The 71,009-nt window shown below is 41.8% G+C and overlaps 2 protein-coding genes across 3 annotated transcripts in view; both read left to right on the forward strand.

The window, feature by feature from the left end:
* The first annotated feature begins 26,619 nt into the window (after nucleotides 1-26,619).
* LOC103101510 (C-C motif chemokine 24-like) lies at nucleotides 26,620-37,777 on the forward strand. Its single transcript, XM_007486030.3, has 5 exons — nucleotides 26,620-26,867; nucleotides 29,564-29,681; nucleotides 31,480-31,651; nucleotides 36,246-36,424; nucleotides 37,443-37,777. The coding sequence occupies exons 1-5, from the start codon at nucleotides 26,795-26,797 to the stop codon at nucleotides 37,546-37,548; spliced, it is 648 nt and encodes a 215-aa protein (XP_007486092.2). The 5' UTR covers nucleotides 26,620-26,794; the 3' UTR covers nucleotides 37,549-37,777.
* Nucleotides 37,778-66,949: 29,172 nt separating this feature from the next.
* Nucleotides 66,950-71,009, forward strand: part of RHBDD2 (rhomboid domain containing 2) — a 7,812-nt gene continuing 3,752 nt past the window's right edge. For both annotated transcript variants that reach the window (XM_007485998.3, XM_007485999.3), the window contains exons 1-2: nucleotides 66,950-67,223; nucleotides 68,696-69,103. In XM_007485998.3, the coding sequence (XP_007486060.2) occupies nucleotides 67,004-67,223; nucleotides 68,696-69,103 (628 nt within the window). In that variant the 5' untranslated portion in view covers nucleotides 66,950-67,003. The remainder of the gene's footprint in view (nucleotides 67,224-68,695; nucleotides 69,104-71,009) is intronic.

Below are 71,009 nucleotides of genomic sequence, written 5' to 3' on the forward strand. Positions count from 1 at the left end.
CTTTAATTCTTCGTTCTTCTTTCTGCTCCATATTCCAAGGACCTTATCTTCGTTCTTCTTTCTGCTCCATATTCCAAGGACCTTAAGCTCCAACCTGTTAGACAGAGATATAAGGAGATGAATTCTCCACACCCAATTTCTCTCCCATTCATATAATCACTTCCTCTTGCTCCAGGCGTCTTAATTATTCTTTGATCCCACTCAGCTGAAAGTGTTTTTCTTATAATAATTCTCTGGATTTCTCCATTGAGGCTCTTTTTAAAAATGTTTATTTGTATTACATGTTGTGTCTTTCCAGCAGAAGGTAACCTCCTCATTCCCTAAAGGATATCATCCAACAATGTTGAGCTATCAAAGAACAAACAGTCGTCAAAAGAAGAAATTTCCATTATTATTGAGAACTAAATGAAAGACTATTCCAACTTACTAATCATAACAGTAGTGTAAATCATAACAGCTCTCACACCCAGAAAATTGGCACAGATCACAACACAACAAATGGAAATATCTCACGTTGGAGGAACTTTCCAAAGACAAGCACTTTAATACATTGTTGGTGGAGTTATTCATTGAAATGACCCTTTTAGAAAGCAATTTGGAATTATGCCAGAAAAGTGCCTAAAATATCTCTACCTTTTGTCCTAGAAATCCTACTGGTAGGCATCTATCCCAAAGATATAGATAGAAAGGAGGATCTCATATACAACAAAATAATTGTAACTACTTTTTGTAGTAGCTAAGACACATTAACAAAGTTCATTGGTTGTTGTCCTTCGTACTTGAAGAGGACCAGAATGACATCACTGATGTCTTTTTTTTTTTTTTTAATTTTAAACCCTTACCTTCCATCTTGGAGTCAATACTGTGTATTGGCTCCAAGGCAGAAGAGTGGTAAGGGCTAGGCAATGTGGGTCAAGTGTGCTGATGTCTTTTGATTTGAGCATAAGTCAGATTTACCTGAGGCAGAATTGCACAAAGTTGTTGACTTCACTCTCTCTTTCAGAATCATAGAAGACCAGCAGCAAGACAAAAGTCAAGATGACTTGTAACAGCTCACAATGCAGTGGTTGACCTTGGCTTCTTAACCAGTAGACTAAAAAATGTGATATCTGAATATAGTGGAAGACTACTGTTTTGTAAGAAATGATGAACATGGTGAATCTGGAGAAACATGAGAAGACATATTAACTGATGCAAAGTGAAGAAAGCATTAGCAAGAAAATATGGTACATAAGGACTGTAACAATGACAACAGACAGAACAATAAGATTAAGATGAATACTGGGGGATGGCAAAGAACAAGCTTAGCCTTAGAGAGGAATATTTCATACAACTGTGAAACTTCATTCCTGGATTAGGTTTGTTTTTTCTCTTTTCTTTTCCTTTTGTTATGATGGGTGGTTTGCTGGAGAGGAAAGGGAGAGAGATTTATTCAGAAACAAAGGTGATAGAATGACAAAAGTTATCAATGAGCATAAGATTTTAAAAATTTTTTAATTTTTAAATTTGAGACCTGCTCAACAAATTACTCATAAGTCAAGGTACAGGGATGAGAGAAATGATTTTGTGATTATAGGAGGGTCAAACTGGCAGTCTGACAGAGAAGTCACAGAGTCCTCTTGCTGATCAGTGACAAAGTTTAATGATTTGGGGTGTGGAAAGGAAACAAAGACTGACAGTTGATGGGGGAAGGGCAACTGGGAGTGACAGTTGGGTCTTGTGACTAGCACTTCCTTCTTGCCTTCCTTCCTGCCGGGCTGGACTTCCTTCCTGGTGTTAGAGGACGGAGGAACTCATTCAGCCCAGTCTGGAGTGGAGTACCTTTACTCTGTTCAGCCCAAAGACACAGGCTTCTGAAGGTTAGAACTGTTCTTGTTTGCTTTCTATCTACTGCTAAGATTCTGAAATCAACAAAACTTGCACAGAGGATGGGAGTGGGAGAAACCCTCTGCCAGCCTGTGGGGCCTGGCCTCAGCTCCAAAAGCTGAGGAAGACTTCAACCTTATTTAGGGACATCCCTCACCCCACCCCACTTTCCTGATACCTCTGCAATCCAAACGGGCTATTAAACTTTATCTTATGTGAATTCGCAGTCAAATAAGTGGACTGTCTTTTCTGGGGCATTGAAGGAGCTGAACATCAGTTCAGTCATTCATGACAAACAGTCCTTATCAGACTCCTGCTGCTTCCTCTCAGCAGGGGGCATCTCTCTCCTTTGCCTCACCAGGAGCAATATTCCCTTTCTCCCTTAAACTCCTCCATACCCTGCTACAAACCTCCCTTTATCCCCGTTTTTCTACTCCCTCCAATCCTTTCCCAATAAGTATTACAGGGGTACATACTTTATAGGGAAAATGACTTTTTTACAGGAAAAATCCTTTTGCAGAGACAATGGTTAGTATGATTTACAAGATACAGACAATGGATGTATATTACCTCAGTGGTCCTAAAGAGAGTTTTCTATAGGATAATAAATCACAGGTAACAGAGTTTCTTATAGAATTCCTGCATCAATAATTTCTTGGAAGGACATTTAGTATTTGAGAAGGAATTGGATTAAGTTCTCATGTTGGGGGGGGGAGTGACGTATCTGACTACTTCTAAACTATGGCTGTGATTTTACTGGATCTTTCACTACTTTCACTACTGGGGGCTACAACAATGAACATATTGATTAGTTTTACTGAACTGCTTTTGTCTTTCTTTTTTAATGTATACCTTTGAAAATGAATGTGATATAGAAAAAAAAAGCTATCCATAAAAATAAGATACATTTTAAAAAGAATATGAGGTCCTTGATGGCAAGGACTATTTAATGTTTATATTCAAGTCCCTAACAATAAATATAATTGTTGGAACATAGTAGGTTCACAAATTTATTGTTGAAAATAATTTAAAGGCCATTTAGTCCAAACCCTTCATTGTATAGATGAGGAAGTTGAGGGATCAAGTGACTTATTCATTATCACGTAGAAAGAGAGTGGCACATTTAGAATTCAAACTGAATCATCTGACTTCATACTGGGTGCTTTTTGCACCCAGCCATCATTGTTTTTCTCTCCCTCTCTCCTCTCTCTCTCTCTCTCTCTCTCTCTCTCTCTCTCTCTCTCTCTCTCTCTCTCTCTCTCTCTCTCTCTCTCTCTCTCTCTCTCTCTCTCTCTCTTTCTCTCTCCTAAAAGAGAAGAATGGCAGGGGCTAGGCAATCAGGGTTAAGTGACCTGCCCAGGGTCACACGGATTGGAAGTGTTTGAGGCCATATTTGAATAGTCTTTGTGTTTCTTAGGCAGGGGTCTGGAGTCAGGAAAATCCAAGTTCAACTCTGGGCTCAAACATTTATTAGCTATATGGCCCTGGTCAAGTAATTTAACTGCTGTTTGCCTCAGTTTCCTCATCAAATGGGAATAATAATAACACCTTCTTTCCCGGGTTGGTGTGAGGATCAAATGAGATAATAAAGTACTTGCCTGGAACTTAGTAAACATTCTATAAATGTGAGCTATGATTAAACATTTATTGAATGCTCATTTTCTAGATGAGAAAACTGAGGTTCATAGAAAGAGAATGGTTTTTCCAAGGTCTCACAATTATTAAATGGCAGAAATAAGATTTGAATTCAATTCACATCCTTTTACTTCAAATATTCTTTCCTCCTTGTTGATATTTATAATTTAATAAATTATTTATTCATTCTGTAGGTATCCTAGGGGCTCATAACAATAAAATTTGAGATTAGAATGTTTTGTTATTATAGCAAATATGTGTATAAGGGGAGACTTAAAGCCTTAACAGGCCAGAACATGGCCAAACAGATAGAAGAGATTTGTTGGGTTTAGTTCTTTGTCTGTGTCCTTTCCCTGTTTGTTCTATATTGGAGAATGGAAGAGGTTTGGTGTTGGAAACTGAATGACTCCTGAACACTAGAGATGACTAATAGTTGCTGGGATTATATTTCTTACATAAAAGATTACCAGATGTCTAAGCTTCAGATTTAAAATAAAAAGGCTTTAGGGAATGTTCCCCATAAGCTAGAATCAAGTGTCTGACAGAGTCTGGTCAAGCTTTGATCAGAAAGCAAATAAAGACAAGCATAAGCCTGAAGGTACTAGTTAATCAGCTAGATTGTTTCTGCTCTTTCTTATGAAGAACTGGGCACCTGACCTGGGGTTGATACCATCTCCTCCTGGAGATGAGAGGCTGAGATTCTACAGGGAATAAGACCTCATCAGGTAAAGAAATACAACAACCGAGATTTTCTTCTGATCTCAGAAAGACTTTTAGTTGGTCTGTGTTTGAGATGATCGCTTTTTAGTCAAAACAAAACAAAACAATTGCAATAGCCTATTTAGCTTTGGCCCTAAAGAGCCCAGCAGAACTCATTCTGCTCATAAAGAAGTGATACCCAAGTTGCTGACCTGAAACTAGAAAGAGGTACTCATCCTCACTCAGTGCACAGAGGGCTGGTGACTGGCAGCATCTGGCCATGGTGCTGACTTCAGTTAGTGGCTAGGTAAGCAGAATCATATAAAAGACCAGAGGGCAGGAAGGTAGTATAGAAGATAGAGCTCCAGATCTGGACCTGGAAGGACCTGGGTTCAAGTCTGGCCTCATACACTTCCTAGCTGTGTAACCCTGGGCAAGTCACAAGTCATTTAAGCTCAGTTGGGTAGCCTTTACCATTATTCTTCCTTGGAATGGATACTTAGTATTGATTCTAAAACAGAAAATAAGTATAACAATTAAAGTAGTGTTTGGCATAAACTGTTACAGATAAGAGTGGTTGCCTTAAATTGTGACTGCAGAAATATGGTTTCAAGATAGCATCTTGAGTTAAATCAAATATAAAGTGGTCACCAGGGAAAAATTCCCAAATATGAAATATACCCAAGTTAGCTGGGTTTTATAGAGATTTTAATTAATACAAATAAGGAATTAATGAAAGGGAGAGAGAGGGTAAGAGGAAATAATGAGAAAGGGGCTATACCAGCCTAGGCCAGCCTAGGCCAGCCTATGCTTAAGTACTAAGAGAGAGATATCAGTCAGTCTTTAATCACTCTCCACAAGATTTGTCCCAAGCAAGATTCTAGTATTCAGAGTGACCCTCCAGTATAGCTCATGAAGCTCAACTAAGTTCAGCCATCGAGCCCTTCCTTCAGTTTTGGCAAGCTGAGTCCTTTTCAGAGAGAGGGTCTCTTCAGAGAGTCCCCTGTTCTCAGCTTCTGACCTCCTTTTAAAGAGAATTTTCTCCTATGTCACCTCCCCTAAGTTCTCACATCTACCAATCAAAGTAGATGTTTTCACAGAACTGACCATTCTTAATTCACACCTGAGTAAACTTTTGAGTAATTCACACCTGAGTAGACTAAAACCTCACACCTCTCTTGTTTGGTTTGTCCCTTGCAAGTTTGCAAGTTGCCTGACCTTCATAGGTAATTAGCACCTTCCTAAAAATAGACTTAGCTTAAGACTTTTACTTCACTATAAGTATGAGTTAAGTACTTTTTCATTGTTCAGTAAGGAGTTTTACAACTTTATCTTCCCCTAAAGTATGCTTAAGTATGGGTGGAGTAGAGTTCTCACATTCCTGACTAAGTCCTTTCATTGTTAAAAATGGAGAATGGTCTTAACCAAATCTTCTGAAATAGGGTCTGAGAATTTTAAAGATTCACATAAGTTAAAAAGAAGAGACTGAGACGGGAAAGAAGAGCATGATTAACAACAATGTTGGAGATTGGAGATGGCTCTGGCTACACATGTTCCCTATGTGCTGCCTCTTTATGTGTGTACACTACCTGTGTCTTCTTTCCCCAATTTATGGAGGGAAGGCTTTTATTGGTGTTTTTTCTTATTATTCCATTTCTGTATTGGATAACTATAAGTAATGCCCAAGGGAAGACCTGGGAGTTCTGGTTTTAATAATAATAATAATAATAATAATAATAATAATCACCTAGTAAGTGAGGCAGGATTCAAACTTGGGGCTTTGTGTCTCCAAATTCTATGTCTGTCATCTAGCTTTTTTAGTAGAACTAGACCCACAGAGTAGCTATCACTGGAGACCCTGTTGTGTATTTGGGAAAGAGGTGCTCACTGTGAGATCTAATGGACAGCCCTAATACTGTAACTTGCTAGGTTGGCCTCACGAAGGCCTTTCATTTGACAATCCTTCTAAATATGACCACAGTCAAAATGGCAGAGTAATCAGTCTTTGGTCAGGAAAAGGCAGATATTGCTAATAACTTCAAGGAGGGCACCAGCCATCCCTCACTGTGAGAGTGCCAACAGCTCACAAAAACAGAGCTGGCCCAAGCTTCTGGGTTTGTGTTTCTAAAGTGGCTCCCCATCTGTATGCAATGAATGCAGAATTAGTGGAAGCAACTATGTGGCAAAGCAGCTAAGTCTGGGGAGTCTGGTAGGCAGGCTGACTTTCCTTGACTTCCTTAATGTTGCACATGTGACTCTAGAGAAAGTCTTGTGCAATCAAACTGAACTGAAAGCTGTTGGAGTTCCCAAGGAATATCAAACACCAAAAAGGGTGAGCCTCAATGATGAAGTCACAAGAAGTGTCACAACCGGTGCTCTGAAAGCATCTTTCCATTTGTCACTGAGGGAACATTGTCAGTAGTCTTAGGAAACTAGAAAAGAAGATCAGGGGCTATATAAAGGCAAGAAAGTGTACCTTTTTCATGGACCTAAGCAAAGATTCTTCTTTTTTTAATCCTGACCTTCCACTTTAGAATAAATACTATGTATTGATTCCAAGGTAGAAGAGCAGTAAGACCTAGGCAATGGGGATTAAGTGACTTGCCCAAGGTCACACGGCTAGAAAGTATCTGAGGCCAGATTTGAACCCTGTCTCTCAATCCATTGAGTCACCTAGCTGTCCCCAGGGATATTATTCTTATTCCATACTCAGACTCATTCAGGAAAATTCTGTATCATTGCAAACCTCATCTCAGCTAAGTTCTATAGTTAGGTAAGAGAACAAAGAGCATTCTGCTCTACAGTCAAGTGATTAAGCCCTCCCTCTGGTCCTGGGCCTATCATAGAAGACAATTGCTAATTTATATTTATGGAGTTGTTGTTTTTTTAAATGTAGAATGCATGAAAGATGAAGGAGTTAGTGGTTAGACTGGGAATCCTGGAAGTGGACCTCTGAGGAGGCAGCGTGTTCTTTGAGGCCTCCTTCTGCACCTTGCCCTTAACCCGATGTTTAGGATTTTTATTATAATGCTGGTATTATGACCCTGGCACTAGTAAGCTTGTATCAGGAAAAGTATGCAGAAATTGGGATCATCACCTCTATCCTCAACCCCCACCCCCCAACACGCATTGCCTAGTTCTACCTCTCCTCGGGATGTCTGAGTTTGTAATCCCCTATGTTCTGTGCCCAAGTCACTCCACCCTCCCCATTAATCCCAAAACATACAAACATAATCAATATCAAAACATTTTTTTTCAGGGATTGAGAGCCAGGTCTAGAGACAGGAGGTCCTGGGTTCAAATCTAACCTCAGACATTCCCTAGCTGTGTGACCCTAGACAAGTCACCTAACCTTTCCCAGTCTTATCTATAAAGTGAGAATAATAATAGTAAGTCATTTCCCTGCTCTGGGCTTTAGTTTCCCCAACTTTGTAATGAGGCAGGTTCAACTAGATCAGTAATTCTCAACCTTTTTAAAAGTATAATAACTTCCCTTATTTACTTCTTTTGTTAAAAAATAGATTTTTATAGAAACCTTTTGTTTTTATATTTCCTAGATTTCCCCTTCCCCCCCAGAGAACAATCTTTTTGAACAAAGAATTTTTTAACATTAGTTTAAAATTTTTTTTTGAGTTTCAAATTCTCTTCCTCTCTCACTTCCTTCCTACCCTCTTCTATTCCTGAGTTCATAAGCAATCTGATATTGATTCTCCATGTGCAATCATTTAAAACCAAAGAAGTTTTGTAAAAGAAGATTAAGGGGGGGGGAATCAATGAAGCCAATCTACGCATGAAAATGATCTGAGCCAGGTAATATTCCACACCTATGGACCCTGACCTCTGCAAAGGAGGAGTTGAGGAGTGGGGACTAAGTGTGCTGCTTTCTCATATCACTTCTTTGGAGTCAAGCTTGTTCTTTTTAATTTCACAAAATTCCATTTTGGTGGTTGGACATTGATATTCTTTCTATTCACGTTGTTGTAGTCATTGGGCACATTCTTTTCCTTGTTCTACTTCCTTTCACTTTGAATTTGTTTATGTAAGTACATTCTTCTGCAAGTTCATTGTGTTTGTAATTTCTTCCAGCATAATAACATTCCTGTATGGTCATTCTTTGCAGTTATCTAGACATTCCAAGTTGACTTGCCTACTTTGCTTCTACTTTTTCACTCTCATAAATATATATATATATATATATATATATATATATATATATATATATATATATATATATAGAGGACAATTTTGAGGAATTTGTGAGAAAGAATGCTAACCAGATCCAGAGAAAGAACTGTGGGAGTAGAAACACAGAAGAAAAACAACTGCTTGAATACATGGGTTGTGGGGATATGACTGGGGATTGTAATAGGTAGTCTAACCTCAAAAATATGGTTTCCAAGACTGCGAATTGCCAAAACTGTAAAGGTTTTGGCCAAACTGTAAAGACACTTTTTAGTGTGTTGATTTTATATTAAAAATAAGTGGTCACCATGGGAAAATTCCCAAATATGAAAATACCCAAGTCAGCTGGGTTTTATGGAGATTTTAATTAATACAAATGAAGGAATTAAGGGAAGGGAGAGAGAGGGAGAAAAGGAAAATAGTAGAAAGGGCCTAGGCCAAATGACCTAGGCCTGAACCTAAGGGAGAGCAAGTCAGTCTTTATCACTCACCTCAAGATCATCTTCAAGCTGGGTTCTTCCACTCCAAACAGAAATTAGCCTCCGAACTGAATTCAAATTGTAACTGAATTCAATTTCCCTGAACTTGTTCCTTCGCTTCCTTTTAAAGAGATTTTTCTCTTATGTCACCTCCCCTAAATTTTCACGTCTACCAGTCACAGTAGATGCTTTTCCCCAGGACTGCCCATTCTTAGTTCTCACCACTCTTTAGTTCTCACCTTCTCTGGGTAAATTATATCTTCTGAGTACTTCATACCTCTTTTGCTAAGTTTGCCTTTTGTAAGTTGCTTGACCTTTTAGTGATTAATTTAACCTTTATAGGTACTTAGCACCCTTTTGTATGAGATCTAAAAATAGACCTAGCTTAAGGTTTTTGCTTCACTATAAGTATGAGTTGGGGACTTTTCATTGTTCAATCAGGAATTTGCAACTTTATCTTCCCCTAAGGCACTGTCTCAGCAGGGTGGAGTAATTTTAAAGTTCTCCATACATTCCTGACCAAGTACCTCCATTGTAGAAAATGGGGAATAGCTTAATCAAATCTTCTGAAGTAGAGTCTGAGCAGTTTTAAGATTCACAGTAGAGAGTAAAAACACAGATGAAAAGCAACTACTTGACTACAGGGGTTGAGGGGATATGACTGAGGAGAGATTCTAAATGAACACTCTAATGCAAATACCAACAACAGGGAAATGGGTTCGAGTCAAGAACACATGTGATACCCAGTAGAATCGTGCGTCAGCTATGGGAGAGGGAAAGGTGGTGGGAGGGGGGCGGGGAGGAAAGGAAAATGATCTTTGTTTCCAGTGAATAATGTTTGAAAATGACCAAATAAAATAATGTTTAAAATTAAAAAAATAACAATACTATTTCGTTTTCAGCACAGAGCACAGCTGAGAGATACATAGATTTGTTTTGTATATTAGCATAAAATCAGGGCAAAATGTAACATCACTTTTAGTAATTGATGCCTAAAAATAAACCCTTAAATATACTTGAAAAAAAAGATTCACAATAGATATTCTGAGGGTGTAATTGATTGATACTGGATAACTAATGGATCAAGCTTGCCTACCCTTCTCCTGGTTTCCTCTCTTTCTTCAGAAGCCTTTCAGCTCCCCTCTCCCCCCTTTCTTCACTTACTCAGTGTGAGCTATGAGATTTCAGAGGAAATGCTCTTTTCTCTTCTTTTCTCAGCAAGAGTTTATTTGGGGAAGACAGGACAAGGATGGAGGATAAGGTAAGAGGGATAGGGTTTCTCTATTCTCTATAGAGAGTGTTTGGAGGATATTGAGGGTATGGCAATTCTGTCTCAATTGTGACACAGAGTCAGAGAGATATGAGGACAACTGTCTTTCTTCTTCTTCTGCCAATCAGATCAGATCAGTTCCAGAGATACAAAATAGCTTCTTCTCCACCTCTGTCAGAAGCCAAAAGCCACCAGCCAAAAAGCCTCCTTCAGCCCAGTCCAGTTCAGCCATTGGCTTCTCTCCTGGTAACATTCTAAAAGGAATCTTCATTTTGACTGACAGCTTCTGTCCTCTGTTTTCTGTCTTGCATGCATGCCTTGCAAATTCTCTTATAACTTCTCTCTTTTCCACATTTGACTGGGGATGTAGACTCCAAATGAACATCCTAGTGCAAACATCGACAACATGGAAATAGGTTCTGATCAAGGACACATGTAATATCCAGTGAAATTGCATGTCAACTATGGGAAGGGGGGGGGGAAGGAAGGAAGGAAGGAAAAGAATATGATTCTTGTAACCAACAAATAATGTTATAAATTGACTAAATAAATTAATTTAAATTAAAAAAGGAATAAAAAAATTAAAAATATCGGTATAAATATTTTGGTTTCTGGGAAGCCTTTCTTTTTATCAGTTACTCCCTTGGGGTATGTTTCCTTAACTTACATGGAAATACCACCAGTGAAGGAAATGATTCACTTTCTCAAGTATGATTTTTTTTTTAATCTCATTTCATTAGAAAGTTTCTGTTTCAAGGAAAGACAAGTAAGTTTTACCCACTAAGTGAATGTGGGAGCAGCATAAGATGATCAGGGACTTCCGTGCCCAATGCATCCCAGATTGTAAAACTTCTGGGTATTTAGAAAGTCAGGGTCTTTCCATTTAGCAAGGCTGTGGAAACAAGCCCAGTGTACCCCAGAGTGGGTAGCCATGTACTTAGAAGTAGTAAGACACAAAGCTTTTCCCCTTAGAATGAACCCAATCCATTCTTCTCCCCAGATACCAGATATCCTGCCAGTAAATCCCTGGTGTAAGAATTCCATGAGAAATCTAGCTAGGGAGTCACCCATTGACTTAGTGACTTAGTGAACCCAGCTAGGGAGTCACACATTGTCATATTGATCCATTACCTAAAGAAAACTCCTGGTGAGAATCATTGAAGTAATTCATATCCATTATCCTTATCTTGTGAATCATGACTTATCATTGGCTCTGTATAAAGTTTACCTAATCCCTTTACTATGTCATTTACCCTATAAATTGAATACCCCAAATCATTAAACTTTGTCACCGCTCAAGGAGACTGTCTGCATGGTGCCTTATCAGCACAAACCTCTTGTAATCCCAGACATCATTTTTCTCACTCTGGTTTGGAAGACCCACGAGCTGTTTCCAGAGCTGGACTCTGGGAAGGAGAAGAGTTGACTTAACACAGTTTTGAGAAATTATCATTAAAATTTAAATTTGGAGGTTTTGAGAGTTTGATTCCCTCATCCTGCCCCCCAAATCTCTCTTCTTACAAAAATTTTGATGATTATATCAAGTGCAGAAACCCAAGTACAAATGATCTAGAAAATATTTCCTTGAGTTCTGTTAGCTGTTATAAACTCAGAGGCAGGAATATAGAGAAAGCAGTCCGATAGAAGATAGTGTATCTACTTAGGCAACTAGGTGGCACAGCAGTTAGAGCACTAGCCCTTAGAGTCAGGAAGACCTGAATTCAAATCTAGCTTCTAACACTTACTAGCCATGTGACCTAGGAAAGTCAGTGAACCTCTATTTGTCTCAGTTTCCTCAACTGGAAAACAGGGATAATAATAACATCTACTTCCCACGGTTGTTGTGAGAATCAAATTAGATAATATTTATAAAGCACTTAGCATGATACCTTGCACATAGTAGGCACTCTATAAATGCAAGCTATTTTCATTATAGATGAAGCTGAAATGTCAATATTGCTCACAGGAGCTGATACTTGAAAGGAAAAGTTAAGTCAATGGCAGACTTAACTAGTCTTAGTTAAGGTCAATGGCACTTGTGTAGATATTCATATTGTATAGTCATAAAAAGCCTTCTAGGTATCCTTTTGTAGAAGACAAGTTCAGCATGATTGTACAAAGAAAACTCCTAATAAACAAACAAAACTTCTACGACCACTGAAAGAGTGAGTTCATAAAACAAGATTGTCCTTTAAAACCCCCCCAACAACCCCTCCTTTCTGTCTTAGTTACAACTCTAAGACAGAAGGACAAGGGCCAGGCAAACAGGGTTAAGTGATTTGTCCAGGATCACACAGCTAGGAAATGTCTGAGAAGACTGTTTTTTAAAGGGAAGAAAAGCAATGTGGCATTCTGAATGTCAATGGCATTCGAGGAGTCTATCACTAAGAAAGTCTTTAACAAATGAAAGAGGAAGGAAGGGCAGATTCTGTTTTACATTCATGCCCATCTCAGCTTTTCTCCTCTAAAGACTTTTGCTCCAAAGAATGGACAAACGTATTACTTATATGATCAATGAAACAGTGAGTTTGTAAAGACAGGATTGGCTTAAAAGCAAAGCAAAGCAATATTCTGAATGTGTTTCTGGTCTATTCCTGTGAGAATTGTGGGAACTGAGTGAAGCACACTGGTTCCATCTTGTGCCTCAATTCTGGATTGAGCTCATTCCCTGTCTATTCCATTAAGGATCTAGTCCATTTCTCATCTTGGGACAAAATTATTCAGTTATGGAAACATGCATGGGGAGGCGAGTTAGGAAGGATGTCTACTCCAAGCATGTAAAGACTTTCCTCTTCACAATGGGCAGATGAGAACAATTAGTTCCACTGACTATGAAGGCAGCTGAAGCAGGCACTGGGGAGCACTTGAGCTTGGTCAGACATGGAAGCTGCCAGGGCTAGTCATCCACTACATACTGGGCCATTGCCAATCATCTTGACTTTTGGCTTGCCACTGGACTTCGAAGATTCTGGAAGAGAGAGAAAGCCCTAATGACTTTGGACAACTCTGCCTCCTTTATATCAAACTCCCAAGTCAAAGATATTACCTTTGTGATGCCACTGATCCTCTTAAAAAATGAAGGATGAAGTACAACCCCACAAGGAGCTCTAACAACAGGGAGACAATGTGGGACAGTGGAAATAAGACTAGTTCTAGAAATACTAGTGAAAGTCTCAGTTCAAATCTTGCCCCTGCTGCTTACAGTAGACAAATCATTTCAACTCCTTGACTCATTTTCCTCATCTGTAAAAGAAGGAGTTTGGACAAAGAACCTTTCAGCTCCCTTCTAACCCTAGAAGCCTATGTTTCTCCCCTGCTTGGGATGTCTCCCTCTTTTCCTTTGCCCCTTAGGATCCCCATTTCTCTTGAGGGTTCACCTTCTCCAAGAAGTCCTTCCTGATTCCTCCCTCCCAAATGAATTTGTTTTCACTTATCTGCACTTCCCTTGCCCCCACTAACTCCCAGGACATCACAAGCTTTTGAGGTGAGGGACTGATTCTTTCTTCATCCTTGAGTCCCTAGTGCTTAACACAGCATCTCCACACAGCAGTCACTAGATAAATACGTGTGAATTGAAGCAGGATTGTAGAAAGTGTGAAGATGAACAATGTCTTATTAGTCTAGACTTAATAGTCTAGAAAGATAGGTCGGGACCAGGTTGACAAAGGCTTTAAATGCCAAACAGGGGAGTTATTTGGTGATCAGTCTTTTCAATTGGGTCCAACTCTTCATGACCCCATTTGGGTTTTTTTGGCAAAGATATTGGAGTGGTTTGCCATTTCCTTCTCTAGCTCATTTGACAAATGAAGAACTGAGAGAGCAAACAGGATAAAATGACTTGCCCAGAATCACACGGTTAATGTCCAAGGTCAGACTTGGATTCAGGAAGATGAATTCCTCTTGACTCTAGGCCAAGTGTTCTATCCACCCTGCTTCCTGACATTGACCCTAAAGGCAATAATGGATTATTGGAATTTCTTGAGTAGGAAACATCCCTTTAGCAGCTGTGTGGTGGATTGATCAGAAGGAGCAGAATTCTAATGGAAATGTAGGAGACTATGGCACTGGACCAGATAAAAGGTCATGAATGCCTGAGAAAATTGAAGAATGTAATTGTGAATAGTGAGGAGACTAATTTAAGAAGTGTTGTGGAGGTAGAAATGACACAATTTGGCTACTAAATAAGTAGGTAGATTGAGGGAAGGAAGGAGCCAAGGATGATAGTTGGGTGACTAAAAGCTGGTAGCACCTTAATATAAATAGGAAAGTTCAGAAGAGGGGTTACTTGAGGTGGAGGGGAGATCCTTTTTAGATGTATTGAGTTTTAAAAATCTTTGCAACATTTAGTTCTAAGAGTCCACCAGCAGTTGAAGATCTAGGCTGGAGTTCATGGGAAAACTTAGGGCTGTATAGAAAGATCTGAGGGTCATCAGCATAGATATAATAGTTTAACCATAAATGCTGATTACCAAGTGACAGTTCAGTGAGAAGAAAAGAAGGCTCAGGTCAGAACCTTGAAGTTAGGGAGTGCAATATGGTATATGATCAAGCAAAGAAGGCTGAGAAGTAGTAATCAAGTAGTTAGGAAAAGAGCTGAGAGAGGAGAGCATCCTAGACATGTTAACAGTGCTAAATATAGTAGACAAAAATCAAAGCTATCAATAATCATATGAAAAAAATTTCTAAATCCCTCTTAGTTAGAGAAATGCAAATTAAAACAACTCTGGGGTGCCATCTCACAACTGTCAAATTGGCCAGTATGACAGCAAAGGAAAATGATAAATGCTGGAGGGGATGTGGCAAAATTCGGACACTAATACACTGCTGGTGGAGTTGTAAATTGTTCCAACCACTCTGGAGGACAATTTGGAATTATGTGCAAAGGGCTTTAAATGAATGCCTGCCCTTTGACCCAGCCATACCACTGCTGGGTTTGTACATCAAAGAGATAATAAGGAAAAAGACTTGTACAAAAGTATTCATAGCTGTGCTTTGTGGTGGCAAAAAATTAGGAAATGAGGGGATGCCCTTCAATTGGGAAATGGCTGAATAAATTGTGGTATATGTTGGTGATGGAATATTATTGTGCTGAAAGGAATAATAAAGTGGAGGAATTCCATGTGAATTGGAATGACCTCCAGGAATTGGTGCAGAGGAAAAGGAGCAGAACCAGGAGAACTTTGTACATAGAGACTGATACACTGTGGCACAATCGAATGTAATAGACTTTTCTACTAGCAGCAATGCAATGATCCAGGACAATCCAGAGGAACTTGCAAGAAAGAATGCTATCCACATCCAGAGAAAGAACTGTAGAACCAGAAATACATTAGAAAAATATGTGATCAATCACGTAGTCTGATAGGGATATGATTAAGGTTTTGATGTTAAAGGATCACTCTACTGCAAATATGAATAACATAGAAATATGTTTTGAACAATGAAACATATATAACCCAGTTGAACTGCTTGTCGGCTTTGGGAGGGGGGCGAATAGAGTGGGGTGGGGAAGATCATGAATCATGTAACCATGGAAAAATATCCTTAATAAAAATTTAATAAAAATGGGACACTAATGTATTGCTAGTGGAGTTGTGAACTCATCCAATCATTCTGGAGGGCAATTTGGAATTATACTCAAAGGGCTATAAAAGAATGCATACTCTTTGATCTAGTAATACCACTACTAGGTCTGTATCTCAAAGAGATTTAAAAAATTAAAAAGGTTCAACTTATACAGAAATATGTATAGCTCTGTTTTTTTGTGGTGGCAAAGAATTGGAAACTAAAGGAATGTTCATAAATTGGGGAATGACTGAACAAATTATGGCATATGATAGTAATAGAATACTATTGTGCTCTAAGGAATGATGAACAAGATGATTTCAGAAAGAGCTGGAAATCCGTACATTAACTGATGCAGAGTGAAATAAACAGAACCAGGAAAACACTGTACACAGTAACAGCAACATTATGGAATGATCAAATGTGATAGACTTTTCAGCAATACAATGATCAAGGACAATTCTGAGGGACCTATGAAGGCTATCCATTTTCCAGAGAAAGAACTGTAGGAATAGGAATGCAGATGAAAACAGGATTTTTCACCTGCTTATTTGGGTATACATTTTGGTATTATAAGATTATTCACTTACAAAAATGAACAATATGACAAAAATTTAAAAAATCCAAATAAATATAGTAGAGAAGTTAGCGTTGAGATGAGAACTGAACAGTCACTAGATTTGGCAATTTAAAGATCTTTAGAAAGTGCAGTCGCAGCTGAGTAAAGACAGATGCCAGATGGTAAAGAGTTGGGAAATAAGAAGAAAGGAAGTGAAGGCAGCAAGGACAAATAGCTTTTTCTAGAAGTTTGACTAAGTGAGAGAAAGGACATAAAGCATGACAGTTTGAGGGGATAGTAGAGTCCCTGAGGGTGTTTTTGTAGGCAACAGGGAAAGAATTAGCAGAGAGAGACTGAAGACTAGAGAGATAACTATGAAGAAAATTCTCTGGAGAAAATGATAAGGAATGGAATCAAGGGTACAAGAAGGGACACCTCCTCATAGGTCAATGAAAGAAGCACTGGAGATACAAGTACATAAGAGACTGGAAGAAGAGAGAAGAGATCAATATTTATAAAGCATTTCGCACAGAACCTGGCAGTACTTTCTAAATGCTTGGCTTAGGGGCATCTAGGTAACACAGTAGATAGAATGCTAGGACTGGAGTTGAGAAGACCAGGGATCAAATATGACCTCAGACACTTCCTAACTATGTGACTTTGCACAGGTCACTTAACTCCAATTGCCTAGCTCTTACTGCTCTTCTGCCTTAGAATTAATATTAATTCAATTCTAAGACAGATGGTAAGTGTTTAAAAATGTAGTTGGCCCCTTCACCCCATAATGTCAAATGGTTTTGAACTAGATAGAGAAAGGGAAAGAAAAGAGAGGAAACAGAAAATGACTGGCTATTTTCTTAGTAAAGTAAATGTCAACATCCTCTGATAAAAGGGTGAAGGAAGGAGGAGGTATGAGAGTCATGAGGAGAGATGAGAAGGTTTGGAACAGTCTTACAGAATCTATTAGTTGGGGGTAGGCAGATTGCCTGTTTGCAGTGAGGACCCAGTTGAATTTAGTTAACATAGAGATCTTGGTCAGCATTATTGCACGATTTCCTCCGTCTCTGTTTGGCAGCATGTAAATAGGCACTGCTATTATAATTAATTTTTTTAAAATGCGTTAGAAGGGAAGGGTAGGGAAGAAGGATCTATTCTGAAATTAAGGTGATATAGCAAAAACAATAAAATTTAATAATAAAAATAATTATTGTTGGAGTTATTATTATAGGTAGTAGTATGGCATAATTTATAGAGCTTTTTTTGGAGTCAGGAAGACCTGGATTCATGTCCTGCTGGTGACATTTACTTTCTCTGGGACCTTTGGCAAGTCCCTTAACCATTCCAGTCTTCTTGTTGTTCAGTTGTTTTTTCAGTTGTGTCAGACTCTCCCTGACCCTATTTGGGATTTCTTGGTAAAGATCCTGAAGTGGTTTGTCATCTCCTTCTTCAACTCATTTTACAGATAAAAAAACTGAGGCAAAAAGGGAGAAGTGACTTACCCAGGGTCCCACTGCTAGTAAGTGCCTTTGGCCAGATTTGGACTCGGGTCTTCCTGACTTTAGACCCAGCGCCTGTTTCAATATGGCTCCACCTGGTGACGTATTAGTACTTCTGACCAGCCGTAAATTATAGAACAAAAGCCTGCCTACATGAGCAAGCAAGAGTTGCCCACTGGACATCCTCTAAACCAAGGTCTAAGCCAGTTACTATGCCAATAATAGTGACTAGAGAAGGAGTGCTTGTAAGAGTAAATATATTAACCACCTTTTTGGTGGAGCCAGGTGGAGGAGGCTGGAGGGAATGTACATTTTGACAGGGGAGGTGAGGAAGGAGGAAAGATTTTGCAGCCTGGGTGGTTGCCCAAGAAGAGCCAGTTTGGGTTGGTACCCAAATGGGTACATGAGGGCTCCAGGCCCTGGGTTGGGAGAGAGGAAGGGTTTTGCATGACTGGTTTTCTTTCCTGTGCACAGAGACATATGCCTCAAGATACAAAGACTTCAGGACATGTGAAAGAAGTATGTTGCCTCCCCTTCACTGGTGCTTCTTGCTAGACCCCAAATGCTCCCTTTTTGTGCCCAGTTCCCAGATCTGTGCTAGACAGGGGGAGACCAGAGAAGCAGCAACCCCCATTCCTAATTCATCTTCAGGAGTGTGTGTGTGTGAGAGAAAGAGGGACAGAGACAGAGACAGAGAGACAGAGAGAGATACAGAGAGGCAGAGAAAGAGGGGGGGGGAGAGAGAGAGAGGGAGAGACAGAGACAGAGACAGAGAGGCAGACAGAGAGCGAGAGATAGATAGAGAGGGGGGGGGGAAGAGACAGAGACAGAGATAGAGAGAGGGAGAGGGAGAAAGGGGGAGACAGAGAAGGAGAGGGAGGGAGGAAGAGAGAGGCAGAAAGATAGGGCAAGACAGACCGAGAAAAAGAAAGGAAAGAGAAACAAGGGGAGAAAGATGGAGAGAGAGAGCATTATCATATACATGGATTAATTATGATTAGAAATATAATCAATCCATTAAGCTATCAATCAGGCATTTATTAAGGATGGGCAATGAGTAAACAGAAGCCTGCCCACCCTCTACCATGTGTCAGGCTCTGTACTAAGGGCTGGAGATACAAAGACAAAAATAAAAGTCTTCATCCTAAAAGAACTTCCATTCTCTTAGGGAAAATAAAATATATAATGATACATAGTGAAAAAATACATATAACATTGTCCCCCTGCCTGCCACCCTCTCACTCCAACCCCAACGCAGGTACCTAGCCTAGCCTTCTCCTCCTATTCAATGACTTTGCTCTCAGATGCTGTCATGCTCTCCATTAACGTGCTTCACCACAACCATTTGCATTTCCACGGGGTACTCTGGAAGACAAAAACATCTCAAGGCATATAATGCCAAGAGCCCAAGTTCTGGTGCCAAAGGGCCTCGGTTAACTTGGCTAGTCATGTAACCTTATAAAATGAGGGGGCTGGTCTCTAAGATCCTTCCGATTCTAAATCTGTGATCCTTGGAATCTGATCTCTACTGTGTCTAAGGTCTAATGTGATATCAGCATTGTAACAAGCTGGCAGATGTAATGAGCAAAAGAGAAATGACTGAGGAAACAAAGGTTTGATTTTCTGAGCATATCAATGTATTAAGCAATGCATGCCAACTGCCTAACAAATCGGGACCAGGCTCTTTCCTCAGTTAGAACTGGACCCCAAACACAGGGGAGATAGACTTTTATACATTAAAAACAATTAATTAAAACAGTCAATTAATTAAAGGAGATAATACACCATTAGGTCATTTGATTTCTAATTGGATGAAAGATTAAAGACTTTCCAAGTTGGGAGAAAGAAAATTAACAAATATAAGTTCTTAAAATAAAAAAAAAAAGAGATATTCCACTCCTCCTAGTGTCTGGAAACAATCAAAGGAACATGGAAACAATAACTGATTGACTGTTATGATTGTGAGAAAGCACCACATCTGAATCTCTGGATCTCATTGGGTTTGTAGTCAATATAACCTAGGTCCTTGGTCAACGATCTCTAAACAGTGGATAGAGGTCATCCAGTAATCAGTCAAGCAAGGCTAGGTTCAAACAATGCCAAAAATTTTCTCTCAATTCCCACAATTTAATAAACTTTTCTCCTATGACCGAATTTGGACTAAGCTCATAGTTGAATAGAAAAGGCATTAATCTTACTCCAGAATTGAGTCACAAGATGGAGTCAGCATGGTTTACTCAATTCCCACAATTAACCTCTTGTTTTCCCAACCCCCTTGATTCCCTCAATTTTCTCACACAGAAGAGAGAGTTTTGAAAAACGGCCCTGGCCAGTGTTCTTTCAATGGCTACTATTTTTGTTAAGATATGTTAAGATACCAAAAAAAGGAACCCTCCAGAGTTATCTAACATTTACCCCTGCAAGAAGAGGGGGCTCGTAGGGGACTGCAGTTAGAAATGTTTGCCACCGAAGAGCCAGAGGAAATCACACTGGCCTTGTTTTCGAAACTCCCCACCGCAGATCCAGACCCCATTCCCCTACACTTCCCCTTGTTACCGCCTTCACAAGACCAAAGGACCACAGAGCTAGAGGCGGAAGGTTCAGCAGCCATCAAGTTCAACTCCCTCCAGCCTTCCCTTGGAGCTGGGGTGAAGTGATGTGCCCAAAGTCACACGACTAGTTAGATAAACACAACGCTCCTTGGTCCTTGGTTCCTTTCCCCAGAGCTGAAATATAGGGCAGCTCCCCCCCCCCCCCCACTCCTCCCATTTATCCTTCTCTCAGCTGTTTTCTTATCATGATTGAAGGGAAATGGCTCTGGCCAGGCTCAGGACAAATGAATACTAGGTGAGTGCCAAGGTTCAGGCTATGAGTTAGGAAGCAAGAATTGAACCTTCTCCCACCCACCTCAATAAACATGGTCCTAAAGGATGATAACGTTACCCCATCTCCAAGGGGTTCATTTTGTACCCCCCATGCCTCATTCTTTTATTCATCTTTAAAGCAAGGGGGTTGGATTAGATGGTTCATTAAGGCCTTTCCAGCTCTGAAGAGGATGTGGAGAAGGATGGAGAAGATTTGGAAAAGGAACAGGTGGCAGAAGTGAGAGAAAAGTGAAGGAGGAAGACGGGAGAGGGAAAGAAGGTGGTAGTAGTAGGAAGAACATCTGGGATCTCCCTTAGATGCTATAAGCTGGCCAACACAGACCTTTTATTAGTCTGAAAAGGAATTACTGTTCTCTTTGACCCTAGAGGGCAGGAACCAGGAACAATGAACAGAAGCAAAAAAAAGTTTTCAATAATAATAAGTAATATAATTTAGTAATAATGAATAATAATAATAAAATTGGAAAAGATCTCTCCATTCACTAATGGTTTTCCTATCACCAGAAGAACTCAAGTACAGAAGAGCAGTAAGGTCTAGTCAATGGGAGTGCAGTGACTTGGCTAGGGTCACACAGTTAGGAAGTAGCAGAGGCAGGATTTGAACCCAGGTCTCTTGACTCCAGGCCTGGCTTTCTATACACTGAGTCACCTAGCTGACTTCACTTAAACTCCTTTCCATGAAGCAGATTTGAAAATATTAGAGTTGGAAGGGAGCTCAGCATTCACCTAGTCTGAGTCATACCCAACAAAGAAATTCCACTATCACATCCTTGCCAGGTCTGTACTTCAGTCTGTACTTGCTTTATAGATGAATAAAATGAATCTGAGGAAGACAGAGATCATGCACACCCATCTAGTGGAAAGAAATTGGTACTTGGAGTCTCATAAGACTTGGGTTCTACACTCTAGTGCAAATACCAACAACATGGAAATGAGTTCGAATCAAGAACACATGTGAAACCCAGTGGAATCACACGTCGGCTATGGGGGGGGAGGAAAAGAAAATGATCTTTGTCTCTAATGAATAATGCTTGGAAATGATCAAATAAAAAATTATTTAAAAAAAAGACTTGGGTTCTAATCCCAGATCTGGTGGGCTCTTTGATGAGGAATAAGTCCATAAGCCTCGGTTTCCTCATCTGTAAAATGGGGGCAATATTTACCCCACAGGATGATTGTGAGGATAATGCCTTAAAGGGCTATCTCAATGACAGAGGTTTTCCTGATTCTAGGTCTTTCTTCCACATCATACGCCCCACACCTCATTCTTTCTCTCATTGTCGTCGTCTGGTTTTTCAGTTGTTCCTGCTTCTACATGACCTTATGAACTTTGTCCTTGGGGTTTTCTTGGCCAAGATACTGCAGTGGCTTTCCATGTTCCTTTCCCAGTGTGCCTCGTTTTATAGACGAGGAACTGAGACAAATAGGGTGAAGCAACTTGGCCACAGTTATATAACTAGTGAGTGTCAGAGGCCATATTTGAACTCAGGTCTTCCTGATCTCAGGTCCAGTGCTCTATCCACTACGCCACCTAGCTGCTTCCTTTTCTACCTTATTCCTTTTTCTCTTTCTCTTCCCAGTTCTTCCCCACCTTGACTCTCCAATCTCTCACTGATAACTGTTGCTGTGAAGTTCGGATTCCAACCCTTCAAAGAGGAGGAAGGGTGCTGTAGTGGTTAGATCCTCAAATTGGGAGCCCGAAAGATATGGGAGAAACACACCCAAGTTTGTAGCAGGGTCTCTTCCCAAGAATGGGAGACTCAAATTCTGTTCAGTCCAGAAGTAAGAAAAGAATTGTATTTGAAGTAATGGTGGGGTTTTGGTAGTAGAATAGCCCAATAGCTGGTAGAATGGTCTGGGGGCTAATCAGGTAGCCTTTGGGCCAATGGATAAGCCCAGGCACTAGTAGAGGAACCTCTTTGGAACTTGATAGCATGGAATAGCAGCACCGCTCTAGGGTGGCAGCTTCCTCCAAGGAATGGCAGCTTCCTTACCCTGTGGATTGGGCCTGGCATCTTTATTGGGGTCTGGTAGCTTAGCATCTCTCTTTGGGGTTTGTTGCCATAGGGAATAAGGATCCTGTGCAAGATTGGAGGGTTCTTCTGGAATGCCAGGGTCCCCAGTGTGCGGGTCCCTTGTTCCTCCATTGTCCACCTTGTCATCATTTATCAATGTGGGGGAGTTCTTGCTGCCCTTCTAGAATGGGAACATTGGGGGTGATGGAATGCAGTCCATTGGAGGACCCCTCTAGGTAATTATTTTTTTAGTTGAAAATTTTTATTTAATTAATTACTTTAGAATATTTTTCCAGGGCTTCATGATTCATGTTCTTTCTCTCCCCTCTTCCCACCCCCTTCCCACAGCCAATGCACAATTCCACTGGGCTTTACATGTGTAATTAGGTAATTAATTATTTTTAAGAACAATATGAGTAATTAATAGAAACTGAGTAGGTACAAAGATGATGCCTAGTATAGAATATTTCAGATCTAGTACACAGAGTGGATAATCGAACAATCTGCAATTCATACTTAACTAATGCTGAAACTATGGCTTTTGCAGTTGATATTTAACTAGTGCTAACCAGTGAGAAATATAATACTTGGGAGAATGAGGGTCTCGTTCCTATTACTGCCCCTCACTGCCCACTGTCAGCCCCCATCAAGAATACTTGGGTACCTACTTCCTGTCTCTAGATTTCTGGATTTTAGCTCTTAGTGTCCACTTTGATCATGCTCCATCAGACCATCAGGCCTGACTAGGCTATATGCCTATTTATTATTAATTATTTAGATTAGTAGTAAGATTATTATTAAGATCGTTAGATGACTAGTAAGAGTATTAATTATTGGGATATTAATAAAAAGTATTAATAAGAAGATTATTATTAGGAAGAACTAGCATTTAAATGGTACTTCAGAGTTTCCAGAGCACTTTACATGTGTGATTTCACAATAACCCCATTTTGCAGATGAAGAAATGGAGTCTGAGAGGTTCAATGATTTGCCCGCTGTCACACAGCTCGTAAATATTGAAAAATCAGGATCATAATTCAAGTCTTCTAGATTCCTGATTTTCACATCACCACCACTACTGTCTACATTTCCCAGTGTCTACACCTTCCCTTTAGCCCCAAGACCATCCCTAATACTGAAGAAAAATTTAAAATATAAAAACTAGCCAACATAGTCCAAGAGTCTGGCATTATTCATAGGGTGGCATATCCATAGTCTTTCAGCCCCCTCTCACCACCCTGTGAAGAAATAAAGGGAAGAAGGTTCCTTCTCCTGTCTCTTCTTTGGGGCCAGTCTTCCTCCTTATAATTCTGTAGCATTTTTAATACAAGAGAGAGAGTGATAACATTAATTTAAAATAAGAACCATCACTGACATTTGTATAGCACCTTAAAGTCTGCAAGGTATTTTATAATGTTAGCTATTGGATCCTCCCAATAACCCTTACCAATGAGGAAACTGAGGCTCAGAGAGATTAAGTGGTCTGCTCAGCTACTCTACATCAAGAGCAGGATTTGAACTTAGTTTTTTTTTATTTTAAGTTCAACCCTCTATGCACTAGATCAGGCTGCCTGTACTCAGACTACTGCCCAGATGTTGTTCAGTCATTTCACTCGTATCCTACTCTTTGTGAACCCATTTGAGGGTTTTCTTGGCAAAGATACCAGAGTGGTTTGCCATTTCCATTAACAGGTGAGGAAATCAAAGCAAACAGGGTTAAGTGACTTGCTCAGGGTCACACAGCTAGTAAGTCTCTGAAATTGACTGGTTTTGAACTCAGGTCTTCCTGACTCCAAACCCTGTGTTCTATCCACTATGCCATCTAGTTGTCCTATTGCCTAATTATCCAAACTGTCTTTCTATATGGGTCCTTCTATTCAACCAGCCTGGTTCTCTGTACACTGATTCTGACATCCTTGATCAGACTCAGTGCCTGCCCAGTTCTCTTCTGCATTCTCTGTTTAGGGGAGAGGAGGGAGCAGTAACTAGGGACCTCAGTGAATGAGGAAAGATAGTCATCACTGTGTAGTAGTGAAAAAAGGAACTCTATTAATAGTCCAATAAGGTGGATAGAGAGCCAGGTCTGGAGTAAGGGGGTCCTGGGTTCAAATTTGGCCTCAGATACTTCCTAGCTGTGTGGTCCTAGGCAAGTCACTTAACCCCAATTCACTTACCACAATAACACCACTCTTCTACCTTGGAACTGATACTTAGTATAGATTCTAAGACAGAAAGTAAGGGCTTGGGAAAAAAAAAAGAATAGCTCAATATGTCATCATAGATCTAGATCTGGAAGGGACCTTACAGGTCTTCTATTCTAACCCCCTTCATTTTACAGAGGAAGAAATGGAGGTCCATGAAGGAGAGTTGAGACTTACCTAAAGTCATATAGTCAGAAAATAACAGAAGCAGGATCTGAACCCATAGCTTCTGGCTCCAGAGCATGTGTTCTTTCCTTAGTCTAGGACTGGGCATACAGGAGGAACTTTAAAGAACTAAAGAATGAAGGCATTAAGAATTGTACAGTCCTGACCCCCTTGTTTTTCATTATTTTAAAATTTCTCTCAAGAGAATTTTTTTTTAATTTCAGTATCTCTATATCTTGTGGAGATACAACAGCTTTTCCAGCAAAACCCCTTAAAGAAAGTTCTGTTCCTGGAACACTTCAGTTTGGGCTGTTAGCAGAAAAGGAGGGCTGTGCGCTCTCACTCTGACAGCTTGATATTAACAATGGCCACGGTAATTTGTGGTGTTCTGTTGTCCTCATTCCCAGCTTCTATCCAGCCTTGTATATTGCTCTATTGGCTCAGCCTTCTTCCTTCTGTGTCCTTTCACAAGAGGCTTCCCACGGTCCTCTGGGTTGTCCATCTCGATCATTCCTTGGGCCATAGTAACATTGTATGGTGCCCCTGTCAGTTTCACCTTCTCCCTAATACTGTTCCAATTGTTGCAATGCCCTCCTTTAGGACTATAGGCTGAGTAAAGAGAAAAGGAATCTGAATCTTAAAGAAGGGAAGAGACCAACTTAAAGTCATTCAGATCAGTTGATGGTAGAGGCTGTTTAGGATATGGGACTCCTGACACCTATGGGCAGCTTGTTGGAGAAATGGATAGAGCACTGGAGTCAGGAAGACGCATCTTCCCAAGTTCAAATCTGACCTCAGACACTGACTAGCTGTATGAGCCTGGGCAAGTCACTTAACCCTGTTTGCCTCAGTTTCGTCATCTGTCAAGTAAACTGTTGAAGGAAATGACAAATTTCTCTAGAATATTTCCCAAGAAAATCCCAAATGGGTTCAGAAACAGTTATATAGACATAAAATAACTGAACAACAACCTCTAACATGTGGTCCAAGTGTCTTTACTAACTGTAATTGAACCCAGGAAGATTTGTCAATTGGTACTGTTCCTTCATTTAGTCATAGAGCTCAACATCTGTGGTATAATGGAAAGAGCTCTGAATTTGGAGCACTAAACTTAGAGTCCAATGACTAGAGTTCAATCTCCATTCTTCCATTTAATATCTCTGTGATTTCAGGCAACCTCTCTGGGCCTCAGTTTCCCCTTACCTGAAAAATGAAGGAGGTTGTTTTTGTTTCCCTCTAAGTTTACTTCTAGCTCTGTAAGAACCCATAACCCTCTCCCAAGCCAGCAGCAGTTAGCTTGACTTAATTAAAACTGTCTGGTGAGTGTTTGCCTGAAATATGAGAAGAAAGGGTAGGGCTGAGTTTCTGGATGCTTAATCCCAATGGATTAATCAAGTGGAGCTAGCCCAAATCTCGAGGAGAAAAATACTGCCAAGGACCATCCCCCTGTTGGTTATAGGAATGACCTTTAGAGTCTTCTGTATCAGCTTTTTTTTTTTTCCAGTTTCCACCAAAATAAACCCCTTGACTCAGCCCCACCTCCAACTTCCTTGTTCTTGGGTGGCAAAACACTGTGGATTAATTGATTCACAAGAAAGGATATTTCCTCTTTATTGGAGAACTATAAAAGGAGTCGGGAAGCCAGGGAGGAGTCAGAAAAGCAAGAGTACCCCTTCTCCAGGATTCTCCTCCTTTTTTTTTTTAACAAATATTTAACTATTTATAAAAATCCCTTAGGCCATCCCCAGTCCTCCGTCTCTTCTCCTCTGACAAGACCATGAAGGCTTCCATGATGGTTCTTCTTCACCTCATATTCTTGGCTATCTGTTGTCAAACAACCTCTGAAGCAGGTAAGACTGAATTCCTTCTATCTGCCTTCCCTTTCTTCTCCTTTCCTATTCTCCCTCTGTTGAATGTGGGGAAATATGAGCTGCTTCTGGGGCAAAGCGCCCAGGGATGTGGGGTGGCATAGACTCGGTATGCTGGTATAAGTCTGGGGAATTGAGTGTGTTGAGTGTGAGTAGAATGACCAGTGTTAGGGATTGCCAGTGAAGAGGGGCACTGAGATCAAGGAAGTGAAAGCTTAAATGTAGGGGAGAAGGATGGATCATGCCATTGATACAACAAAGCATCCCTGCTACTCCAATACAGCAGGGGAAGGAAACTAGACATGGAGCCAGGAGACGGGTTCCAGTTGTGATTCAATATTACCCTTGCTTTCTACCTTGAATGAATCTCCATCTAACCAGAACCTGGGTTTCCTCATTGATAAAATGAAGTGTTTCAGAGGCAGCAAGGTGGCACAGTGAATAGGGCATCAGGGCTGGAATATGTAGGTCTTGGATTCAAATTTGGCCTCAGACACTTCCTATGTGACCCTAGCCCTTGCCCTTCTGTCTTAGAGATGTTACTAAGACCGAATGTAAGGGTTCAGTTTTGTTTTTTAATGAGATGTTTGAACTAGATATTTAAGGGCTCTTGAAGCTCCTGTTTTATGATTCAATAAATCACTTGTCCTCTTTTTGCCTCAGTTTTCTCATCTGTAAAAGGGGAAGAGTTAGACTAGATGATCTCTAAGTTCTCTTCCATTTCTGATATTTTCTGTGATTCTATAGCGAGTCAAATAGAGTCAGAAAATGAAAGGAGAGAAGAGAGATAGGCAGACAGCAGGGGAGAAGAGGAGCAGGAATAGTTTTGGGGTATTATTACTACTACCAATCAAGAAATCTATTTCCAAGATGTGCAAGGCATTTTATTTTCAGTTGCCACAACAACTCTCTGAAGAGAATACTATTATTGTCCCCACTGGATCAGCCTTGGATTCTGGGTCCAACAGGTTATTTGCTACCTGCTTAAGTTAATCCACATCCACTACGTGCTTCTCCACTCTCTTCTGATGCATTCCAGGTCTTGCCTCCATAAAGAAGCTCAGGGAGAATGTTGGCTTTTGCTTTCAGGACCAGCTTGGGTTCATTGGAGATAGAAAAATTTAAGAATACCTTGAGGGACCACATTGTGTCAAGGGACATAGTTCATTTTTTTTTCTATTCACAAGAAATAAAATAAAGATTGTAGGGTAAAAGTTAATATTTCAAAGTAAAATTATAATATCTGCTTGTAATTATTTGCATTTAATATGCATTTGCACAGAAGAAATTATAGTAAACTAGAGTAAACATATAAAAAAGAGCTGATATTAATTAGTGTGCCTGGTCCTCCTAGTGTTAAAAGAGTTGGATTGAAAGAGGGAAACTGAGGCAAATAGAGGTGAAGTGACTTTGCCCATGGTCATATGGCTAGATTTGAACTCAAGTTTTCCTGATGCCAAGTCCACAGTCTAGGCCTAGAAGCAAACTTATTTTATAGATGAAGGAACTGAGACCCAGAGATGTTAAATGACTTGCCCAGTGTGGCAGAGCCAGGATTAGAACCCAGGTTCCCTGGCTCTGATCTTAGAACTCTTTTTTTAAAGACCTTACCTTCCATCTTTTTTTTTAAACCCTTACCTTACTTTCCACCTTAGAATCAATACTATGTATTGGTTCCAAGGTAGAAGAGTGGTAAGGGCTAGCCAATGGGGATTAAGTGACTTGCCCAGGGTCACACAGCTAGGAAGTGTCTGAGGCCAGATTCAAACCTAGGATCTCCCACCTGTCTCTAGGCCTGGCTCTCAATCCACTGAGCCACCCAGCTTCCCCCTGTTAACTTCCATCTTTGAATCAATATTGTGTATTGGTTCCAAGGCAGAAGAGCAATAAGGACTAGGCAATGGAGGTTAAGTGACTTGTCCAGGGTCACATAACTAAGAAGTGCCTGAAACTAGATTTGAACCCAGGACCTCTTATCTATAGACCTAGCACTCAGTCTATCAGATACTCAGTTGCCTTCCTGCAACTCTTTCTTTTTACTACACAAAATAGGAACTAATTTGTAGGTAGGGATGAAGGAAGGAAAAAGAGGGAGGAAGGGAAAAGGGAAATAAGCATTTTAAGCACCTACTATGTGCCAGGCACTGTGTTAAACACTTTCCATACATTATCTCATTTGATCCTCATAACAACTTTGTGAGGTAGGTGCTCTTATCATTCCCATTATAAAGTTGAGGAAACTAAGGCAGATAGAGGTTTAATGACCTACCGGTGTCACATAGCTATTAAGTGTATAGGGTCAAGTCTGAACTGGTCTTTCTGGCTCTAGGTCTAGTCCTCTAACCATTGCACCACCTAATTGCCTGACTTCTCTACAGAGGATGGAAGTCAGGGCTGAGTTCTGTAATGGACCAGTCTCACCCTGACACTAGAGTGTAAGCTTTCCTGGGGAAAAGACAACATTTTGTTTCATTTTTGTGTTCCCAGCACCCCTCACCCAGTAGGTGTTTCATGACTATTTCTTGATGAATTGAATTGAAGTCCTAGTCATGGCTCTAAGCATCAAAGCTTCCCTTAAAGGAAAGTAGAGTGAGAAGGAAGAGGAAGTCCTCCTTCTTATCCCATATTTAGATTCAAATTCTATTTAGATTTATATTTAGATCCTCTGCATATTTCAGGAGCCGCAGTCGTCACCTCCTCTTGTTGTACAAACTACATGCGGAAGACAATCCCCAGAAACCTGGTGATCAGCTATCGAGTGACCAACCGGAGTGCCTGTTCCATACCTGGAGTGATGTGAGTGTTTGAGCCCTGTGCCTAGGAGTCATCTTACTTGTCCTCTTTACTCTCCTGTACCCCATTACCAATCAGTTCATTGCCTTATCTGGATTTTCTCTCCTCAACGTCTCTCCCATCCATCCTACTCTACACTCATTTAATCATCACCTTAGTTCAGGCCTTCAAATGCCTCCTAAAAGGTCTCCTTGCCTTCCAAGGAGGTCTTTGGCCTCTCTCCTCTCGAATCCATCCTCTACACAGCAACCAAATGTCTCCGGTCCAACTGGCCTTCTTGAGGTTCCTGCCATATAATATTCTGCATCCCAGTTCCATGTCTTGGCACAGACTATCTCCATGCCTAGAACTCACCTTTCTCTATCAATTCATTTATTTATCTTTCAGTAACCCCCACTAGAATGTAAGCTCCTTGAGGGCAGGGGCCATTTCACTCATCTAATAACAATAATAGCTAGCAAGGATACAGTGTCCATTATGGGCCAGGCATTGGAAGGGGCACTTTAGAAATATTCACAACCTACCATGGGAGGTAGGTACTATTATTATCCCAGTGTTACATTTGGAGAAACTGAGGCAAAAAGAGTGTTTTTTTTTAAGTGACTTAGCCAAGATCAGTTGTTAGTGCCAGAGCCCAGGGCCTGTCAAATGTATTGAATACATGTTGATCATTTGTAGGGTCTCTTGACTACAAATAGCCAGCCTGTGATGGAATTTTCTACCCCAGAGTTGGTTGTGTACTCCCAAGAGTCTAGACTGTGGAGCCCAGGGGCACCTACCCTATGTGACTCTGTGGCTCCTTATATTCCCAGCAGAAAAGAAGCAATTGTAGATTCCTAAACCTGGAAGGAAGCTTAGGGGAAATTTAAACACCTTCATTTTGCAGAAAAGTAAAATGAGCCTAGACAGGAGAAGGAACTTGCTTAAAGTCCCACAGTTAGTGAGTGATGGACAAAACCAGGAAATCTGGGCTGCGGAGGATAGAGTACTGGACTTAGATCAGGAAGATCTAGGTTTAAATTCTCTACCAGGTACTTTCTAGCTGTGTAACCCTCAGGGAGTCACCTACCTTCCCTTTGCCAACATCTCTTATCTGTAAAATGGACTCAGTGGGCTCTAACGTCCCTCCCAATTTTGTAACTTGGAACTTCTTTTCCTATGAAATTTTGTAGCTGCATCTTGTTTATGAAGCCTTCATGGGCCAGGGCACTGAGCTTCTGACTACTCACATCCTCTGAAATACTAAGTTTTTCATGTATGTTTAATTTTTATGGTCCAATGATATGGCATTACATTCTGAGTTTGTTATTTTAATCTGGGTTAGATGTGGTGACCAGGATTAGTAACCCTGAAATCATAGAGGCCTGAAAGTTAGCCCCCTCTCCTTCATTACTCTTTCCCCTCTTTGCATTCTCCATCTTCCTCTCTTCCTTCCTTCCTTCCTCCCTTTATATTGGTGCTGAGTACTCTCTTCTGTCCACGGTTATAATTTTGAGATCATCATCATAATTAATTTTAGCTTTCAGAAATGGTCCATTTCTTGATCATCTTCAAATCTCTGAGTAATCATTTAATTCCTTCCTCCCTCTCCTCCCTCTCTCTCTCTCTCTCTCTCTCTCTCTCTCTCTCTCTCTCTCTCTCTCTCTCTCTCTCTCTCTCTCTCTCTCTCTCTCTCTTCCTTCCTTCCTTCCTTCCTTTCTTTTTCTTGCTTGCTTCCTCTTTTATGAAATTAGATTATTTCACTTGGAACATCCCCAAGTTTCCTTCTGAATCTGATCATCTGTTGTTCCTTCCTCTACAGCTTTATCACCAAAGTAAAACGAGAAGTCTGTGCTGACCCTACAAAGCAGTGGGTCAAGGATTACATGAAGATGATAGACACCAATAAGGCCAAGGTCTCCATGCCGGTGGGGTTGAAGACCTTGAAAAAATCCCTCAGGACTCCATCTTCCAACAGTACCAGCATAACTAGCTAGATGGGGGTGGGGAGGGGAGGGAGGAGTGGTATGTACTGGCCAGTTACCTGGGGGAATGGAGGAGGTGGTCTTTCTTTCTTCTATCTCAGCTAGGCCATAATCAGAATGAACAGCTGGTAATTTGTATCTCCCAGGCTCCCAAATGTCCATTTACTACCCCTGTGGGAAGGAATCTGAGGGCGAGGTGGCAGAGCCAGGATTCGAACCAGGTCCTCTGCCTCCAGTTATGGCCTGCCTGGCTGATCTCTAAGATCCCTCCCAGTGCTAATGTCCTCTCTGCTCACGAGCAAATAAAATAACCTATATAAAGTGCTTCTGCTTTGTAAAATGTTCCAGCCCTGTAGACTGTCTTTCCATCCTAACCCTCAGCTCTGCAGTCAATGGCTCTAGTCCTGAGGCAGGGTTGGGCTAGGAGGGCAGATGAGGATTTTGCTGGGTGGAGTCCAAGGTAGTCCATAGTAGTAAAGATACCTTCTTTACTGCTTATGGTGGCCCCGAGGGTGTAATCCTTTCCCCAGAAAAGCTAGATGAGTCCCAATTCAAGAGCTGCCTTTCTAGACCTATGCATTCTTTCATCTTGGGGTGCATGGCACAGAGCCATCCACCTAACGAATGTCTGTTGATTGACTTGTGTGAGTGAGACAGAACATGGCCTCGTAGATAAATGGAGGGCCAAGCTTAGGGTCAGGAAGACCCAGATTCAAGTCCCACCTCTGACACATACTGGCTGTGGGACCCAGAACAGTCACTCTGCTTCTAAGTACCCCCAGGCAATTTTCTAAGCATCAGTGGAAGGAATTTCCATGCTGGAAGACAACATAAGATGGAAAATGGATGGAAAGAATTTTTTTTAGGTGGATGAAAATTAAAAATAAAATAAAATGGATGGGAAAAAAAAGAATATCCAAGACACTAGATTCCACTCTCTTCCAGATGTGCCTAGAGCAACATTCAAATGGTATCAGGGAGAGACTCCTTGCTCTTGGGTCAGACCCTAAGTGAGCTTTACCTGGGACAGATCCATTAGTAGGTACCTAGAGTTTAGAGACAGGGGACCTGGAAAGTGATCTCCTCATAGTTTATAGTATCATTAGAGTGGCAAGGGGTGATTCATTTAACAGAATAGGAAACTGAGGCAGAGAGAAAGGAAGTGTGACTTGCCTGTAGTCACATAGCTAAAAAGTGTCAGAGGTAGAATCGTAGACCTAGAGCAGAGCTAGAAATGGCCTTGGTCAGTGCCCTCATTTGACAGATGATGAAACAGAGGTCCAGGAAGGGGCAGTCAGCCTGGCTTGAGGGTATGGAATCATGACATTTATGGGGGGAAGACCTCACTTCTGTGAACTTTTTGTATCATAATTTATAATATAATTATTTGTGTATTTATCTCATCCCTTTTCCTAGAATGTAAGCCCCTGGAGGTCAAGGCCTCTGTCTCCTTCCATTCTTGTATCTGTAACTCCAACCCAATGCCTTTTCCTCCTGACTGTTAATAAATGGCTATTGAATTGGAATAAACTGATCTTTGGTTGAGGGCTGGATGAAGGTCTACCACCATATTTTCACTAGACACTTTCTGATATGTTATCAGAAAGCCCAATTTTCTCAGCTCAGAGAAGAGGGAATTATTCCATTTTTGAGAGGCTTTGCCAAAAGGTTCCCTTCCCAGCTACGTAGCAAAGTGGGTACAAGGTACCAGAATCAAATCATGCCTCAAACACTCCCAAACTGGGTGACTTTGGGCAAGTCATATCTCTCTCTCTACTTCTGTTTCCTATCTAGAACATGAGGCTAATAATAACACTTTCCCCCATAAGTAGGGCTATTGTGAGGAACAAATGAGAAAGTATGTGGTGCAGTGGGTAGAGTGCTGGGTCTAAAGTCAGGAAGCCTCTGCTCCCTGAGTTCAAATCTAGCCCCAGATACTTAGCAGCTGTATGACTCTGTGCAAGTCACTTAACCCTGTTTGCCTCAATTTTCTCATCTGCAAAATGAGCTGAAGAAGGAAGTGGCAAACCATTCCAGTATCTTTGCCAAGAAAAATCCAAATGGGGTCACAAAGATTCAGACCAGGCTGAAAAGTGATTGAGCAAACATGGAAATAAAGGCACGCTAGAAATACTAGCTATTCTTATTTGAAGAGCTCCCTTCCTCAGAAACTTTCACCACCCTCAAAAGTCACTTTCCACTCATTTTGTGCAGCACTTTATAGCCCTTAAAGCAGGACATTAATATGATTCATTATTGCTCTTAGTCTCAGGAAATCATTGATTTCCTTAAGTGGTGCTTCTGGGAGGCTACTTGTGGGAGAGGAGGAGATTTAGCTTCTGGTACAGCTCTCCTGTCTAAAGTTGGTTCAGAGATGCTGGAGCAAGAGAGGCTGCTGCTGAGTGGACGTGGGGAAACTGAGGTTTAGGGGCCCACCCAAAGACAAGTGAACACTGAGCAGTGACGTTTGTTGTGGGAGAACTGTAAGGTAAAGTCCTGGATCTGGACAGGTTGCCCTTGTCAAGAAGGATGACTCTAATAGCTAGTTTAAAAATATAAAAGAGATTTATTCATTTGAATATAAGCCAAATGGAATGACTGAGGGAGGCAGAGTGCATAGAATGCTGCCTCCTAGAGGAGATGTGTTCTGGCCTTTATGTACCCTTTCAACAACAGGGTCTACGTGACTACAGATGGGATGATGGTGGCATGTTACTGGGTCTCTGGAACCCGAGATGGGTCATATGGTTAAGTCCTATGCCTCAAAGTCAAAAGGGGTGAACTGTTCAGTTTAGAGGACAAGCAGACATCTGGAATATCTTGTCAGGAGCAAGCTGAGAGGTGCTCATGAAGAATGCTCAAAGTCACCTTCGCTCAGCACTGTAGGAATGCAAGGAAAAATGAGTTACTCTCTGACTTGGGACACTTTCTGGGGTTTGGGGGTATCTAGGGGAGGCTTGTACCCCCATATCAAAGTTGAGGTCTGTCTGCAGGTTGCCTGACTTCCTATTCTGTCTTTGGGGACCTGGACCCCAATAATTTATGATCTCAAGCTGGAGATAGGGAGACCATTCCAAGAGGCAGGTCCCCCTAAGCTGGTAGAAGATGGACACCATCAGCAGAGCAGGGAGGCCCAAAGACCATGGGAAAAGAGGAAAGAAGGCTGGGAAAGCCTCGTGAAATGTTAGCAGGGTCTCCCCTGGGAGTAATCCTAGACGACCAGTCCTGTTCTGCTGGAACATTCCTTCCCCCTCTCTGGCCCCATCTAATTTCACCCAACCTGGAGACCTCAGACCAGTGGCTTGGTGAGAGAACAAAATACTTTTGTCTTCTCATCCGTGTAAGATGAGATTTAAAGGTATTACCATGAATGCAGATGGCTTACAAGGAATCACTCCCATTTTAATAAACCCCTTACCTTACTTAACTGTTTACTATGTATTGGTTCTAAGGCAGAAGAGAGGGAATAGACAATGGGGGACAAGTGACTTGCCCAGGGTCACATAGCTAGGAAGTGGCCGAGGCCAGATTTGAACCTCTAGGCCTGGCTCTCAATCCACTAAGCCACCCAGCTGCCATTCCCATTTTTGCAGAGCATCTTGGAGTGATAACACCTTGTAGGACTCTACAGGCTAGGTCTAGGTCTCAGTAAATGCAGTAGGGCTCTTTATAAAGAGGGTTAGGGTCTCTTCCCTCATCCCTCAAATAGCCAAGTCTTGTCGATTCGATCTGTGTGACCTCTCTCCCACATATATCCCCTTCTCTCTACTCACACAGCCACCCCACCTAGTTCAGGTCCCATCACCTCTTGCCCAAACTATTACAACAGCTCCTAGTAGCTCTCCCTGCCTTCAGTGATCTCCATGCCCTATTCATCCTCCACAGAGTTTCCAGAATCATTTCGTAAGGCACATGCATGAAAATGCTGTTTCTCTGCTCAGGGACACTACCCATTGGAACTCTGGGAAGGAAGCTCAGAGCTGCATTTTATAGAGGCTCTCCCAGAGAGAACTTGTCAGAATCTACAAGCTAAATCCTCTGGATTCCCAGGCTATCATTCTATCCAGATTTAAGCCTTCTCAAACAATCTGAGGAGACTGCTTTGACTAAGGAGGGCTCCCCATCCTTGGCTTTCCAGAAGTTGCAGTTACCTTCCCAAAGTCCTTTGGCTTGGATACTGGATGGCACTGCAAAGAAGCAGAGAAAATGGGCCCCCGAGACCATATGCTTTTTATTCCCAGCACTTGCATTCGCTCGGCATATGGTTCCCTTTCTCCCAGTTCCACGCCTTCTTTTTGGCACGTGCAGTCTGCTGGCTGCTCTCACCTGAAAGGGATGGAGCCCTTTATCTAGATCTGGGGGAAAAACCTCCTAGTGTTTTCTTTTCCAACCACAAAATTCTTAGGAAATCTCTTTAGGGAGCCTGTTCCCTAATAAAAAGAGCCTCAGCCTCAGGCTCTCTGTCAAGCCTGGACAGCGAACACTGAAGAACCATGAAGGCGTCCAGGCTAGCTCTCTGTGTCCTCTTGCTCGGTGTCCTCTGCTCCAAAGCCCAGGCTGCCACACGTAAGGCTTCTCCCAAAGTGCCTTTCTTTCCTCTCAGGGCTGGGGGCCCGGGGCAGCGGGGAGATGGGACCTTTCCAAAGTCTGTCTGACTTGTTTTGTAGATGGCAGTAACATTGCCCGGTACTGCTGTGAGACATACAGCCCTAGACCCATCGCCTGGAAGTTGGTCCAGAGCTATGAACTGACCAAGAGCAGCTGCTCCCTCTCTGCTGTCATGTAAGTATATCTTCTGGCTGTCTGGAGAATGGGGAGAGGGAAGCTTCAGAGGCGCTAGAGATAACGCAACCTTGTGTTCAAGCAGGATGCTTGGCTCTCAGCATTGATAGCCTTGGTGTGCCTAACTCATTGATGGGCTCGCTCTTTCCTATTCCACCTCCAATATTTATTAGCTGTGTAATAGTGGGCAAGTCACATTCCCTCTCTGTTCCTCTGTTATGCAGAAGTTTTCATATCTGCAAAATGGGGATAAGAATCCCATAATCCTAAATCACTTCATCTTTCTTTCCTTTTTTTTTAAACCCTTACCTTCCATCTTGGAGGCAGATCACTGATACACCCACCAGTCCTATACTTAGAAAGATTAAGTGAGGGGGCAGCTGGGTAGCTCAGTGGATTGAGAGCCAGGCCTAGAGGTTCAAATCTGGCCTCAGCCACTTCCTAGCTATGTGACCCTGGGCAAGTCACTTGTCCCCCATTGCCTAGCCCTTACCACTCTCTTCTGCCTCCATCTTGGAATCAATACTGTGTATTGGATCTAAGGCAGACGTAAGTCTAAATATACTGGTGGGTATATCAGTGATGTAGCCCAATCTAGCCTCTGTCCTTATGTAGCATTTCCAAGAAACTATAGCTGTTCTTGGGAAGGTGATGGGGGGGGGGTCTACTATTTCCTCTGGGGCTAGGGTTAAAGTATGTGCAAAGTGAATGTATTCTGGGAAGGTTGGGGGTAGGATGGAGCAGGGATGGGGGACTATCCTATGGCAGTGCAGTCATAGATCATCAGTCTAGAGCTGGAAGGGACCTTAGACCAGTCCAACCCCTTCATTTTACAGAGGGGGAAACTGAGACCTGAAAGGAATAGGTGATTTAGGACTGCAAACCCAGGACAGCTCACTAAAGGACCATTATGAGGAAAGCATTTGTGAACTGCAAAGATAAGGCTGTGTAGCCTTGGTGTTGTCCCTAGGACAGGAAGATAGTCAAAAGATGGTGTGTTTTTTTCTTCCATCTATAGATTCACCACCAAAAAAGGACAGAAAGTCTGTGCTGATCCCAAAGCAAAATGGACTCAGCGATATGTGGCTTCCCTGAAATCCCAGAAGGTCCCTACGCAAACTTGATCCCACATCCAAGGCCTTGAGGCCATTGTCAGTCTTGTTTAGCAGCCCAGCAGCCCCAATGGAGCCAGAGACCCATTGCCAGAGAGAGGCCTGAAGAGTTTGGGTGTGACTGAAGAAGAGAGGAAAGTTGTCCAGCAGGTCTTTTACTCTATAGAGGCTGCCTCAGAGGTCCTCCTTCTGGGACTCAAGTTGTAACCTCATGTATTATAATAAATGTTGCTGGTCTTCAAACCTGTGTGGCCTCAGCTGTGACACCTCTGAAACATGGTACCGTGTGTGGACCCATGGGAAGAGGGAGGAAGTTGGGCTGACTCCTCTGTTTGCTAACCAGGTGACTTTGGGCAGGTGACTAAGCCCCCATTTCCTCATCTGTCAAATGATAGTTTGACCCTTTCAGCTCTAGACCTCTGATCCTAGTCGAGACACCTCTCGGAGTCTCAGTTTCCCCTTCTGACAAATGAGGGGGTTGGACTACAACCTCAGGGGCCCTTCCAGCTTTAGATTCATGATCCTATAGTAGTAACAGGTAGCATTTATAGGGCACTTTAAGGTTTGTAAAGTACTTTACAGACGTTATCTCATCACAAGAACATTAGGAAGGGGTTATCATTATCATTCACATTTGATAGGTAAGGAAACCAAGGCTGAGACGGTTTAAGTGACTTGTCCAGGATGAAACAGATAATGGGTACCTAAGGCAGGATTTGAGCCCAGTTCAAATCTGGCCTCAGAGACTTACTATTTGGATGACCCTGGGCAAATCATCTGTCCTTGCTTGCCTCAGTTTCCTCATCTATAAAATGAGCTAGAGAAGGAGATGGCAAAGCACTCTGGCATCTTTGCCAACAAAACTCCAAATAGAGTCATGAAGAATCAGGCATAACTGAAAAACAGCTAAACAACAACAGTATTCACTGTCCCATCTAGTTGCCTTCTTAGGACAAAAGGAAAAGGAAGACAGACTTCCCAGTTGTTGATTGACTGATAGAGAATAAAATACAACAAAATGTCCTTTTTAAGGACCTGCTCTGTTAGCCAGCAGAGATACAAAGGCAAATGGGAAACATTGTTGTCCTCAGGGAGCTAAAGATCAGAAGTGGGAGTCAGACCTGCATAGATACTTATATCCAGAGAACTCCTATGAGAGATACAAGGTAACCTTGGTGGGAAGGCCTCTGGGGCATCTGAGGAGATCAGGAAGTATCTTGGGCTGAAGAAGATGGGGGAGCTGAGCTTTGAAGGAAACCAGGAATTCTAAGACTTTTTGTGGGTGTAAATCATGTCTCCCCCAGAGAGATCCTCCAGAGACAGATCACAGCTTCCTCTTCAGAGACCAGAAAGAGGGATGGCTTTGGAGTGGGAGAAAATCAGAGATTCCCATCCCATCCCTGCTACTAATTGTAATTCACCGTGCAACGACTGGGCAATTATTTCCCCTGTCCGGATCTTAGCTTCCTTCTCTGTAAAATGAGGGAGTTGGGCACAAGTCCCCATATGATCAAAGACAGAAAGAAAAAGCCCATATAGGCCAAAAATATTCATATTAGCTCTTTTTGTGGTAGAAAACAGGAAATGGAGTGGATGTTCTCTGATTGGAGAGGGACTGCAAAGACCTATGGGACAGGACTGTAATGAATCATAGGGACAGAGTTAGAGCTGGAGGGTACCTTGCCACTACCCCCACCCTTGCCAATTTACAGGTGAGGAGCCTGAGGCCTGGATACATGAAGGATTTACCCAAGATCGCACAGGTAATGTGTTTCAGAGCTAAGATCCAAATGCAGGTCTGTCCTCTGATTCCAAATCCTGAGTCCCTTCCAGCTGTCTCCCCAGGCACAATGAGAACTCTAGGACTGAATCTGGCTGAGGAGAACCCTGGATAATTCTACCAACCTAGGGAGTCTGTCCCCTGGGTGGGTGGATGGGAGAACAGAGCTATATAACTAGGGCAAGGTGAAAAGGACTTTGTTCTAGAGTACTAACATAAGGGAAGGGTGCTTTATCACCACAGTGGACTTCTGGATCCCCCCTGGTTGGAGTCCTGGCCCATCTCAAAGATCTCTCCATAGGTCTATCCACACTCATTCGTCTCCCAGCCCAGCCCATCTGTCTCCACCTGACCTCAGACATGGAATTTGCCCTGGGTAGCAGATGTCTTACTTATACTGCTGAGGAGGGGAGAAACCAGCCAGGAGGAGTGAGGAATGGGGAAGGGGGTAAAATCTTTGCCTACAGGGGCAGAGGAACAGTATGGAAATAACACTGGCCTGGAAATCAGAGACCTAAATTCACATCCTGCTTGGCAGCTATGTGCCACAGTGGATAAAGCATTGGGATTAGAGTCAGGAAGACCCAATGACAAATTTTGCCTCAGACACTACCAGCTATGTGATCCTAGCAAGTTACTTAACCTCTTTTTGCCTCAGTTTTCTCATCTATAAAATGGAGACAATAATAGAACCTACCCTCCAGGGCTGTCATAAGGATCAAATAAGATTATAATTGTAAAATACTTTGCAAACATTAAACTTCCATATAAATGCTGTTCTTTAGTTGTTTTTGTTGTGTCTGACTCTTTGTGACCCCATGGGGAGTTTTCTCAGTAAAGACACAGGAATGGTTGGCCATTTCCTTCTCCAGCCCATTTGACAGATGAGGAAATTGATGTAAACAGGGTGAATTTGAAACTGGCCAGAGCTGAATTCAGAAAGATGAATCTTCCTGACTCCAAGCCCAATACTCTATCCACTGCACCATCTAGCCACCTTCCTATATAAAAGCTATTATTGTTGTTGTTATTCCACTAATTATCTATTGACCTTTGGACAAATCATATGTCCTCTCTGGGCCTCAGTTTATGGCTCTGAAGAATGAGGTGCAGGGAATTAGGATATGAATTATTCCTAAAGTCTTTCTTAGTAAGATGGACTGCCATCTATGGTGCTCATCAGATTGGCAAAGAGGACCAAAAACAAAAAACCAAAAACGGAATATGGCACGTTGGAGGGGCTGGTTTTTAACATGCTCCTAGTGGAGCTCAGAATCAATTCAGCCCCTCTCAAGGGTGCCTCCATATTAAAATTGAGCAGCCAGCTCCAACCCAGTAAGCCTGGGTTACCATTATTGTTGATGCCATCACATAATATATGTGTTGTGGGGGGCTGGAGATTAACCCTCGGTCCAGGGAGGGAGCCCTTTTGAGAATGACAGACTCTGGTGGAAACCCTTTAAAGACAGAGAGATTTATTTAGGTTGAATGGTCAGGAGGCAGCATGGAGGACCAACTGAACAGAGAAACGTTCAGGATTTTTATACCGTAAAGGGATGGGGTCTAAGTGACTTGGAAAGGGAGGATGGGGAGGGGGATGAACAATGGGAACAAACAAGCGGGGCAAGCAGGGGAGACTAGGTAACAGAGTAGGTGCCTTTGGGTGTCAGGGCTTAAACATAAACATACATCATTGATGACATCCTGATCATAAGGGTGGGTTAGTTATCCATCTTGAGAAACCCAGGGATGTTTGGGATCATAAGTGGTGTTTGAGCTGTAGGGATCATAAAGGTGGGTAAGGAGAAGCCTGGTGAGTTTGGGATGTAAACTAGAGGCATCCCCTCGTGCTCAGACCCTTATCTTAGCCAAAGCTTAGAGGTGGAGGATCCCATGTGTGTTCAGCTTCCAGCCCTCCAGGGGGAATTCTTTGACCTGGGATGTCTCCAGGAATTTGGGGTGTCCTGGGGGATGCTGGTGCCCACCACATCTGTATATGTACATATTATGCACACATACATATGTAAATATATCCACATATACAAATATATTTCTATATCCATGTAGAAAACATATTTACATATAAATACATGTCAACATACATGCATATACATGTATAAATATATATATTGACATGTATATTCCCCCTTCTCCCACCTTCTTGTCCCCAAATAGTTAATTCTAGGTTAATCCTAGGACAGCAGGACAGATGATCTCACAAGGATGACTTTGTTCTTCTCTATCCTTCCCCCACACCCATTGTCTCTTCTATATCAAACACTCAAAACAATAAAAACTTAGAGTATCTCTATCTGTTGACAAAACCCATTACAAAAAAATACAAACAGCAAACAGCATCAATTTAAAAAAATATACCCTTACTTTCCTCTTAGAATCAATATTGATTCTAAGGAGAAGAGTGGTAAGGGCTAGGCATTGGGGGTTAAGTGACTTTCTCAGGGTCACACAGCTAGGAAATGCCTGAAGCCAAATTTGAACCCAGGACCTCCCATCTCTGGGCCTGGCACTCAATCCACTGAGCTACCTAGCTGTCCCCAAATGAACCCACTTTTAAAAGAACTAGAAACTGTTGAGAGCAAACAATGACAATTCACTGGGTAGTGGAGAGGCAGGGAGAGAGGAAGTAGTTTCAAACATTTATTAAGCACTTACTTTGTTCCAGTCTTACACTAAAATCTCTTTCGAGCAGTAGGTAACACGTCAGTCTCATAAGCTGGAGGTCCTGAGTTAGATCCTTGGAAGGAGGGTGTGATACAGTGGGAGAGGCTTCTGGAGACCATAAGAGTCACTAGGCTTGGGCTTAGCCTCTACCTCAAGTGAATTGTCTTTTACTTTAGGGTCCATTATTCCCTCTGAAACTGCTACCCTTCAAGGTGGATTCTCACAGGAACAAGGAACAAGGGCAAGTTTTGGGGTCTCCAACTTACAAGCTAGTCCTAAAATTTGGGGTTCATCAGATCTTACAAGGCTACAAGTTTGGGGTTTTGGGATTCCATGTTGAACAGCGTCTTCTTTGAGGAACTGCAAAGAGGCCAGTGTCAGTAGATCACAAAATATGAAGAGAAGAGAAAATTGGAAGAAGACTGGAAAAGTAGGAAAAGCCCAGGTTGCAAAAGGCTTTCTGAACCAAACACCATTTCCTGTTTTATTACAGAGAAATCTGGGAGTCACTGCAGTTATTGAATGGGGAAAGACAAGGACAGACTTGCCTAGGAAGCTAGCCAAGGGACAATAGAAAGGAGAGAGACATGAAGTAGACATGAGGTGACAAGAAAGATAGTGGTAGTCTCTCGGTGACCGAGAATGACTATTGTCTTTGTGCATTATCATCTATTGATGTACCCTCATGTGGCTTTGGAGTCCAACGGCTGAGACGCACAGTTTGTGGCACATGGGGCATGGGACGCCAGTTGTTACGGGAGGCGCAGTTGTGGCCTGGTGTCGGTGTTCACGTGCAGCGGCAAGACGTCAACGTCGCTCATCTTCAAAGGTGGCGGCGGCATGGTGAATGTGGGTTCACCAGCTGCTTCTGACAGAGGCAGCGAGTTCTAGTTGCTTTCGTGTAATGCCAGCCCACTTCAACTTGGACGTTAGCTGATCCTTGTATCTTTTCTTTGGTCGGCCTTGTTTCCTGAGTCCAGCTGACAGTTCGCCATAGAATACCTGTCTTGGTATTCGCTGTGGGTCCATGCGGATGACGTGTCCAGACCATCGTAGCTGGGTTTTGAGGACCAGGACTTCGATGCTGGTGGAGTTGGCTCTGTCGAGGACTTCCTGATTGGTGATTCAGTCCTGCCATCGGATCCTCATGATTGACCGGAGGGAGCATTGGTAGAATTGCTCCAACTGCTTCATGTGCTTCCGGTACAGTGTCCATGTCTCACAACTGTACAGGAGTGAGCTGAAGACCACTGCGTTGTACACTTTGAGCTTCATTGCAGTGCTTACACCTCTGTGTTGGAGGACTTTGGAGTGCAGATGCCCGAGTGCCTGGCTGGCCTTTTGGATACTGGCATTAATCTTGTGGTCTAGGGACCCGTCGTTGGTGATGGTGCTGCCCAGGTACTTGAAAGTGTTGACGTTAGAAAGCTGAGTGCCGTCGATTATAATGCATGGCTGGTTCGTTGGCATCCCTGGTGCAGGTTGGAACAGCACCTCTGTTTTGCTGAGGCTGATAGTTAGGCCAAACAGTTTTGTTGCGGAAGAGAACCTGTCCATAATGGTTTGGAGATGATTTTCTTGGTGGGCCATGAGAGCACAGTAATCTGCGAAGAGAGCTTCCAGGATGAGTCTCTCTATTGTCTTTGTTTTTTGCAGTCAGGCGGCAAAGGTCGAATACTGAGCCATCCAGTCGGTATTTAATGTAGATGCCCAGGTCTAGATCCATCACAGCATGTCGTAACACTTGGGTGAAAAATAGGTTGAATAGTACCAGAGCGAGGACACAGCCTTGTTTCATGTCATTGGAGATAGATACAATTACTAATTCCCACAACCCAATGGGGCAGTTACCTTCTGGATGGGCAGACCATTCCTTAAGCAGGTGAGTGAACTCCATATAGTCTTTTGAGGGTAGCATCACCCTGTACTTGCAATCAGCCTCCCCCTTTTTGTGCTTCCACACCTGGGTTCTTTCTTCTCTGGTATGAAATTTAAAATGGTTGAGGTCTTAAACTGTAGTGAGTTAAAATGGTGGAAGATATAAATTGTGATAGATATAAGAGAGAGTGAGTAAATTTGACCGCAGAAAATATGTTTCACTACAGTGTCTTGGTTTTAAATCAAATATAAGGTGGTTGCCAGGGAAATATTCCCAATTATTCAAATGCCCAAGTCAATTGGGTTTTATAGAGATTTTAATTAACAATACAATGAGTAATCGAAGAAAGAGAGAGAGAGAGTAAGAAAGGAATAAGTATGAAGGGCCTCAAGCCAATATGGCCTAGATCTGAACCGTAAGAGAGAAATCAGTCAGTTTTTTAACACTCACCACAAGGTCTGACTAAACAAGGATTTTAGTGACACCAGGCCAGCTCCATCTCAGCTGACTTCACCAGAGAGCCTTCCAGCCAGAGACTGTTCCAAAGGGCCTTTCTCCAGAGCCTCTCTCAAGAGGTTCTTCCCAAGCGATCCTCATCAGAGATCCTCCAAAAGGATTTCTCCAAAAGGATATATATCCCCCTCAAGAGATTCTGCTTTTTCTTATATAGGGGTTTTTCTCCCATGTCACCTCCCCTAAGTCCCTACATCTACCAATCACTGTAGATGTTTTCCAAAAGACAGCCCATTTTGAATTCACAGCTGAGTAGATTAATCTCTTTTGTAAGAGAGAAAAAAATGCTGCTGTGTCGACTAATTTCATTAAGAGAAAACCTCTGAGTAAGTTTTCACCTTTAAGGTCTAAGTAGTTTACAAGTTGCCCCACCTTTATAGGCACTTAGCATCCCATTGTATCAATTCTAAAAACAGGCCTGGCTCAAAGAACTCCTTGCCTCACCATAAGCCTGGATCCAAGTACTTTCTTTTGTTTAGCAAGGAGTTTTCTCCTCCAAAGCAGTCTTAAGTACAGGTGGAGTAGAGGTCCTCCCATTTCTGATCCTGGCAAGTTCTCACATCAAAATGGGGAATGTTTCTCAGTAGGGAGTTTATTCCAATTAAGAATTCCCCGATGGGGAAATTTTTAACATTCATAAGTCTGTGAAATTTTAAGGTTTACACTGGGGAGTTCAAAACTTCCTGGTTTTCCTGATTCCTTGTGGCTCCCACTGTAAAAAACAGACTCGAATACAGGACTACAATCCCCACAAGCCTTTGCTCCACTTCCCCAAAATGCTTTGTAATCTCATGGGAATTCTGAGGTGGGCTGAGATTGAGGAAGGATTTAAGCTGGTGGCAAAGGTTTTTGGCACTTTTGGACTTCCGTTTTGGAGCAGAAGCTTCTCTTCCATGATGTGAGGTTATTTTGTCTAGGCCTCTGGCCTAGGCACATGTTTCTTACTTGTATATTCTTTAATCCTTAATCCTTAATAAACCTCTAAAAATATAATACTCCTTGCAGAGAGAAACTAATTTCTATCTGCCTCAGTCTCCCCATATTCCTAAATTTTAATCTTTACAGTTTGGCGACTTAATGGGAAAAAAACTCTCAATCTTCTGATTTCTTTTCTGATGTTAATTAATCTTTAATAGCTAGTACCTAGAAAAAAATTTTTTTTGAGCCACATCTCTCTGGCCAAGGTTTTTCTTTTTTTTTTAACCCTCGCAAAGCTGCAGTCCCTGATCCAGACCTGTTGCGGTTGCCACCCACCTGGCCCCTGGCTGCTAAGTTCTCCCTGCCTGCTTCTCCTGCTTCTGCTCCTGGCCTCTCACCTGGTGTCCGAGCTCCCGGCCCTGTTTGTCTGCGCTCTGGTGCCCGGCCCTGCCCACCCCATAGTCTTTCTCTTGCTCACCTGGCCCACCTGATTCAACCAAGATTGCAATCACCTAGTGACCTTGCTGCCCAACAAACCCAGTTCCTTGGAGCAGATCGCTCAGGACTCATTTCTATCAGCTGGTAACAAAACGAGGTATTGGCTCCACGTGGGTGGCCTGGGCTCCATGTGGACTGGGGCAGGAGGAGGTATCAGAGCAGGGGAGAGAGAAAAGGGAGAGGAGAAGAAACAGATTTTTTCAAACAGAAACTTAAAAAGCAATGGGCTGTTTAAAAGGAAACCTTTTGACTCTTCTGGTAATTTCATTGATTTTACCTGCCTGTCAGGGAGCAGATTCAGCCCAAAGATTCAACTTTAACTTTGAAGGGGCAAATGGATGGCTCAATGAACTGGGAGCCAGACTTGAGGACATGCGGTCCTGGGTTAAAATCTGGCCTCAGATACTTCCCAGCTGTGGGGCCCTGAGCAGACCCCTTAGACCCCATTGCTTAGCCCTTACCACTCTGCCATCTGACAATAGACATTTAAATGGATAAGAACCCAAGGAACTTTGAAGAGACTAAAGGCTATATTCTAAGGCATTTCAGACTCCAATGGTTTATAAAAATCTCTGTATTCTATTGCATTTTTTGTTATGGTTTAACTTTGTGATTTTAAGTTCATATATTACTGGATTCAATATTATTCTGCTTGAACTGAAGGTTGATTGAATTTATTTTGAATGTACTGAGTTTTAAAAATTCTGTTGTTTTTCCCCTATAACTATTGAACAAATATTATTGTGAATAAGCCCATATATGAAAAAAACAGCTTTTTTCTATTTTGCCGAGGATAGATGGACTTCAGAACTGGTTACAATTGTATTAACAACCTTGGAAAATTTAATGTGCTAAATACCTCAAATGATTTGATCTTAAGGGTTTGTTAAATATGATTTTTGGAATTTTTTTTTAACAATCTGGTTATTTTTGCCTGCCCCTACCACAAGGTAAGGCCAATAGTAGCTGAAATGAAATGCATTTTATAACCCCCAACCTTCCTGCATTTCTAAATATGTGAATGGAAGTTGGGGCAGTTAATCTCAGGGCATTTGTATCCCTAAAAGCCTCCAAAAGGAGCACCCCTTTATTTATGCTCTTCAGCTCACTACTTTACTTGCACCAGAATGATATATAGATTTCTTGATTATGTTCTTAACACAAGATGAGTTTTACTTTGTTTAAAAAAAATATGTTTATTACCAAGGTTGAAAGATTGCTATGTTTGTAAATGTGACAAATGTCCATCAATTCATAGGTTTTAAAAATGTCATACAGCAACTTATGTGAAATATGAAAGTGTGTTTGTTTGCTATTGTAATTAATTGGGCTATTGAGAATTTGGGGGATTTTGGTAACTCCATATTTGTACTACTGTATTTTTAAAAATGAAAAAATTGTTACCCTTGTTCAATTCATTTGCCTTCTACTCACAGTGATCATGGCCATATATTAAGAGGAAATGGATCTCATTTTTGGTGAGAAAGCCTTGTATTTTATATTTTCTTAGCTGACACAGAGTGTCAATGATTATAAGCTATATTTTTGCATTTTTAAAGCTCTTTTATTATTATATTTTTCTTGCATGTGCAATATACTTTTTCAGTTTTTTTATTATTTTTTCTCTCCTTTTTATATTTGAAGCACATGTCACCAGCATTAAGATTTTCTTTAACTTTTTGACTTTTCAGTGCTACAAGTTTGAAATACACTTGCTAATGCATGCCCTAAAAGGCTTGTGACTATAAAAACGATGCCACTAATTATTTAAATAAATTATGGGACTTTGCTTAATGATTCTGTCTGATTTCAGGACAAGATATACACACAAGAGCCATTGCACAGAGCCAAAGAAAGGCCAATCCAGGATGGATTGATGCACTTCTAGGCCAATACAAAGGTCTTGAACCTAGTGTGAAGACTCAAGGTTACTGTGTTTAATATGTGTTAAGACATAGGCTTTCCTTGTGTCCACACCCACTCTGAAGATACTCACAGACGAGTATCCCCAAACTTGGCTCCTATAATCTGGTCCCTTTCTTTTCTGCCTCTCATAGTGTGGTACCTTTCTGTAGTCCTGGCTATTGACTGGGTAAATGCATCATTGCTTAGATCATTTTGATTGGGCCCTGATTCAAGGACCTGTTATAGATTTAGTTTTCTTTTACTTGGAATTTTTACACATAAGACTTTGATAGTCTATATTTTCATCCAGAAATTTTTCTTTTTTTATTTCAATTTTTCTGATGTCTTTTAATATCTCTTGCCAATTGATTCATATACCTCATACCTCAGCCATGCATCCCTAAGTGATCCTGTATTTGTCAATCACCCTCTTAAAGGGGGGAATGTAAAAAATATCATTATTTAAATTGCAAAGTTTAAATTCATTTTGAGAAGAATTTTAGGTAAAGAAGATGCTACTTCCCTGAATTCAGAAACTGAACTGTTGGAGAAGCCACCATGAAGAAGCCTCCAGACAACAAGTTGCACAAAATTGAACTTTGGGTGTGGTTGATTGAACATTTATCTGTATGTAAACTTTTATGCCAAAGGGGACTGCCCCCTAACTGGCTTTCTGTCAATGCGTCCAGTAATTATTGGTTTTGTTTTTTTCTTTCCTTATCCTCAAATTATTGTAATCTTTAAATTGATTATGTTTTTATGATCCTTTGGGGAAGGACTTCTTCCCAGAGGATCAAATGGGGGTATGTAAAAAATAGACTCGAATACAGGACTACAATCCCCACAAGCCTTTGCTCCACTTCCCCAAAATGCTTTGTAATCTCATGGGAATCTGAGGTGGGCCGAGATCGAGGAAGGATTTAAGCTGGTGGCAAAGGTTTTTGGCGCTTTTGGACTTCCGTTTTGGAGCAGAGGCATCTCTTCCATGATGTGAGGTTATTTTGTCTAGGCCTCTGGCCTAGGCACATGTTTCTTACTTGTATATTCTTTAATCCTTAATAAACCTCTAAAAATATAATACTCCTTGCAGAGAGAAACTAATTTCTATGTGCCTCAGTCTCCCCATATTCCTAAATTTTAATCTTTACACCACCTCCTATGATTCTTCAGTCTCTCCTACCAGTACAGGGTGGGATGGGAACCCCAACGCCTATATATACAGAGAAAGAGTTAACATCCAATGTAAGGCACAAAAAACACAATCCCTTATGTACACATAAAGAGAGTTCACATTAATTTAATTTTTTTTTAAACCCTTACCTTCCATCTTGGAGTCAATACTGTGTATTGGTTCCAAGGCAGAAGAGTGGTAAGGGCTAGACAATGGGAGTTAAGTGACTTGCCCAGAGTCACACATCTAGGAAGTGGCTGAGACCAGATTTGAACTCAGGACCTCCCGTCTCTAGGCCTGGTTCTCAATCCACTGAGCTACCCAGCTGCCCCCAAGAATTCACATTTATAGAGTCCTCTGAGATTTGCAAAGTATTTTTCAAATATTATGTCATCTGAATCTCTTAGTATAAGAGAGATGCTGTTATTATTACTATTTTGTTGATGAGGAGATGAGACTCAGAGATCTCTGACTGTGATTTGCCAATGTCACACAGCTAGGAAGTTTTCGAGGTGGGATTTGAACCCATCTTTTTCCATTTCCCAATCCAGCACTCCATCCAATTGCAATGACTGCAGTTTCCAGTCATCTCAACAAGAATATCTCCTTCCTCTGGATCCACTTTGTTTCTCTGGAGCCTCTTCAATGTGAGACCCAGCAGTGAACAAAATATCCAAGATGTAATCTGATCTGGCAAATGCTCCAGGGTCTATCTTTTCCTGAATTCCAGACTTCTTCAAGAAAGCAAATAATTGCATTAGATTCTTTGGAAGCCTGGGCACAGGACTGGTCCAAAATGACTTTATGGTCTCCTAATATTTGTTCACTTCTCTTTCCCCAGAAATAGCTATTAACCCCAACGACCCACCATAGTAGTTATAGGACTTCCTAGAACACACACACACACACACACACACACACACACACACACACAAAGGAGGAAATTAAACACTCTTTGTTCACGTTGGCTCATTAATTCAGAATCACAAGATTTCAGAGCTGGAAGGGACTTCAAGAGTCATCTTGACAATTCAATTCATTCTACATTTTAGAATTTACAACAGTCAAGTAGTGATTCATCCTTTGCTTGAGTATCCCCACAATGAAAGGGAATCTACTCCTCACTGGAGCTTAATTATTAGTAAGACAGCTAGGTGGCCCAGTGGATAGAGCACTGGGCCTGGAGTGAGGAAGATATCTTTCTGAGTTAAAATCTGGTCTCAGACACTTACTAGTGTTAGGGTCCGAGAATAGATCACCCAAAGGAGCACACGGAGACAATACAAGTCAGGCAAAAGGGAAGTTTATTACTAGTGCGCTAGGGGTAACTCAGCCAGGTGAGTTCCCCCGAAGCGGAGTCTGAATAGGGTTTATATAGAGTAAAGTGGTCATAGTTGAGTTACATGAAAGAACATTCTGTTAAGAATGTTAATCAAATTAGCATAACAGGTGGAAGATGTCAGGCAGACATGAAGGTGGTCATATCATGTGGGTTCTTGGATAGACATGAAAGGTAAGTGACTACGTGACCACTGGCATACTTCAGGGGTCCTGTAATTCCTGGGACCTTGCCCAGAACATTCTGTTGAAGGATATTCTGTTGTTCCTGACAGAGTGAGGGTCAGTTAATTTTTACTACATAACACTAGTTAGGTGACCTTGGGTAAGTCACTTCACCTCTGTTTTCCTCTGTTTCTTAATCTAGAAAATGAACTAGAGAAGGAAATGGCAAACCACTTCAATATCTTTACCAAAAATAAAACCAAACAAGCAAACCCAAATGAGGTCACAAAGAGTTGGACATGCCCCCAAATGACCAAAAAACAATTATTAATGGGTTTTTCCCTCCTTTCAATGGACCAACTAACTTGATTCAGCCCAGAACACAAACAATTATTATCTTTATTTTACAAATGGAGAAACCAAAGCTAAGAAAGTTAGAAAGAATTTATAAATCATCTAGTCCAACCTCCTACTTCACTAGAAGCCTTCCCTGAAGGCTTCTAGTGAAGGGACACCCAATATCTTCCATGGTAGACCATTTTGCATCAGCTCTGACAAGTCTAAATTTCTCTGAATTCATCACTCATCATTTCTTATGACACAGTAATAACCTCTTACATTCAAATACCGCAACTTGTTGAGTCACTCCCCAATTAATGAACACCCACTTTTGTTTCTAGTTCTAGAAATACTTCTGTTTTCACGTATTCTTTCCATCTTTCTCTGCTATCTTTGTGGTGTCTCTGGGCCAAAGGGCAGACAAAATGAGTGTCTTGGCGTATAGTTCCAAATTTCTTTCCAGAATAGTTGAACCAATTCATAACATCATGCATTAAGGTGCCTGTATTTCTATAGCCCTTTTGATTATTGTCATTTTCCTTTTTTGGTTATTTTCGCCAACTTGATGACTATGAAGTAGAACCTTGAAGTTGCTTCAATTTGCATTTTTCTTATTAGTGATTTATAGGTGGTGGTTGTTTTCTAATATGGTTATTGGTAGCTTATATTTCTTCTTTGGGGAGTAGCCTGTTCTTTTCCTTTGACTATCTTTAAAAAAAAATTTTAAACATTATTTTATTTGGTCATTTCCAAACATTATTCACTGGAAACAAAGATCATTTTCTTTTCCTCCCCGCCCCCCCTCCCACCACCTTTCCCTCTCCCGTAGCAGACACACGATTCCACTGGTTATCGCATGTGTTCTTGACTCGAATCCATTTCCATGTTGTTGGTATTTGCATTAGAGTGTTCATTTAGAGTCTCTCCTCAGTCATATCCCCTGCACCCCAGTAGTCAGGCAGTTGCTTTTCATCGGTGTTTTTACTCCCACAGTTTATCCTCTGATTGTGGATAGTGTTTTTTAGATCCCTGCAGATTGTTCAGGGACATTGCATTGACCCTAATGGAGAAGTCCATTACATTCAATTGTACCACAATGTATCAGTCTCTGTGTACAATGTTTTCCTGGTTCTGCTCCTTTCACTCTGCATCACTTCCTGGAGGTTGTTCCAGTCTCCATGGAATTCCTCCACTTTATTATTCCTTTGAGGACAATAGTATTCCATCACCAACATATACCACAATTTGCTCAGCCATTCCCCAATCAGAGGGCATCCCCTCGTTTTCCAATTTTTGGCTACCACAAAGAGTGCAGCTATGAATATTCTTGTACAAATCTTTTTCCTTATTATCTCTTTGGGGTACAAACCCAGCAGTGCTATAGCTGGATCAAAGGGCAGACAGTCTTTTATCGCCCTTTGGGCATAGTTCCAAATTGCCCTCCAGAATGGCTGGATCAATTCACAACTCCACCAGCAATGAATTAGTGTCCCCACTTTGCCACATCCCCTCCAGCATTCATTACTTTCCATAGCGGTCATGTTAGCCAATCTGCTAGGTGTGAGGTGATACCTCAGAGTTGTTTTGATTTGCATCTCTCTGATTATAAGGGATGTAGAGCACTTTTTCATGTGCTTATTAATAGTTTTGATTTCTTTGGCTGAGAACTGCCTGTTCATGTCCCTTGCCCATTTATCAATTGGAGAATGGCTTGATTTTTTGTACAATTGATTTAGTTCTTTGTAAATTTGAGTAATTAATCCTTTGTCAGAGGTTTTTATGAAGATTGTTTCCCAATTTGTTGCTACCCTTCTGATTTTGGTTACATTGGTTTTGTTTGTGCAAAAACTTTTTAATTTGATGTATTCCAGATTATTTATTTTGCATTTTGTAACTCTTTCTAATTCTTGCTTGGTTTTGAAGTCTTTCCCTTCCCAAAGGTCTGACATGTATGCTATTCTGTGTTCGCCTAATTTTCTTATAGTTTCCTTCTTTATGTTCAAGTCATTCACCCATTTTGAATTTATCTTGGTGTAGGGTGTGAGGTGTTGATCTATTCCTAGTCTCTCCCACACTGTCTTCCAATTTTCCCAGCAGTTTTTATGAAATAGTGGATTTTTGTCCCAAAAGCTGGGATCTTTAGGTTTGTCGTATACTGTCTTGCTGAGGTCACTTGCCCCCAGTCTATTCCACTGATCCTCCTTTCTGTCTCTTAGCCAGTACCAAATTGTTTTGATGACCGCTGCTTTGTAATATAGTCTGAGATCTGGGACTGCAAGGCCCCCTTCCTTTGTATTTTTTTTTCATTAATTCCCTGGGTATCCTTGATCTTTTGTTCTTCCAAATGAACTTTGTTATGGTTTTTTTCTAAATCAGTAAAAAAAATTTTTGGAAGTTCCATGGGTATGGCACTAAATAGATAGATGAGTTTGGGTAGGATGGAAACCTTTATCTTTTGTCTTAGAATCAGTACTGAGTGTCATTTTCAAGGCATAAGAATGGTAATGGCTAGGCAATGGTGTTTAAGTGATTTACCCAGGGTCACAAAGCTAGGAAGTGTCTGAGGCTAGGTTTGAATTCAAGAATCTGGCTCCCTATTTACTGAGTCACTTAGCTGCCCCTGATTATTTATCTAATGGATATGGCTCTTGTTCTAATAAATGGAACTATATGATGGCAAAAATCTCCAAGTTACTTCCATGGAGGTCCCAGGAAAACCTTCAATGTAGACAGCAGGTATTGTCTAGTCAGGCACTGTCTTCTTGTTCTAGCCAGGGAACATCCACTTGTGCCAGTCCTTTTGCCATGAAGTATGTTACTCTGTTGGAACAAGGGTTTGCTGATTTCCCAGGTTACACATGTAAGGAACATCTTCATACTGCTAGAACAACATAGTTATTACCTGATTTAATTTTCCCAGATCTGAAACAAGAATGCTAGACATTGTGGTACAAGGGAAAGAATCCAGAATTTGGAGTTTGAAGACATGGGTTTGAATCTTAGCCATTTGTGGCTTGGGCACACTTGATATATTGTTTAGTTTTGCTGAACCACTTTTCTTCCTCCATTTATCTTTTGTTCTGTGTTTTAGGTGATGACTCTCTTGGTAGGGGAGAAGGAGAAGATCTGTTTGGAATGAATGTGACATAAAAACAGAAGATATCAATAATTTTTAAAAATATAGAATTTGGGGAATAAGAAAGGTGCTTTGACAGAGAAAGGTACATGTCCCAATCATCAAAAATGGGAAGAGAATACTTCTACAAATTATAATCTGAGAAGCTTGATTTCAATTTCTGAGGAAATGACAGCTTTTATTATTATTAATGAGATGTAGGGGATGATCTATGGATTATTTCAATGTCTATTTTGCCCTTTTGTTCAAGAATATCAGGGTAGTTTTCTTGGATAATTTCTCATAATATGGTGTCAAGGATTTTTTTTTTGTTCCAGGCTTTGAGGTAGACCAATAATTCTCAAATTGTCTCTCTTTTATCTGTTTTCCAGGTCAGTTGCCTTTTTACTGATATATTTCACATTTCCTCCCATTTTTCATTCTTTTGATTTTGCTTTATTAATTCTTGCTGTCTTGTGAAATCATTAGCTTCTACTTGCCCAATTCTAGTCTTTAAAGACTGATTTTCAGCTATGATCTTTTGATTTTCCTTTTCTGTTTGGTCTATCCTGCTTTTCATGGCTTCCAGCAGGTCAATTCTGGTCTCCAATTTGCTTATTAAATCATTTGATTTCTGTGCCTCTTTTTCCATATGAACGATATTGTCTTTTAAGCTGTTTTCTTTTTGTATTACTTTCATTTCTTTTTCCTACTTTTCTTCCCATTTTTCTTCTATCTTTCTTACTTAGTTCTTAAACTCCTTTTTGAGTTCCTCCAGAGCTTATGACCAATTTCCTTTTTTTTTAAAAAAGTTTAGATGTGTTTGCTTGTTTTTCACTCTCTGTGTTGCTTCTGTATTTTGCTCTTTTTCTCTATAGAAATTATCCAGGATCAAGAGATTTTTTATACTGTTCCTTATTCCTTTTGCTACTAGTGGATTAGGGTTCCTGCATGTTGGTGGTCATTGCTTTCTTAGCTTCTGTATCACAGGGCTTTGCCTTGGTAGTATCTTCCCTTCCCTGCAAGAATCCTGAGTGAGGGCAGGTAGATCTGTGATGTTCTTTGGGTAGTATGAACTTTAAAGTGTTTTTCCCTGAGGCTATCTTCCCAGCCCCTGCTGCCTTGGCTATGGCCAGCCTTGTTTCTGCCCAAGCTCCACCCTCTTCAACCTTGATCACTGCCAAGGCCTGGTACTGCCCTCAGGGGTAAGTCTGTGGTGTTTTCAGCCAGATCCCAAGATTTCCCAAGCCCTCACTCTAACTCTGTTGGGGTAGGTGATGTAGGGGAGGAATGATTAGCTTGAGCTTTGATTGGGAATTTCCACTCACTGCCTACCTTTAATGCTGTGTTCAGTGGATGAGCTCTTTTACTTATTCAATTTTAATTTCTGTTCTTTTGAGATGCTTTGTAATGATTGGTTGGAAGGAGATTTAGAAGGCTCCTTCTACTATGCCACCATCTTGACTCTGCCCCTCTATTAATGAGATGATTAATAAATATCTAGAAAAAGAAGCAATGATCACCAAGAGGCAACATAATTTTATCAAGAATAGGTTATACTAGATTTATTTCCTTTTTGGACAGAATTTGACTATTAGAACAGAAGACTGTAAATAGTTTCCCTAGATTTTTTTCTAAGCATTTGATAAAGTTTCTATTCTTGTGAACAACAGAGAGGGATGTAGATTAGATAACTGTGGGTGAATTTAGAACTGGTCAACTGCCCAGACTCAAAGCATAATAATTTATAGTTCAGTGCTTACTTGGAGGGTGGGAGCCAAGATGACAGAGTACAGTCAACAGTTTAGCTGAACTCTTCCAACTTTCTCCTCCAAAGAACTTCAAAATAACTCTTCAAATTAAATTTTGGAGCAACAGAGACAATATAAGGTCAGAAGAAGACATTTTTCCCACCTAATAAAACGAGATATAGGCAGTTTCAGGAGCTCTCAGCCCAGTGGGGGTGATAGGGTCAGATGACCATTCAGAAAGAAATTATAGGATACCCTTTGTTAGTTCTGGGTGTAGCTGGTATTGACTGGCAACTCTATTGCCCATAAGCAGTTCTGGGTCTCAGTTCCAGGGCAGAGAGTAGTGCTTGTGATCAGTCACAAGGGAGTAGGGGCCCTGGTCACAGCTCCAGGGCCAAGAGGAGTTATATAACCTATGACTGAAAGAGAACAGAAGGGCTGGTCACAGTTCCAGGACCAAAAAGAGTACTAATATTTGTGGCTATAGGGGAACAGGGGCTTTTCCTGGATAAAGACCAGAGCACATACCAGGAGAGCAGTTATTACTCCTCTCCCTGGATCATACCATCTTGTAAGCACTGAAAACTACAGACCCCAAAACTAGCTCTGAAAAAATAGCATGAAAAATCCTAAAGTTTGGTACCATATCTTCTGACTCCCAGGTGCGCAGATCTCAATTTTACCATAAAGTCCAATGTCAAGAAATATACTAGAAAAATAAGCAAATAACAACAAAAAAAGAATTTGACCATAAAAAGCTATTATAGTAGTAGGGAAGATGAAGGCATAAACTCAGAAGACAACTCGGTAAAAACAGCTCCAAACAAAGCCTTAAAGAACCCAAAGCCCAACAAGAATTCCTGGAAGAGTTAAAGAAAGAGAAAAAGGTGGTAGAGGAAAAATTGGGAAAAGGAATGACAATATGCAAGTAAATTATGAAAAGAGAATTAACAGCTTGGTAAAAGAGGCACAAAAATACTGAAAAAAGTAAGACCACCTCAAAAAAAAAAAAACAGAATTGGCCTAATGGTAAAAGAGGTATAAATATTTACTGATGAACAGAATTTTCTAAAAACTATAATAGGTAAAATTGGAAAGGCTACAAAAGTTCAGTGAAGAAAATAATTCCTTAAAAAATAGAATTGAGTAACTATAAACTGATGACTCATCAAAACATCAGTCAAAAGAATGAAAAAATAGAAGAAAATATAAAATATCTCATCAGAAAAACAACTGACAGAAAATTGAAAGAACACTCATCAATTAGGGAATGGTTGAACAAGTTGTGACATATATTTGTGATGAAGTGCTATTGTGCTACAAGAAATGAGAAGGATGGGTTTGGGGGAAAAAAGTACTACAAGACCTATATGAACAAATGCAAAGTGAAGTGAGAAGAAACAGGAGATTATTGTGCATAAAAAAATCCAAAACAATGTTGTGATGATAATGAACTGTGAAAGACTTGACTACTCTGATTTACAATGATCTGAGACAATTCTAAGTGTCTCATGATGAAAAATGCTTTTCACCTCCAGGGAGAGAACTGGATTCTGAGTGCAAATTAAAGTATAATTTTCTTGTTTCCTTCCTTCCTGGCCAGTATGAAAATGGGTTTTTTCATCATTTCACACGTGTAATTAATTGACATAATTTTGCTTGCCTTCTCAATGGGTGGGAGAAGGGTGGAATGGAGGGACAGAATTTGAAATTCAAAATTCAAAAAATCTCTAATGGGGTCATAAAGAGTCAAGACATGACTGAAATGACTGAATGATAACATACATGAAAATCAGTCGGTGAACTCAATACTTTTAGATAAAAGAAAAGATAATGCCATCAAAGTCCCCTGACATCTCCATGCTCCAACCCTATCAATAACTCTGCTGCTAGAAGATATAATGCAGCAAGTCAACACCACTTGGAACAAGTTACAATCAAGCCAAGTTCTCTTCGCAAGAGATTCTTGATCTTGGTCTATTAAACCAGGGTAGATTCCCCAATAGAAGAGTGATCAAAATGCAGCTAGGTGGTTCAGTGGATAGAGAGCCATTCTTGTAGATGGGAGATCCTGGGTTCAAATTTGAGCTCAGTACTTCCTAGCTGTATGACACCAGGCAAGTCACTTAACCCCAATTGCATTGCTCTTCCCTCTCTTCTGCTTTGGAACTGATACTAAATATTAATTCTAAATAGAAGGTAAGGGTTTAAGTGAGAAAAAAAAGAAAGCAAGCAAAAGACATGAATAATTGGTTTTCAAAACAACAACAACAAATCCAAGAGCTCAGGAACCACATTTTTAAATGCCTCAATTCATTAATAAGAGCAGAAATGCAAAAACAACATTGTACCCATCATAGGAGCAGAGATTTCAAGAAACCTTAGGCATCATTAAGGTCAACTTGCTCATTTAACAGGTAAGAAAACTGAGGCCCAGAGGGATGAAATGACTTGCCCAAGGTTGTAAAGCTGACAGGTTTCACATCCTACTCTACTTGACTTCAAATCTTGTGGTTTATTCATCTTGTTTCCCTGAGATGAATTGGGAAAGATGAAAAAAGATAAAAATGATAGATGTTGGTAATGCTATGGGAAAACAGGTGAATTCCCAGTACCACTGTGGTTTGTGTGAAGGAAGTTATTTGGGGGATCTTGATCACAAGGACATTGTGAATTGGCCTAAGAGTTCCAGAAAACAACTTAGATACTAAAAGAGATCAATAAACTCTAAATACCCTTGGATGCCATCAAAACACTTGTTTTGGCCCAAGGAAGCCAAAGATGGAGAGAAAGTTCTCCTTTATACAAAAATAGTCATATCAGCATTTTTTTTTGTAGTTGCATAGAACTGGAAGGAGGAAAGTGCCTAATGGTTAGGGAGTGGCTGAACAAATTGAGGCTATGATGTTATAGGACATCATATGATGAACTATGGTATGCAGGATCATAGATTTAGAACTGAAAACAACGCAGAAAGCATTGGTCCAACCTCTTCATTTTATAATGGATAAAACTGAGATCAGGTGATTCACCCAAGATCATATAGCTAGTAAATGGCAGAGTCCAGATTTGAACTCAGGTCCTCACTCCTGCTTCCTCTATACCAATATCATGAAATATTTTCTTGCTATAAGAAATGAGAGCACATTACACCTACTTTCAGATATGGTGAATGGCTTTGCCATTCTTTTCTCCCTTTTTCATGCATTTTCTTTACAAAGGACCATTATAAGGGATGACTCAGTGGTTGTGTAAGAGGAATATATATATATATATATATATATATATATATATGTATGTATATATTTGCATATATATGCAAATGAAAGTGCTATAGGAACAAAATTCCTCAATTTAAAAATTTAGAAGGAAAGCAATATTGAATATGAAGAAGTGAGAGAGATTTCTGTGAATTGGTATAGAGAGAAATAAGCAGACCCAGGTGAGAGTAATGTAGAGAAAACAACGTTACAAGACTTCCAAACTCTGATTTGTGCAGAAGCCAGTGGTGACTTTGGAGGACAGGCAAGGAAGTGTGTGTGCCACCTCTCTACAAAAAAAGTGATGGGTTAATGGTGTGACTAAGCTCATTAACGGGGTGACAGAAGGAGCATCCTAAAGAATTAAGGTGTCATTTTTTTAAAAAAAGAAAAAATCAATAAAATATTTTAAAAGAAAACATTAGGCACTAAATTTGGAAGGGAGGTGTGTGAGAAAATAGCAGAACTCTCTGTTGTCTGTGTCCGGGTCACATAAGGATTTTGACTTTGGGAAAATCAGTGTGGGACATGTCAAGAAACATTATCCCTCAGCAAGCATCACCAACTGATAGCATCCATCCCTTTGTTTTCTGACTAGTGCTGAATGATCTCTGTCCTCATGGCACTTAGACCCTGACATTCTTTGGAGTACAAGAAACTCTTTTTTCAGAAAGAATCTCATATCTCCTGTGAATTCCATTCCTTCTCTTCTCCTCCCCTCCCCTCTCCTCTCCTCTCCTCTCTTCTCCTCTCCTCTCCTCTCCTCTCCTCTCCTCTCCTCTCCTCTCCTCTCCTCTCCTCTCCTCTCCTCTCCTCTCCTCTCCTCTCCTCTCCTCTCCTCTCCTCTCCTCTCTTCTCCTCTCTTCTCCTCTCTTCTCCTCTCCTCTCTTCTCCTCTCTTCTCCTCTCTTCTCCTCTCTTCTCCTCTCCTCTCTTCTCTTCTCTTCTCTTCTCTTCTCTTCTCTTCTCTTCTCTTCTCTTCTCTTCTCTTCTCTTCTCTTCTCTTCTCTTCTCTTCTCTTCTCTTCTTCTCTTCTCTTTTCCCCTCTCCCCTTCTCTCCTTTCCTCCCCTCTCTCCCTTTTCTTTCCTTCCTCTTCCCTTTCCACTCCTCTCTTTGTGTCTGGCTGTCTGTCTCTCTCTCTCTGATTCTCTCTCTGCAGCTAGGTGACAGAGGATGAACTAATAGTTGCTCAGATCATCCTTTTGACTATTGTCCTTTGCAACTGCTTATCGCTGAGGAAGACACTATATCCAGTCAGTCACTAAACACCTACTATATGCTGGGTGGGTAGCTAGGTGGTGCAGTGGATAGAGCAAATCTGGTCTCCAACACTTACCAGCTGTATAACCCTGGGCAAGTTGCTTTGCCCAGTTTGCCTCAAAATGGCCAACCACTCCAGGATCTTTGCCAAGAAAACCCCAAATGGGTTGGATGTGACTAGAAATGACTGAGCAACAACAACCTGACAGGTGAAGTTTCCTTCTTGCTTCTTTGAATTCTTTCTCTATCCTTGCTTGAATTACTCTTATTCTCCGAAAGTTCGCCTTTCTGGTAAACGAGAGATTAGAGTATATTCTTCTGACTTTAACCTTCTTCACTAGGAAAGAGTCTAGTCTGCATTTTAAAAATACAGGAAGCTAGTAGTTAGTAGGAATTCAAAGAATTCTTGTTGCATAGATGAGGAACAAGGTTCCCACAAGTCTCTGAAAGGCCCTGCCATGCACGTCAAGTTCAGTTTGGAGATAATTTTTGCAACCATAGTTATACATAGATGAAGCCCCCATTGGGAACATTCTCTAGAAATGGACCATAAGTAAAAAAAAAAAAAAAGCAAAGGTCTTAATTAGGGAAAAAAACCAGAAAAGCAATAATAATGCTAGTTAATATTTATATATGATTTGCGATAGTCTCACAACAACCCTGTGTGATGGGTGCTTTTATCTAACTTATTTTACAGATGTGGAAAATGATGCTGAAAGAGGTTAAAATGACTTGCCCAGAGTCACAGAGCTAGTAAGTCTCTGAGGCAAGACTCCCAGACTCCTAGTGTGCCAAAGTCTCTCCACTGTGCCACTTAGGGAATAAATAATAAGGATAAATCAAGTTGTAGGATCATTGCCTTTCTTGTCCTTCCACTTCCCAGGTCTCAGTTGCTGCTGGGCTCCACCACCCCTCCAGCCAGCCAGCCCTCTCTGCCTTACAGGGAGCCATTCGATGATCTTCCTTTGACATGCTGCCATCTGCTGGAATGATCCAGCTGTAACTGTTCCTTTGGGGGCTTTCATTACACAAACTCTTGTTAATCAACACATATTAAAATGTTATGGAGGGGGCAGCTGGGTAGCTCAGTGGATAGAGAACCAGGTCTAGAGATGGGAGGTCCTAGGTTCAAATCTGGCCTCAGACACTTATTGGCTGTGTGACCCTGGGCAAGTCACTTGACCCCCATTGCCTAGCCCTTACCCCTCTTCTGCCTTGGAACCAATACACAGCATTGATTCCAAGATGGAAGGTGAGGGTTTAAAAAAAAAAGTTATGGAGGGGGTAGCTAAGTAGCACAGTGGATAGAACACTTGATCTGGAGTGAGGAGGGCCTATGTTCTGATCAGGATTCAAACATTTTCTGGCAATGTGATCCTGGATAAGTCACTTACCCCTGATTGCCTAGACCATGCCTGTCTTACAACTGATACTAAGAGAAAAGGTAAAGAGTTAAAAGAAAATAATAGGGGCAGCTAGATAGCACAGTGGATAGAGTGCCAGGCCCCTGGAGAGATGAGGACCTAGGTTCAAATTTGGCTTCAGACATTTCTTGGTTGTGTGACCCTGGGCAAGTCACTTAAGCCTCATTGCCTAGTCCTTACCATTCTTTTGCCTTGGAACCAATATTTAGTATTGATTCTAAAATGGAAGGTAAGTAGTAAAAAAAAAAAGGTGTTATAGAAATCAGATCCACCACCATGATGTCTTCAGACTTACAAAAGAGCCCTTCAAGTATTGGTAAATCTGGGGAGGAAATTATTCAACCTCAGATGGAAATCCTTCAGCCCTCTCTTCTGGCTGGGTTAGAATGAATCAACATTCCTCAATTCTTTCATGCCCCAGTAGTGAGTCTGCTGAGCCAAGAAAACCACAGGAGGCTTCCAAAGACCCCTGGAAGCACTTAGCCAACGTGGAGGTGGGGAGATTCCAAGCTGGTGACCTTGGCCACTACCAGAGCGAAGTTCCTTTGTCCTTTTACAAAAGAATGAACTAAGGAATCCAATCAATGGACTCCCTTTCATTAGGTCATGGAAAGAATTTCTGGAGAGTTCGATTCTCCAGAAATTCTTAGTCAGTTATCATTAGGGAATAATCTTTAAATCCTTGGAGGCCAGGAACCTGAAACCCTGAAAGTTTTTGTCTCCAAGAATTGGAGGAAATTCCTGGGAGCCCCACACAAAGTCTTCCCATTAATTGTGAGCTAAGCATGAACAGATGTGACTATAAAAGGGAATGAAGGAGCAGCTCTGCGGCTCAGTGGTTAGAAGGCCGGGCTTAGAACTGGGAGGTCCTAGGTTCAAAGCTGACCTCAGAGCTTCTTCTGAGCTGTGTTACCCTGGGCAAGTCACTTGACCATTACCTAGCCCTTCCCCCCCTTCTGCCTTGGAATCCATTCACAATACTGATTCTAAGACGGAAGGGAAGGTTTAAAAAAAAGAGAGAGAATGGATGTCTCCTGTGGTTTCTACTAATCAGATTGTATCTGTATGGGGTTCATGGGGTGTGCAGGAAGGTGGGAGGGCTTGCTGGCCCCTGTTCAGGGCTGCTCATCCACCTTTGATGTCTACTCTCCTTTGTGGCCCCAAGAAGCTGTCGTGTGGTCAGTGGTCACATCCTGGTAGAAAACCATCTCAGCAGATGAGCTAAACGAGCATCCCCCCACATCGGTGAGTTAGAAGGGCATCTACTCTGAGCATGTGAAGACTTTCCCTGGTGGAATCAGTGGATAGGAACGATTTATTCCAACGGCCGTGAAAGTGACTGAAGCAGGCTTGGTCAGACATCAAAGATGCTGCAGCCCAGGCCATCGCCAGCCAGCCTGACTTTGGTTCTGCCACTGGACTTGGCTGACTCTGGGAGAGAGAGCGAGGCTGATGACTGTGCAGTTCTGCCTCACTGAAATCCAATTTATACACAAGTCAAGACCTCATCCTGACATCTCATTGGTTCTTTCTGAAAAGAAGGATGAACAATTCACTTGTATAGAGAGCAGACCTATGGCCAGGGAGTTTATATATATTATATATGTATATATATATATAACATAATTATATATAATAATAAAAATAAACATATACTTAATTAATTATAATTCTAAATGATTATATAATAAATTATTTTATGTTATATATTACATGAATAAATTATATTATAAATTATATATATTCTATGATAAATAATTCTATATATTATATATTATTTCTATAATATAATGAATATATCATATATGGATATAAATTATATAATAAATAATTATTATATATATTTTTCTGTTTATTTCATTCTGAAGTGTGAGCGAGAAGGAGGGGAAGGGGAATGGGTTTTGAGAGAAGCATGGATGGAACTGAAGTGGCTTCTGCTTTTGAGATAAATCCAAAGATGTTTGCAAATGTTTAACTGTTGGCTCACTTAAAAAATGTATGCAGGGGGGCAGCTAGGTGGTTCAGTGGCTTAAGAGCCAGGCCCAGAAACAGGAGGTCCTGAGTTAAAATCTAACCCCAGATACTTCCTAGCTGTGTGACCCTGGGCAAGTCACTTAACCCCCATTGCCGAGCCCTTGCCACTCTTCTGCCTTGGAACCAATACACAGTATTGATTCTAAGACAGAAAGTAAGGGTTTAAAAAATACGCATGCAGGACATAGATTAAATTTTAATCTGATCACTGAAACCTACTCCATTACTTTGTTACATCCGGACCAGGGGTTGACCAACTACAGTTCTTTGGTCTAAATCAGAGATCTCAAATATGCAGACCTCCACCAAATGTGGCCCACAACACGCCTGAGTGCAGCCTGAACCAGATTAAAATGTAGTACCCCTCTGGTTTTAATGAGTTAATGTGTTTTTTAAAAAGAAATACAAAAACATGAGTGTTTTCTATATCACTATGTGGCCTCGGGGATCCTTATGTGTGGTTTAGCTCTTTCTATCTGAGTTTAACACCAACTGGTCTAGACAATCAACAAAACAATAAAAAAGCCAAATCTTGATTTGTAATATTTGCTCATTTCTGAGGTATAGATGCTCACACTGAAAAGTTTTTTTAATTTAGAGTATTTGTCCATAGTTACATGATTCATGATTCCCCTGCCCCCTTCCTTCCCCCCTCCCATAGCCCATGAGCAATTCCACATGTATCACTGATCAAAACCCATTTCTATATTATTCATATTTGCAGTAGAGCCATCTTTTAACATCAAAACCCCAATCATATCCCCATTGAACCATGTCAACACTGAAAATTCTAAATTGGCTCCAGCACAATCCTGTATATATCCCTGGCACTTTAATTTTATTGAGTCCAATTAAATTAACAATTGACTATCTGTGGGACTTTGGACAAGTCACTTAGCCTCCCCTGAGACTCAGTTTCCTCATCTGTAAAATGAATGGAGCTTAGATGGCCTCTAGGCTCTCTTACAGTGCTAAAGTGATTATTCTGTGATCAGTAAGTGAAGGGATGTATAGTCTGGAAAACGTAGTGGCCACATGCCCCTAAATCGGGAGTTCTTAACCTGGGCTCTGGGAACTGTGGGGAAAAGTTTGTGATAACTAATGGGCTGGTTTTGTACTTCTGCATATTTTATTTTATGCAATTAAAAATATGATGCTGAGAAGGGTCCCTGGGCTTTACCAGACATCGTCAAATGGATCCTCCCGAAGGAGTCCAGGGCACAGGAGAGGTGACGATCCCCTGCTCACCGCTGATACTGGGAATTCTGAATAACTTACTAGTGGGTGGTGGGGAATGATCAGTTGCCTTCATGATCGGTTGAAGAGAAATAGACAACTTCGCTACTGTGCACTGCCCCCTGGTGGTTACATGTAGATCAAATAAAAGGGTGAAGCCAGGAGTAAAGGGCACAAGCTGTAGCAGGGCAGATTTAGATTGGACGTCAGGAAGAATCTACCAATAGTTGGAGGTGTAGAATGTATATCTAAGAGATTATGTATATATATATAATTATTAATGATAATAGCATTTATATAATGCTTTATGGTTTGCATAACTTTACACATCAATAAATGAACATTTTATTAAGCACCTACTATGTGCCAGGCACTGTGCTAAGTAGTGAGGGTGCAAAGAAGTCAAGGAATTTGCAATCTAATGGAGGAGACAACAAAGAAAGCTGTATCTGTATGTGTGTGTGTGTGTATGTAATAAATAGGAAATAAGGCATTAAAAGGAGTTGGCTGTTATCAACAACCCTGAAAGGTAGGTCTGATTAATCTCTTCATTTTACAAATGAAGAAACTGAGGTAGGCAAGAGAACTCGGCTTGTCCAAGGTTTTCCGTCTTCTTGAGTCCAGGTCCAGGGATTTCTCCATGACAACACCCTGGGGAGTCAGTTGCTAGTTTTCCTCTGGTCATCTTGGGTCTCTAGCTACCCCTCAGGCTCCTTTGCTGGCTGGCAATGAGGACAGGTATTTGCCAAAGGTCTGTCCTGAGTCTTGTTCTGTTCTCCCTTTAAACTTTCTTTCTTGGTAACTCCATCAGGTCCCAGAGTTTCACTGTCATCTCTATGGAGATGACTCCTGTACCCTTATAGACAGTCTATTTCTTCCCTGAGCTGTAGTTCCCGATCACCAGATGCCACGGGGTAGTCCAGGCAGGACATCCTAAAGACTAAAACTGATCCCATTATTTTCCTCCAAACTCTCCACTCTTCCAAGCTATCCTGTTTCTGTCAAAGGCATCACTTCCCTTCCAGAGGCCCAAATTTATAATCTGGACATCATTCTGGATTCCTCACTCTCCATCTTATGACTGCCGCCATAGCATCTGTCACATCTGACCTCCTCACACTATTCGTACAGCTGTTTCAGACCCTTGTTGCTCTTCACCTAAATTACTGCAACAGTTTCCTAACTGGTCTCCCTGACTTGGGTCTCTCAACACTGAACTCTACTGCCAAAATAATTTGCCTTACCTTGGACTCAATACTGTGTATCTCTGTTCCAAGGCAGAAGAGCCTGGAGGGTGTAATATTGAAACAGTAATATTATGCCACATGTAATATTTTAGAAAAAGATTGCTGTGGTCACCCTTTATAAAATAGTTAAGCCTTTAGCTCCGCCAAGGGTGAATCGCAGACTACCCCCCTCCCTCACCAAAGACCTCCAGAGAAGACCCTTCCTCCGCCACAGTCTCATTTTTTATAATAATCCTCTTTCTCCACTTCACTTCCTTTCTCTGGGCGCTGGTCTATCACATCTCAGGAACCAATCAAAGTTTCTCTGATCCACACCAGTGGCCCTTAGTTCTGGGTCTTGCTCCTAGGGCTGGCTCCTATGAGCAGAAAGCTCACCACCCTGGGAGGAAGGGGTTCCCTTCACACAAGGGCTGGGCAACAGGGTTAAGTGACTTGCCCAGGGACACACAACTAGTGTCTGAATTCCTATTTGAACCCAGGACCTCCTGTCTTTCAATGCACTGAGCTACCCAGCTGCCCCCGCATGAATAGTCTAAATGGTAGCAACATTCAGTTTTAAGATGTTGGCAGGGGGAGGGGGTTCTGTGGAACAGCTGGATAAAATCTGTGCACAGCGGAGGGCGCCAGGTGCAGGCTCAGCACGTACAGGGCGCATCTCACCCCTAGGGGGCGTTCGCCATCTCCGTTCACCTGGCGCAGGCGCATGTTCCCTCGGCAAACAGGCCCGGCTCTGCCTGTGAGCATCAGGATACGTTGTAGAGCGAAAAAACAGAAGCAGTCCATATGCAAGAGCCCTAGCCTGCTTAGTACGCGTCGCTCCGCCTCTGAAGAGGCGGAGCTTCAGAGCGGCTTCCCCACCCAGGTCGCCAGGGCAACGGGCCTGGCTGCCCGGAAGCAGAAGAGGAGGTTCAGAGTCAAAAGCGGAAGTGGTTGCGGCGCGAGCTCAGGGAGAATGGCGGCGGGGGCGGCGGCGGCGGCGGGGGTGGCGGCTGGGGGAGGCCGGTGCCCTGAGGTGCCGTCCGCCTCCTTCCTCACGGCGCTGCTGTCGCTGCTCGTGTCCGCGCCCCGACTTCTGCTGCCGCCCCAGCCGCCGCCACCCGGGGAGCCCGAGGTGCCGTTGCCCCCATCGGGCCTAGCCCTGCGGCCTGCAGCCTTACGGCGGGACTGGGAAGGTGAGAGTTGTCGCTGCGGGTCCCGCCCCGCTGGGGATCCGCGACCCCCTGCCTCATCAGCCTTCCCCTGCACCCTTCCCTTCCCCGCCCGCCCTCATGCTGCCACGCCCCTCCCCAGCCCCTGCAGCCCACGCCCCTCCCCCTCCCGACATTTGGCCACTCCCGCCCTCCCGCACCCGGGCCTTCCTTCCACCCTGAAACCAGTCTCCTCCAGTTCCTATCGACGCCCTGTCCTTGGCCCCTATCACTCATTGTGCCTTTCTTTCCCTCCCTTCCACCCTCCCCCATTCCCTAGGACTCTGCCCTGTCCCACCGCGACTCACCCCATCCCCCGCTTCTGTCAACCCCACCTCCGCGCCCCTCCCCAACCTCATCACATACACCTCTTGCCCCTTCCCCATCCCTGTCTCCCACATTCTCCCTCCGTGTGCCCGGAAGTAAGAACCAGCCCTCCTGTCCCGAATCTGTCCATGTCCCTCCAGCCCAGCATGCCTATCTCCCCTCAGGAAGGCCACTTCATTCGTGTCTTCCATGAAATCATCATCACTGCCCCCTTCCATTCTCTTTGCCCATCCTCAACTCTGAAAGGACTGAATGAGTAGGAGTCCACCTTCTTCATCATTCCTGTGCAGGTACCTATTACCCCCTTCATACCAGAGGTAGGCTGCCCAGCCTCACCACCCAGTGCAAAGTATCAGCCTAAGCTTCTGCCCTTCCCTAGTTACAGGTCACACCTTCCATTGATTCGAGGAAATAAGAATTTTGGCTTAAAACTCTGCAGGGCTGCAGGTGGAGAGAGTAAAAATGGATAGGAAGTTGGAAATTGTTGGTGAATTTTACCATCCCTTCTCCCCACAGATCCTTGTCCTAGCTAAGCCAGTGGACATTTGCAAATTTGGATCAAGCACTCTAGCAAAAATTCATAGTAGCTCAACCTATATTGCCAATAAGTATTTTTCTAGCCTTGAGAGCTGCCTCGTATTTCATGGTGGTTTTTTTTCTTCCTTTAAACAGCTGCTATGTGAGGAGGGGTCAGAATAACAGCGGAGGAGTCCACCCACAGAGGGTTAGGTGACTTATCCATTCAGTACACCCTGAAGCAGTCATAAGTAAATAAGCCTCATACTGCCCTGGGAGGTAGGTCAGCATCACAACTTTAATGTAAAAAAGATGGTAAAGCATCCTGCGAATCCAGAGTTTTCATTGTTTGTCCCACTTGAGGGAATTGAAGCATTTAGAGATTAAAAGACTTGTCTAGTCAAAGACAGAAGAAGGCTTAGAACTGATCTGTCCCTGCCTTCAGTCCTCAGTCACAGTTGGACTTCATGCCCTTGTCTTGAGCCCTCATTATCCTTGTCACCTTTGTATGTTGAACCATGGGGTTCACCTGCCTTCCTGAGGTGGGTTATAACTTGGTTCACCCACTTCCAAACAGCCCTGCCCTTGTATTCCTAAACCAAGTGCCTTCTCAGTTTACAGGCTGGTAACCTACATTTTGGTCTATGAGCATCCCCTCTCCTTGCTCTCTGGCATCGTGATCATCTGGCGCTTTGCTGGCAGCTTTGAGAAGAGTGTGGGCACTGTGCGCCACAGTTTCTTCACCTTGGTCTTCGCTTTCTTTTCTGCCCTTCTCTTCGTCCTGCTTGAAACCCTATGGGCTCTGGCTGGCTTTGGAGGAGTAGAAGACCCCAGGGGTTTCACTCCAGTGGCCTTTGCCATGTTAGGGGTCAGCTCCATCCGCACTAGAATGAGAAGAACATTATTCTTTGGGGTCCCTGTATCTGCCTCGGTGATACCTTGGATCCTTTTGTTTGCTTCCTGGTTTATACCCCAAACCTCTTTCCTCAGCAACATTTGTGGACTCTCCATTGGCTTTATTTGTATCCTTATAAAAGTGGGGTTATTGAAAGGTTGGACATGCCAGACTTGTTAGGCAGATAGAACTGTAGACTGAGAAAGAACAGACTAGCTTCACTGATTTGCAGTTAGTGGGCAGCCTTTAGGAATTCACTTAACCTCTCTAGTCCAGAGTTTCCTTCCCCACCGGAAAACAGGAATACTCTTACCTTCCTTCTTGCTTTACAGATAATTTATGAAGGGGACATATTAAGGGGAAAGATATTGGGTAAATTTGAGGTAGGGCCTTTAGAGCTTTTAAGGAAATTCTTCCTAGCTGGTCAGTCAGCATTTATTAATCACTTCTTGGATGGTAGATTCTGTGCTAGGCCTGGATAATAGATAGAAATGAAACCACTCCAGGTCTAAAGGAGTTTCTGTTCTATCAGGGGAAACAATACATAGGAGGCAGGCCAGCAGCCAAGGGCATCTGGAAAGAGTTTGGAGAAGGCAGTGCTGGAGTTTTCAGGAAGGAAGCCTGGGGTGGAGGCAGGCATTCCCAGGATAGGGGACAGTCTATCCAGAGTCGTAGAGACTGGAGAGAGAAGATTCTGCCTGTGTATTTGTGGTCAGTCTAGAAAGGGAGCCTGGACCCAGACTGACTGACCTTGAATGCCAACCAAGAGTTCATGTATCTAGTCCTAGAAAGAGCAGGATCAGACCTTTAGGGCTTAGAGTGATCAGTTTGTTTTCAGCATCAGTCACTAGCAGTTATTGAGCACCCAGCTTATGCCAGGCACATGCTGAACACCAAGGCTACAAAAAAGAAAAAAAAAGGTAAACTCTAACAAACAGCCCCAGCTTTCAAGGAGTTCATAGGCTAATTGAAAAGACAACATGCCAACAAATGGGCACGTAAGCTGTAGACACAGACAAACTAAGAGCAGTCTCCGAGAGAAAGCACTGAGATTAAAGACTGAGACAGGCTTTTTGAATTCTGTGGGAACCTGGCTAAAACTTAAAGGAAGCCAGGAGTCAGAGATGAGGAGCGAAGAGTGTACTAGATGTAGGAACATGTCCATGGGAGATGGAGTATCATGTTGGAAGAACAGCAAGAAGGCCAGAGGAGAAAGAGGGAAGGTGAGAGAAGAATGCTCAGGGAAGAACAGGCTAAATTATGAAGGGCTTTAAGAGCTATTCTGGAAATAACAGGGAGCCACTGGAATTCATTGAATGGGGGTGGGGGACAGGGGATGATATGGTCAGACTTATTCTTAGGCAGATGGGTTTGATAACCAAAGAGGATGGATTGGCGTGGGGGAGAGACCAGCCAGCAAACTAGTGCAATATCAGGTAATTGAGAACTGTCAAAGGAGAGAAGAGAACATATGAAAGAAGTTACAAAGGTAGAAATGACAAGACTTGAAAAATGAAGATGTGAGGGCAGTGAGAGAGCTGGGAGTGGAGGATTACACCTAGGTGCCAGGCTTGAGTGCCTATAAGGATGTTCATGCCTTCAGCAGTGATGGGGAACTTAGGAAGAGGGAAGGGTTTGAGGAAAAAGACAATGAGTTCATTTTTTGATATGTTGAGTTAATTAGGATGTCTACTGGAGTAGTGACAGATAACTTTTGCATTTGTCTTGTTTTTTAACATGCTCTTGTATAAAAAAAGAAAAAAGATCTATTGCATATACAATCTTGGCAGTTGGGAATATAAAAGTAGAGGTCGGGAATGAGGTTGATAGTACTGGATATAGATTTGAGAATCATCAATGTGGAGGGAATAATTGAATATATGAGAGATGATGAGATTACCAAATGAAATAGTATATAGTGAGAAGAGGGCATAGGCCCAAGCCTGGGAGCATTTGTTCAGACAAAGATCCAACAAAGGAGAGCACCAAGGAGCAGTTAGGTAGGAGGAGAATCAGGACAGGTGGTATCATGG

Source organism: Monodelphis domestica, chromosome 2, assembly GCF_027887165.1.
Source record: "Monodelphis domestica isolate mMonDom1 chromosome 2, mMonDom1.pri, whole genome shotgun sequence".
Lineage (NCBI taxonomy): Eukaryota > Metazoa > Chordata > Mammalia > Didelphimorphia > Didelphidae > Monodelphis > Monodelphis domestica.

Bases quoted from the DNA above. Each gene is read 5' to 3' on its own strand.
- LOC103101510 (XM_007486030.3), top strand. From the start codon at position 26,795: ATGAAGGCTTCCATGATGGTTCTTCTTCACCTCATATTCTTGGCTATC. The intron at 29,682-31,479 runs GTGAGTGTTTGA...CTTCCTCTACAG, and splicing joins TGTTCCATACCTGGAGTGAT to CTTTATCACCAAAGTAAAAC. The intron at 36,425-37,442 runs GTAAGTATATCT...TTCCATCTATAG, and splicing joins TGCTCCCTCTCTGCTGTCAT to ATTCACCACCAAAAAAGGAC.